Here is a 67,335-nt window from a genome sequence, read left to right on the forward strand (position 1 = left end):
AGGCAAAGATACAAATTGAAAGCATTTTGCATCTAGTACCTTTCACCTTTGGATGGGGATTTGGGTATATGATGATCATGATATTCATCAATGCGTCCAATCTTGTATACTTGGCTTCTTTGCTTGAATCTTTACTTCATCTTTTGGACTTTAAGTCTTCTTTGAAACCCAAACCGATTGGGGCCCCTTCATATTGGTGATGAGTTCCTTAGGCACCTAAATCGGTTGGTTCCACCCCCGGTCCTTTCTCTCAACCATGTGTGCAACCACTTTACCATTGTTCTTCTTCTTGAACTTGTAGTGGTTACTCTTGGTCTTGGTCATGCAGTTAGGCTTGGTGTAGATATTGGAGGTCTTTTTGGAGAGGTTCATGGTCTTCTTCTTCTCCTTGGTCTCCTTCTTGACTTGCTTGAATTGGAAGGACTTGTGGCCTTCTTGATGGCATTTGAAGTATGTCACGGTGTGTGAGGAACCGTCCAAACAGTATTTGAATTAATCATTAAGTCGATCATTTACTTAATCACGACTTCAATGATTAACCCGAATACCACTCCGGTAGTCCCGCACATGTTTTGTGCCCAAGATCGGAACACATACCTTCCAACATGATACATCACAACATAGCTTAATAAAGAGCGAGTAATTAACATTATATTACAAGTTCTTTAAATATGCAATAGTTTCCAACAATTTACAGCAAAAGGAAAACAACAACTACACAACAGAAGAAACCTATACAACAAAAGAGAGAGCGGTGCCACATGCCCTTAGGCACCGTCCCAAAAGCACGACCTCCTAGAGTAGGATGAACTACTCTTGCCCGCCACCCTGATCGATAGGCACGAAGTAGCTAAACACACCCTCTTCCTTGGCAGCAGCAATACCTGCATCAACTTAAGGGCAGCACCCTGAGTACGAAGGTACTCGCAAGACTTACACAATATGGATACATAATATTCCGACTCTAAGGATTATGCATTGAGCTGTTAGAAAGAATAGGTCATAAGGTTAAGTAAAACATATGCGGTAAGCAACCTAGACAGGTATGTGTGAGCACCCATACTTAACTAAACATGTCATTCTAACCTGCAATAACCAACTGAACATAAATGAAACTGTAACATAGATGTAACATAAGTATTTGAACATATAAGAAAACTGAACCGACTCATCCATCACCATAATAACCGAACCATCAACCACATATCCGAACCATCACCCACAAACGAGAACTCTACAACCGGGTGCAAATGAAACAATAGCATGCTCATGACTGAGAGCGCGGTAGTTCGAACTGTTTATACACCATGTAGGGGAATACTCCTGGACCCACACGACACGAGGACCATACGGCTTGTGCCACCCGCTAAAGTGCACACAAGGGGTACTCGTGACAACCTTTCCTAACCAGCCCCACCATGTGGATCGTGCATCGCTCGGCGCGACGGTACTAGAACTACTCCCGAAGCAAACTAGTACCACTTACAAGCCCACCCACTCACACCGTCGATGTTTAGGCCCACAAAACCACAGCTATGAAGGTATTCGGCTCTCCTTACCATTAGATCGGCATGTGGTGAGTAAGGTAAGTGTTAAAGCTAACTACCCCGACGATCGGCCTTAAACGATGCAAGTGGTCTACGGTGCCGAGTTCCTCTCCCGAACTGCCCCAGGACTTTCCTTCGAGGCAGATGTCACCCCTAACACCGCCCACATCTCGTCTCACACTCACCACTCATCCAACCAACATCCACATAACCATATACGTGAACAAGTAGTAAGTCCTAAGCTTGCAAACAACGATCGAACCATTGCTCATCTTCTACCAAGGACCTATGCCTTACTAAGCATTTCGATGGACTATTAGACATTTACCATGTTACCAAGGCTACAAGGATATAGATGAACAATTCAAGGTAGGGATTATGCAATCAACATAGGTTCTACCAATAAAAATCCGACATCGACTCCCCATACATGCAAACCTATACATAAGCATAGTTTATCAATATTTAGATTTCATTCAATTCGACAAAGGTGCAATATGATAGATGCTTGCCTTGATGCTCAGGTGGCTACCTAAAGTTACCCCCGCAACACTCGCAGAAATCCAGGAGATTAGAGTCATCTTCGACCACGGTCGTCTCCCGCTCCGACTCCTTGTTCGCTAAACAAGAACACGTGCAATGATGAGCATTAATGAATGCAATAAGGTATGCCACAATGCTCAACAACATGCTAGAAGTATAAGATATGCGAATCAATGCAATACTAAACGATCTAAACGAAATCCAGAAAATAACAGCCATCCGGAGTATCCAGGTTCGGACCCTCCGGGTGAACCTCCGGAAGAGGCGCTCTGTTACCGCCATTTGCTTGTCTGACCCGGAGTATCCAGATGAATCTGGAATATCCGGGTTCCAGAGCCTCCGAGCCACCCTCCGGTGAAGGCTCTCGGTTAGCTACTATTCTAGCTTAACCCGGAACCTCCGGGCTGGTCCGAAATATCCGGGATGTGCCGGACACTCCGGGTGAGGCTCCGGGAGAGGCTCTCAGTTATTCATTAACGCAGCTACCCGGAGTCTCTGGGTTTACCCGGATTATCCAAATGATACAGACTTGGATTCTTCCACAACTTTTCCCCTAGTGATTCAACTCACTTTACAAATATGTGCTACACAAACATGTATATGCCCTATCCAAATGATTCTAAACCCATCTTGCATTCTAAATCCTAACCAATTTTGAACATAATTCGACGGACGATTTCTGCTGAACCCGGTATATCCGGGTGAGGCCAGAATATCCGGGTTAGCCCAGAAAACTGCTCTCGAGTGGATTTTTGGTAGATTCGAGTTGTGATTTTTTTCAAGCCTAAAGGGAACATGTTAGGGAGAGTCCAAGGGTCCTGAAACTTACTCATCAACTAGCAACACGACTCTAGAACTCATTTTCGACCAAAACTCCATTTTTGCTCCAAAGAGCTCAAGAACGTCAAAAACTTCAAAATTCTTCCACGAAACGAAAATGGATTGGATAGATGAGCAGCTTGTGAGCTAGAGAATGCAATGGTACCACATGCATACCTTAAATCCTCCTCTTGAGCTCGGATTTGAGGGAGGAAGAGAGAGTTTGAGAGAGAGGGGGTGAGAGGGGGAGCTCCCAGCTGCTGCACGGGTGGAGAGAGAGCACGTAAGAGTGAGGGAGGAGAGAGAGAGAGAGAGAGAGAGAGAGAGAGTGGGCTGCTGCCCATAGAGAAGTGGGGTGGTTGGCCCACATGTGGGGCCTACGTTTTAGAGAAAATGGGTTCGTTTTGACTGCGAATTTCATTCTTTTTCCTCCCGAATTTCTTTGCTCTCATCCAATTGACTTTTAACGAAGTGCATTAGTATTCCGAATTATAGTTACGCAAAATTAAACATAATGCTTAAAATGCATGATTATGCTTAATTGCGTGATTAAGCATTTGGAAAGTGACACGGTGGACCCACAAGCTTCTTCACCATGGTAGCATAGTTATCTTGAAGAGGTTGGACATGGTTCTTATCCTTTAATCTTGTCAAGTCCTTCTTAAGCTTATTCACTTCTTACTTAAGCTCATCATTTTCTTGTGTAATGAGTTCATTAGATGGTTCTACAACAACATTCTTCATGCATTTCTCATTGCAAAGGGGTGAACTAGATAAATTAATTAAATTATCGCAAGAAGTGTAAGCATCTACCTTAGGTTTGAAATTAAAGAGAGAGATAAATTGCTTCAAAGAGACCTTAGGTTGAGATTCAATGCACTTAAGTTTTGCCTTAAGCTCTTCATGCTCCTTGTTTAGCAATTCAAATTTACTCAATAATTATTCATAATTAGACACAAAGGTAGCATGAATATCATTAAGAGCATTGAATTTCTTTAATTCTTTAGATTGTTTCTTTAAGACCCTTTGTTGCTCATTGATCAAATAAAAAAGTTCTTCTTGAGAGGGTGAATCCTCATCGAATTCATCATCACTTACATTACTTTTCATACTTTTGGCCATAAGGCACTTGTGTGAAGACTTATGTGATGATGACTTGCGTGATGATAACTTTGAGGAAGGGATTCTCTTGGAAGAGTGGATGGTGAGGCTTCATCACTTGAGTTTGAATCTTCATCTTCACTCACCCATCTTCACATGCTTGTAAATGCTTTGCTTCTTCCTCTTGTCTCCCTCTTATTTTTGGTCTTCTTCTCTTTCTTGATATGATTAATTGTTTTGACCAAATCTTTCAAGTAGATTAGATGATCAATCTTTGCATTTATCCTCTTGATGTTCTTCTCCACATATAGCATGAGCTTAGCCATCTTCGGATCAATCTCTTCATCACTTGATATGCTTTGATCATCTTCTTCATTGCTCTCTTCTTCTTGATCATCATCATCTTTACTTGAGTTTGACTCTTGCTCTTGTCTTCTCATCTTCGCCTTCATGTGTGAACATGACGCTTGCTTGCTTGCGAGGGCAAGGTTCTTGGCGTTGGATGAAGTAGAAGCTTCAACCCCATGTTCATGGTCATCTCATGGGCGGTGATCTTTTCTAGCATTTGACTTGAAGTCATTTTGCTCATGCCGTGGCTGTCATAGATGATGGAGACGATTAGCTTGTATTTTGGAAGAATAGCTTGAAGTATTCTTCTCACCACTTAAGTATCTTCAATTTGCATCAAACCTAGTCCATTGATCTCATTGACAAGAATATTTAGACGTGAATACATGTCATTAACATTTTCCTGGGAAAGTTATTTGATGCTATTGAGTTTAGTAACAAGCACATGATATTTCTCATTGCGCACATCCTTTTGTGCCTTCATGTATTTCAATGAGGTTAGTCCAAATATCATGTGCATTGGTGAGAGAATATACTCTATTGAATGCATCAACGTATAAAGATGATAAAATGATACTCTTCACCAATGCATCAAATCGCCTCTTCTTGTTTGTGAGTCATTTTCCCATGCCCTCCACGGTGACCCTCCAAACATCTAGACCTTTTACTTGCAAATAACATGTCATAAGAATTTTTCAACGGAGGAAATTAGTGCCATCAAAATGTGAAGCACTACTAATATCCATCCCTAACCTCGGACATCACAACTCTAGGCGGTTAAGACCAATTGAAGAGCACAAGGCTCTGATACCAATTGTAGGGAATCGAGAACGTCCTAAGAGGGGGGTGAATTAGGACACTTAAAAACTATTAGGTCCAATACTTTCACAAGATAAGTTTATCTCAATTTTTATCTAAATGTGCTCTAAGCTTATCTAGTGTGTCTACTCAACCGCTTAAGAGGATTGTAAGATAAATTTGCAAGTAAGTAAATACGGAAACGTAAATGAGGTAGAGAGACAAACTCGGCACGAGGGATTTTTATCCCATGGTATCGGTGGCACACAACCCACCCTAGTCCACATTGGAGCTCCACAAAGGATATACTCCTAGTTGCCAAGTCTCTTCCGGTCATGGCTCTTAAGATACCAAGTCACTAAGATAAGACCTCAAGCACGATGAGCCACCAACCCATCAAGGCGAGGTCTCACCACTAATCTCTCTTCCGATCACTTGTACGTCGTCTTCACTTCAGAGCTTTCGTCACAGAGACAAGGGCCGCCTTATCCCCGAACACGCTTCTTGCCACCACTCCACACCAAGTCAGAGGGTCAATAAGTTACCAGTGAGTCACCAAGACTCCAATGTGCCGGCGTACCTCTCGGTACATGTTTGGATCACTCCTTGATTCACACTCTAGGTTGCAACACCTAGCAGCTCTTATCTCTAGGCCTATAAGCTCTAAACACTCACTAATGGTGTACTTAATTGTCTTGGATGAACACTTTATGCTCTTGGATGGCTTGGATGTCTTCTTAGGTGTACAAGGGTTTCTCTGGACTCCAGTAGCTTAAAATTACTGAATGAAAGGGTATTTATAGCCTCAACCCCACGGACTAGCTGTTACCCCAACGACTCAACTTTACTGTGAACACCGGATGGTCCGGTGACAATAGTAGTACAAGCACTAGACCATCCGGTGTGTACATCTATAGAAACTAGCCATTGGAACTCCACTCAAACTTCTTCTGATCACTGGATTGTCCGGTGTATACTTCATCCCCATCACTGGACTATCCGGTGTGTATACCTAAGCCAAACCGCGCCACATCTTCTCTGCACAAATTGCTGTGGTGTTCACTATCTTCATCGACGGACCTTCTGGTGTGTAGAACTTCATTTTTTCTGAATTTTTCACACACTCTGTTAAATGCTCCGATGAAACCTCCGGTGTGCACATTTTCATCATCGAACTATCTGGTGAGTTGATATTCGATCTTCCTCAGTTGAAAGCTTCTCTGCAATAAATGCTCCGGCATTAAGCTTCTAGTGTGCATAGTCTTCTGAGTACCAGATCTTTCGGTGTAGTTAATTTTCCTGGTACTTCATTGAATTCAATCAAACTTTATCCCGGTTGCGGTGACTTCTTCATGTACTGCATCCATAAGACCTACTTACATATATTCTTGACAAACATGTTAGTCATATTGACTATATTTTCATTGATCACTAAAATCATAATCATGGTCTAATAGGGCCATTTTTGCTACAACCACACAGAAGGCATTGATGTCGACCTCCTCCACTGTGTCCTCCAGCTCATCCTCATCTTCTTCCTCCACCTCCTCCTCATCGGAGGCCAAGGTGGCGGAGCATCCTCCTCGTAGTAGAATTCTTCGTCATCATGGGGTGGCAACTCCACCGAGAACCCCGAGCGGACCTCCTCCTCGTAGTTGAGCTACAAGGGCTCCTCCTCCAATGCCAAGATGGACCAATAAAGTGGCAATCATGGATCCATTGACACGAACGGCAGCGGGTGCTTGAATTGGTTCTTTTTTGTGGCGAGGGAAGGAGGAGAGGTGGGGTGGCGGCGCGATCGAAGGTGGGAGGTGAGGTGGCGGGGGCAATGGGGGAGAAGATTTGGGTTTTTTTAGATAGTGGAGGCCGTGGAGGAGGCCAGCGGACTGTTTAAAGCCCTCCTTGGCATGGGAGATGAAGTGCAATTATGGTCTCTCTAACGGATGTGTAACAGTAACCGTGAAAGACAAGCTTGCCCTTGGATATTTCCCATTCTTCTACAGTGCACTATCATCTGGGATGGTTTCATACTTAGAATCGTGAAAAACAGCTCCAGTCTCTCATGGTTCTAGTGTCTTCTAGGCATATTCTCTGTCTCTTACAGTTCCAATTTGAAACCGTGAAAGATAATTTTCTCTCAAGTGTTCAAATTAATTGTGAGGGACAAATAGTCTCATATGAGCTTTTATGTGGCAGTGACTCTTCGCTCAATTTAGGTGTCAATTTTCTTCTTAATACAGAATCACCTAATTTGGTGTTGATTTTCCACTTTGTTATTTTGTCATTAGGTTTAAATAATTAAAAGAGCAAATTTCACAAAACTACTCTAAAATTGAAAAAAGTGTCACGGAACCAGACTTTTAAAGCTCAATTTCTCAAAACTACACTTAAAGTGTAGCTATGTGAAAAAACTTTTTAAAAATATAGTTTTGCGATAGTTTCTATATTCGTAGTATAGTTTTGTGAACTTACTCTAATTACAATGAAAAGTCTGTCTTCGGGAACAAAAGCAAAAGAAAGAAACAAACGCATCCATTGTTTTGTAATTCTTCACGAGAAGTACTAGATATTAAGCAAAGCGGGGTTAAATGAATAGTTGCACAATTTGTTCCTTCTTGTTGTAATTGTCTCTAACACAAGTTGCTGATGTTTCATGCATGTGTTGTCATTCTGCAGCCGTAGCCGAAGAGAGCAATAGAGTGAACATGACGGAGCTCAGCGCTGAGTATGTGCCAGATGCTAGAGAAAACGGAAACAGAATAATGCAGGCATCTGCGTCAGGACACGGTTCACAGTCGAATGGAGAGTCTGGCAGAAAAAGGGTAAGCAGGGAGTGTGGATAGTAATTTCCATAAGGAAAAAGTATATTTTACTTGTCCAAAAATGACGTTTGTCTAACTGACCTTCTAAACTAAAACTTGACTAGTTTACTACCTCAAACAATTCAAAACCGGATAATTTACCCCCTGAGTCGGTTTTGAAGGTTGTTTTGCTGACGTGGAGGTTGTTTTCACCAACTCAACTTAGTTTTGCTACGTGTCATTTCCAACTCGGCTGCCACATCAGCAAATTTTGCCACAGTGTCTGCTAAATCATAGTTCTTTCTGCCTCTCCCGTCAGTTTGCCGTCCTGGACATCACCTTCGCCGCAGGAACGGACCTGCATGCCTCTGCTTCCTCATGCAACAGCAGCTTCCTCATTGGCGAGCCGAGGAAACACCCACGCCACGCCCGCATTCCTCCTCCACGTGGTAGCCGAGTTCATCGCAACTGTGTGCACGGGCATGCAATTGGGGGAGCTCATGAGCGTGACTAGGTGCATCTGCTGCCAATTTGGGCGAGCGGGATCGTATTCTCGATGCAGTGCGTGTTGCACTGCCATGTCCATCCTTTCCCCTACCTCCATCTCTAATCACTCTTAACTCCGGGTACAATCAACTTAACAAATGGAGAATACTCAATCCTCTAGAGGAACTGGAAGGTTCTAGAAGAAACAAGGAGAGGAACAAGAGCCGAGGAGCCGGGGAAGAAGAAGCCGGTCTGTTCTCATATACTGTTCCTCACCGAGAGTTCCATTGGCCCAAAGCCAGCCCAATAGCTACAATGGTCCCTCAAGCCAATAGCCCTCGGGCCACATATCCATATACATGACACATCTCCTTGCCCATCAACTGCTTGACCGAATGCCCTACCCATCACATCCCCACTCCCATGCTGCTGGCTTCAAGAGCCCGCGATAACCTCTCCTCCCCTTTCTTGTTGGGTGCCCTATGTGGGGAATTAACTTTTTTACCATCCTACCGGATAGCTCACTCCAAAATACCATCCTACTGGATTTCATCCCTTAAATACCATCCAGACCCACGTGCCGTCACGCCGCGCCACACCATCCCCTTCACGCCGTCCCGCACTAGCTGCTCAGCCGAGAAGCCGCCGCCGAGCTCCCTTCTCTCTGTTGCCACGCCCGCACCGCAGTCACAACCTCTGAGTGTCATCGCTCGCTGTCGTCCCGTCGTGCGCGCAGACGAGAGGGAGAGGGAGCTGGCCGTCCCGCCGTCTCGCCGCCGTCCTGCCGTGCGCGCAGAGGAGAGGGAGAGGGAGAGGGTCGTCCCGCCATCTTGCTGCTCGCCACCACTCGCCGCCGTCTCGGGGGAGGGAGATGGCCGGGGCAAAAAGGTAGCCGGTCGGGAGAGGAGGCGGCGCGCCAGGCTTCTCTAGTCGAGCAAAGCTGCGCGAGCCGGCTGCGCCGAAGTTGCACACGGCCGGAGTTGCGCGGGACGGGCCAGCAGTGCATCTGCACGCATGGTGGGACGGCGGGGAGCAGCAGCGCGCAGAGATCGGGACAGCAACACGGGCGCGGCAGCGGAGAGAAGGGAGCTCGGAGGCGGCTTCTCGGCCGAGCAGTCGGCACGGGACAGTGCGAAGGGGATGGCGCGGCACGGCATGATGGCACGTGGGCCCAGGTGGTATTTGAGGGATGAAATTTGGTAGGGTGGTATTTTAGAGTGAGCCATCCGGAAGGGTGGTAAAAAAGTTAATTCCCCCGCCCTGTGCTGGTGTGAGACCGCCACCCCTCCCCATCTGGAGGTAGCAGCACAGCATGGTGGAGGGGTCGGGCATCCCCGTTGTGGCTACCATTGGAAAGCTCAAATCGATGATGGGGCTGGGGCTTGTGGGGAACTTTTTCGGAGAGCCGGTGAGCCTGAACTACCATCTGCACAGCTACAAAGGGTGCTGTTGGTGATGGGAGGGAAGAGGAACAGTAGTGGGGATGTGCAAAAAATGGAGTTCGGCATGAGTTTGAAGAGGCTATTATTACATAACACCCCATCACAGATGGTTATTAACCCTCTTCACAGACAGTTTTTCAAGCCGTATGAGGCAAAGGGTTTGTCATACCTACATAGCATAGATGGGTAAAACTCCGTCTATAACTGATTAGCCCACATACAGTTCTAAATATAAACCCGTCTACAAGGGTTCAGCAGCTCGTGTATTTTTCTCAACAGTCACATACAAGTTTGACATACGAATGGTTTTTTTAATACCTATCTGTGAGTCTAAGTCCTCACAGATGGTGTTCTACAAACCCGTCTATGAGTCTAAGATGTCATGGACGGTGTTTTATGAGAAACCATCTGTGACCATCGGCACAGACCACCTTCCACGGTAGATGTCACCGTAGCCACATTGTAGGGGAGATGGGGACGTGCGGGCGGCCTCACCGGTAGGTCCCTTCCCTTCCCTTCTCGATGGTGGCAACCTTGTAGGGAGTCCTTCCTATTGGGAGACGGCTAGAGGAAGCTTTTGCGTGTGTGGGATCTCAAAACTCGCGTGGGCTCACTTTGAAGCTCATGCGAGGTGGGCTCACTTTGAAGCTCACGGAAAATTGAAGGTCACTGATGGTTTTTAGCAAAATCGTCTCTGCTGCTGCGGCTACAAACAGGTGGTGGTAAAACCCGTCTAAGATCATACCACATATAGTTTTCATGGAAAAACCGTATGTAAGTCTCAAATGATTTTTGTTAAAATCTATCTATGATATTTGTAGAGATGGTTTCTTACACAAATCGGTTGTGCTATCTGGCAACCTAAGACAACAAGCCTCTCACACATACCCTTCTATCTAATAACTGTTTGTGTCTTCACCGTTGACGGTTCTCAACAAACTATTTATGATTAGCCGTCATATTTGATTGTTTTTATAGTAGTGAGCTAATGATAAGTCATGTGTCCACGCTGTCGAAACCACTTTCGCATCAACGAAACAACCGTCAAAACAGGGTCAGTGGGTAAATTGTCCGGTTTTGAATTTTTAGAGGTAGTAAATTGAGTCAAGTGTTTGTTTGGGTCAGTCGGACAAACATAATTGTAGAGGGAGGGAAATAGACTTTTTCCTTTCCATATATTACGCTTAGGTGCATAGTTTATTGACGTCGAGAAATTGTTAGCGGTGCCTCAGAATCCAGAAAAAGAAAAAGCTTTTCATTAAGTTGAACTCTAAAGAATTTTTTCGTGACAATTGGCTGTCATGAACAGTACTTAATAGCATGTACAATAGTCCCGCCTCAGTGGCCTATTAGCATATATTGCCACGTTAGCAAAATTCTTTGGCGGAAAGGGAAATAGATCATCTTTTAGATAAAGAGACTTTTCTTGGGAATATGCAGGATCACATATAGACTCATGAGACAACTTAATGTTCTTATAGGGATTGTGAGTATATGGATGCTTATTGCTTGTCATGTCCTATATAGGGATATTGTATTTTCGTTCTTTAAATAAAGAACGAAAATACAATATCCAAAGTTACGCGAGGCTGATATACAAAGCAATAGGAGAAACAGCGCACCAACCCACACCGCGCACGTGAGCCACTCGGAAACAGCACTGACGGAACTCAGAAACAAATGTGATGGGGTCGAAATGCGACCCTCTTATTACTAATATTCACGAATATCAAAAAATTCTAGTGAAAATTCGAACAAATTTACTTGGTCAAACCTGGTTAACCGAGGCAAAATCCGCTCGAATTATGATCTCGATATTCGACCAGTTTCGTAGATATTCGATCAAATTCCACCGATATTCGATCGTATTCTTCACATTTTGAACCATATCGAAAACTGATCGAATTCTTTAAAAACCGCTCGCATTTCTTCGAAAACTACTCACATTCTTCGCATTTCGATGAAGTTCAACCAAAAAAAACTAAAAAACCTCAATCTTATAAAAATCAGTAACTAATTCATATGATCTTCAAATTAAGTGAAACAAATTTTGTTGGTCTCCTTGTTACATGATCTACATGATAAAAGTATTTATACTCATGAAAAAGTTGAATATTTTCTGTGAGAAAATATATTTGATAAACCTAGTTAAATGCATAGTTATTATTTGCTAATCCAAAAATTATAAAACTAATTTTGTTAGTCTTCTTACATGATCATATACCTTTTAAAAATATATGAACTAATGAAATATTTATTGTAACATGCAGTGTGTTAAATGTGTTGCAACCTGATTAATTCATAACTAACCGATTCACACCTCCAAAATTAGTGAAACCACTTTTATTAGTTTACTTATACTATGTTTTATGTGTGAAAAATAATGGTAGACATGTAAAAGTTAATTACAATGATGTTTCTTAACATGTTCACTTTATGCTTATGAACTTTGTAAAAATCATGAAGAAATTAATAAAACTCTAAGTGAAGTGAAACAAATTTTAAAGATCCTCTTAAGATACGTCTGGCAAAAAGAATATGTGTTTGCATGTTCAGCTTTTTCTTAATGTGATGGGCCAAATCATCCGATTCATACTGTCTTTTTTTTTTCAAACTTCTTCCGCATAAAATATGATTCAAATGACATTACTTTTAAATTTTGTTTTCACAAAAGGTTTTTGAATTGTCTCTAATATTTTTAGATTTTTTAAAAAAAATTATGAATTTTTTAATTCAAATTTCGAAAACCGTTCAGTTTTTGAATGCGATGCGGCTCGTCGATATTCGGTCGAATTTTGTGAATATCGACTGAATTTGTGAACCTGCGCCCGACTCGGAAACGGACGCGCGCGCGATGGGCTGCGACTCGACCAGTCGCGTGCGCTCGTACTAGTCGTTTTGCTACTTTTTGTGCTGAAATACTAGACTATAAAGTCAGCAGTTAGGTGACTTTGAACTTGTTCGATCATAGGATCTATAATTGATACTTATGGGGAGCCTAAATTCTTTCTTCTTATCCAAGAATTGGAAATTTCTACAGTTTTTCCTTTTTATGGTTGACGTATGAATTTCTAGAATTTGTTTCTCTTAGGATTAACGTGAGACTCCTACATGAGCTCAAAATTAGTAAATGTGAAATGATAAAATTACAAAGAGCCAAAATGTAGACCAACATGTAGAGAACATACACGTTATATGAACTAAACATGTGGATAACATATACCAACTACTTTTGTGGGAAATACCAGAATACAGAGTAAGCAATTAGGTGACTTTGGATTCTTCGATATTTGGCTCTGTGATCTGTACTCACTGTTACAGAAACCCACGCATATGTTACTCCATCATTGTCGATTCCTTATGAGTCTACAGTGATGTTGCATCACTGCTGATTCATATCACGTAGCCGCATAAAAGTTCATATAAAAAGAACCGATAGTGATACTATCATTACCGGTCTTTCTTATAAAACTGACTATGATACTTAATTATCATTGCCGATTCTAGCCATCATCACTGCCAATTCATAAAGTATCACTGTCGGTTTGTAACACGAACACGAAGCAACAGTGATAATGGATGACATTCCATCTTAAAAAATTCATAATTTTTTCATACGAAATTAGATAGGGCAAACTTTATAGTTAATAACTTTTTATATGAGGTTGTTTAAATGCCCAAATAATCATAAGAAAGTTTCAGAAAACAAGAAACAAAAGGAAAGCATATCCTATTGTCATCACTAGTACCTCTGTAGTGGGATGATATATTTCGCACGTGAATAAATCGCGTGACCTGTGACGATGCGTATGTGTGCTAGCCTAGGGTGTTGGTCGAGTGTAAAAAAAATTCGGATAAAAAAACTATCGATTCGAGGACCGACTATCACGGACTGACAATTTATTATCACTTTCGGTTCCAAAACCGGTAGTGATACTCGATGAGTGATAAGCAGTTACAAACCTGCAGTTATATGCATTTCTGTAGCAGTGGCTTACAGAAAAAATCCTAAATGCTTTCTTTTTATTGGATAATAGGAAATTTCTAGAGACCGACTACTTTTGTCCTGCTATAGAGCAAAATTTTGAATGATATTTTTCTTGGTTTTTCCTTACATCCATGATATTCGGTTATATATAAGTGTGGTCATCCATGGTGTAATATTTCCTTCATTTTAGTTTTGTATTCGGACTCCTGCATATAATATAGGAGAGGGGGAGGATAAATTAATGTTTAGCTGTAAAAGAATATGGAACGATGCAAGACAGTAGCAATTTAGGTTAATTTTGTTATAATGGCATATGTGTAATTTAGGAGCAGGTACTCGGGTTTATTGGGTTAGTTTTTTCGTAGGGGGGAGATGGGTAATTTAGAAACAAATATTAAGGGTACTTTAAGTTAATTTTTTCATAATAATGTCGTTAGAAACAACAAAGGAATACCAGAAATTATCACAAAATGCAAAACATTCGACCATAGATTTAGTGGACTCTAATCATCATTGACAGCAATAGTTATTTGATCTAACATGTTTCTAGATTAACCCCCACCCCTCCCCCTCCCCACGGCAGTATTAAAATGTCATGCATGGAGGTTTGGCATGCATATATACCTACAAAGGTAACCCTGGATCCTAATTTGATAAAGATGCGTGTATGCTGTTGCACGAAGTACATAAAGTAACCTAAATTTGAAAGAATATATTAAATATTTCCTGTAGACATCAATTGAACATAACACACACGGGAACAATATGCAAATAGATCATTGACTCCATAGGTGAATAAAGTGAAATCTATTGCAAAGTATTTTAGCTATATATCAAAGTAGAGTTAAAGTGCTTTGCAGAGTAAGAATAAAAAATATGTATATTTTAAGTTGGATTGATGTCTTGAGGAAATATAACTTTTTTTTACATTTCTGAGGATGTTGTGATAATTTGCATACTCAGTCATGCTTTTTCGTGCGACAGCATGTATATATGTCCAACGAGCGTTTATGAGCTTACTTTTAGCTAAGGCCTTTTTTGGAAGAGGGGGGTTGTTCTAGGAGCTTTTACAATAATTTGAACTATAAAATCATATAGCTTTGGATCATGCCCCTTTCTAAAACAGGTCCTAATTGTTTAATTAAATTCTTATGTCTAGAATTTACCCCCACATAATTTATACTGCTTTGATGTTCGATTTGATTATTATTTTTTATTTATGATTAAAATACAAAGCATCGCTAAGGCTTGGACAGGCTGCCCAACTATAATCAACTAAAATGTACACTTCACTTGGAAAAAAAAAATCTAATGAAACCTTGTGCAAAAGGAAAAACAGGAAGTATTAATTTGTACAATAACTCCATGATATTTGACTAGATAAATTTGATGAGCAACTAAAAACAACATAACCATACTCGCGAGTTCAAACCATTGGTGGACAATTGATTCATCCCCGTACAGAAAAGGCAATCAACAGGATTTTCAATACGTCTCCTAATTAAGTTGTCTTCATTAGCTTATTATGAGAGAGCAACCACACAAAAAAATAAAAAATAAAAACCTTGGTGGAACATCTAACTTCCAAAAGGCAGGGATGAAAACGGGTTGCACTTCTCTAAAATTAATAATATCATACAGAGATTGAAGAATATTAGACACATGATTCATGTTGCCAAATTGTAGTCTTCGTCACAAGATGGTGCTTAATCTTTAGTAAATGCTCACAAAATTAGTGCGTTTTTCTAACAAAATAATATGGATGTGTGTGGCAGACACAGCCTTTAGATCTCACGACGCACTCGGGTCTCATGGATGTGGACAAGCAGCTGGCACAGTGTTTCAAGAAGGCCGTAACTATAAATTGGGCTCTCATTTTAGCCCTTTTGTCGACAACATCCTGCCGGGATGAAGAAGAACAGCACAAACGCAGGCAGATGTTCGGTATCTCATGTGCGGTCTCTCTGATACTCAATTGGGTATCTCAGCTTCTCGCCGGATTGATGGCCCAGCGGGCGACATCTGTTGACGGCACGGTCGACGTTGAAAGGGTTGATGCCCGGGACAGCCGCCGTATCTATGTGCTTTGCATCATGACGTACCTTTGCAACATTTCTCTGACAGTTACAGCGGTCTTTCTTGCAATGCTTATCAGAAGACAGTACGTCTGGTTTTTCTTCCTTTTCTTCCTGCATGTCCCCTGCTATTGTTACATCTTACTCAAAGCATGGGACAACGGCATATCCTGGGGGGTGGCACAATACGAAGATTATCGCACGGACATGGACTTTTTCTTCGGGCTCTGCTTCGAGATCACGCAGACCAATTTTGCGGCACTCTCGGCAACCCTATTCGGATACATGCAGAGAGGACAGTGTACGGATGTCCATTTCCGGGCTCCTCCTTATGGCCTTGTTCACAGTGCCGCCAGCGGCAGACCTCCCAGGCCATCGAAAATGGCTCATCACAGTACTGATGAAATACGCGACATATCTTCTGTTCTGCTTGTGCTGTCAGTTCTTGGTCTGGGCGCAGCCGTTATTATAATGTGTCGTTGGTATGCTTTTATACCTGGCATCCTGGTTCTTCTCTATTGTCTGATTGTTTTTAAGATCACTGGAAATGGAATGGTCGTCAAGGTCGTGCATATGATGCGAAGGCTAAAGGGTGCTCCGCCGTCTGTTGGTGAAGGAACAAGCACCACTAGCCAGAGTATTGAACTCCAGAGTACAAATCTTCACGAAGAGCTTGACAAGGCTGCCGATGAGGACAATCTCCTGCCGTCTTATAATGTAGCAACAAGCACTGCTAGACAGAGAAGCGAACCCCAGAGTACAAATCTCCAAGAAGAAGTTGACAAGGCAGCCGGTGAGCAAACTCTCCTGCTGATTAACATCTACTCGGTCCTATCTGGAGGGCTCATGGTAACGTATTCTCTGAACATTGGTGCACAGTACAAGGCAACTGTGATCTGCATGTACTTGGCGATATCTGCCTACTTGATCCAGGTCATTGCAGTGCGCGAGCTCAGCGCGCGCAAAACCACTGTGCTGATATGTAGAGTCATTGCGGCTCTTCTTGTGGTAGGGACGATTATATGCGTTATTGTGTTCTTTCTGTGTCAGCCACTTCATCTTCCGTCCTCCTCGACCTCAAAACCACAAGTCAACAAACCACCCCGCGGTTAACTGCACAATAATCTGCGCATCACCTCGTACCTCATATATTCATATCGTCTGTGCACAGGGAAATACAATTCTGAATCTGTACTCATTATGATCACGAAGTTGTTTTCTCCTTGAGATTTGTGCCAAAACAAATTGTTTGAAATTTATAAATCAACTAGTTATCTACCCGTGCGTTGCAATGGGCGTCAAAAATTTGTTAAACAAAAGTGATACAACGTATGTACAACCATTCAAAAATTATTATTCCAATTCCTTATTCAACATTTTGATGATCACATCTCTCCTGGCTATGTTGCACCATACAACATCTATATTCTACAGACCAACTTATCTACTAATTCATTGAAAAAAACATTATACTAAAAACATAACATGTAATGAGAGGATAAAACAACTTGCCCACTTTGTTTGCAATGATGAAGTACTAAATAAAATGTTTATTCGCCAGTGGCACCAACACAGAATATTTATTACCACCGATTCATAACTTGGAGGCATTGCAATGGAAATCCAAAATTTTGCAACGCATGATAAGCTACAACAAAAGGCTATCTTGTACTACATGATATTTATATTTTCTAAAGATTAGTAAGATCATAGTCGCAAAGAAATGAGAATATGTACTTAGTTCAAGATGACTAAATTATATCCAAAATCATGTGGACCACTATATAGTCAATACATGAGAAGACCAAAAAAGATCAAAGTTGTATTTAGACAGGACTTATGTCACCATATTGTTTCCTACGCTTGCAACGGGAGAAAAAGTATCTTAAATTAAATGTCACCTTCTCATACTCCAGGTTGGGGTGAGCAGCACGGCGAGAGAAGGAAAGGAGAATGAATCATTATTTGGCATGAAAATGACAGAGTAATAAAACATTCATCCCTACGTTTTCTACAGGTTTTGTTGAGATACATAGTAGAATGCCCGTGCATTGCCATGGAAAAAATAAAGTAACTGAACCTATCGGTTAAATGATGTCCTATGTGTCATACATAATTAATATTTCATAAAACTCAATTTTAGTTATAAATAGGATGTCTTCATTGCATTGCAAGAGCACATGACAATTTGCACAAAAACATGACAGATAATAATTGCACCCCCTCCAGTCTTTAAGCCAGGAGAGAATAAAATCTTGCCATCGTTATTTTTTTCCAAGATACGGACAAAAAAACATATATCTTTGTAAGTGCATTTAACAATAGGAATCTTAGAGCATTTCTGTCCAGAGGTTGAAAAAATTGCAGCAAGTTTCTATTCAGTGACCTGCAAATCAAAAGGAGGACCATAAATCAAGAAACAAAAAAGGAAACCAGATATACCCAAATAGAACAGCTTATTATATTTGATATTCTCACATGCTGACCAATGTTAGAGACATAGATAGTTCACTGCACTCTGTCACGTGGCCGATCTCCAATCCTCCTCCTCCCTTGGAGGAAGCCATTCCTTCTCTGTAACCATAGATCAAATGTAGCTGATTATTCCAAAGAGAAGTACTCTCACTGTACTACCTAATTCGTTAAAGAGAAGTACTCTCACGGTAATGCATTATAGGGCATATCCAACCAAACGTGTTTAACTGTATCAGTTCCCCTCTGTAACCTGATTATGTTACAAAGTGGTGAACCAAACACTACCTAAGTATTTCTGCTTGGTACCAAACGTGTTTGGTGAGAGATGGTAAGAGATAAATATGTAAGCATGAGAGACACATGTGTGAGATAGTAAGAGATAAATATGTAAGTATTGTCAGACGATATGGAGTATAAGAGAGATGTGTGAGCATGAGAGATATAAGTGTGATATGGTAAGAGATGAATATGTAAGTATTATCAGCCGACATGAAGTAGGACCGTGCCTGGACCGACATGGCATGACGCCGGCACTGTGTGCTTAGGGTCGTGCTTGGGCTTTCCTAGAGTTGACTCGTGCCGATACGACATGGCACGATGAGCCGATCGTGCCTAATGAGCATGGCACGAGGAATGACAAGGCCGGACTGTGCCAGCACAGCACGGCCCAAGTCCTAGCTCTATCCATGGCCGGGACGACCTCACTACATGTCGCCAAGAACCCCTCAAACCAAACCCCCAATCCGTGCTGACGCCCCTAGTACACAGCCCGTGCACCACCGTGCTTGGGTTCGACGGCACTGTCGCTCCCCACATCCTCTATCTTCCCCATCTAATCTGATGCCGCCAGAACTCCATGCCACCTCTCCTACCCTCCATCGGATGGCAGCACTACTCCTCGCTTCTCCTCCCTCTCGTCGGTAGAGAAGACACCAAAAGAGGAGCCGGCAGTCCAAACCATCGGTGTCAAAGTCGGGGGCGAAGCACCTTTTGGAGAGACTAAAAATTACCTTTTTTATATCGGATCAGTTGAATGCCCGTACATTGCAATGAAAGCTAAAAATTTTCAAGGAAAGCTATCATTTTTTTTAATATTAAAAACTGCTGACACCAAGTCATCTACATTACACTTCCTGACCAAAGTTGTGCTTAAACAATCTTGTCCAAATGTTTCCGCATTAGAGTTTTTTTAATAATAATTAATTGTCCATGCATTACAATGGGAGTCAAGAATCTTCATAAGATAGTATAAATTATAAATGGTATTAATTATAAATGCACTTACTGCATTGCTACGGAATATTTCGATTCGTGATCCTCATAACATATCCGTCCGAATTTAACAATGAAACTACAAACATCACTATTCTGCAATGATACCAATAAGATACATTGCAGAGCTGAAACCACTAACCCTGAGTAGTTCTGTTGCATCAGAATACAACCTCGTGTACATGGCTAATCTGATCAGGTACCTAGCTTCTAGATGCGACAAATAACTTAGCAGGAAGCCTGAAAATCTGCTTCCTGCAGATGACTGAAGCAACCAATAATTGATGTTACCTGACAAAGAATAAAATTTTTTATCTCAGGATCAAAACTTCGTGTAGATTCATCCCCAAGCACACAAAATAGGGGTAAATTATACCCCGTACATCAAAATGTGCAAATTCTAGCCCACCTCCCGTGATCAACTTCACTTCAGAGCTAACAAATGTTAATTAATCTTTTGTGTAAGGCACGATTTCTAAAAAGGATAAAAGAATTTGCAAGCAGTAAGACATAACTTCATATATATATTAAATCTAAGTAAATTTGGTCCTTTTATCAATTGTTAGATTCTGAAACAACATGCCGAGCATCATGTGCAGTTCAAATTCTTGCATGTATCAATCTATGACAGAGTGATAACTGCTAAACACGGAATCAACGAATGTTCAAGCACTTTTTTGAAGAATCATAGTGTGCCGACACCAGAAACTTGTCCGTTGGGTTTTGGTTGCAAAACTGAAATACAAAGACAGAAAATGGGAGCACATCACGAGGAAAACACATCCTAAGTCTATAATAAGGTAGCGCTTGCACATTGACAAAAGTCTGTAGAGATTGCTTGCCTTGAGTTACAACTCTAAAGAATCAATCAAGAACAGAAAGGTCCACGAGTCTTCCCAAAAAAAAAAAAAGAACATATCGAGCAAGCCAAGGAAGGACACATGACGACTAAATTGGAGAATTACCACACATGACGACTGAATTGGAGAATTACCTGCTATGTTGGTGGAATTTCTTGCTAGACTTCTCCTTCTCCAGGGAAAAAAAAAAGCTTGCATTGGCAGTCATAATCAATACTGAAGCAAACTAATTTCTTTAGTCAAATCACATAGTTTTTGGCAAAAAGAACTTGGAAACATGGTACTAAGAGTGCTACCTTAGAAGAATAATAAAATTAGAGTCCTATCTGCAATAGCTTTGTGAAACACAAAAGAGACGTCCTAACCTGAAGAACAAAATTAACAAAAAAAAAAACTTTGTATGCACAGATAAATTTGTTTTGGTAGTGTATCCCATATCTGTTGTACATAATTTGCAATATTCGCGATGAGAATATCACAACCTAGTATAGCTATGTCGTTCTCAATGTAGCACACCATGATGAGAGTAGTATTGAATACTGATCTCCCAGCAAACCATGATGAGAGTAGTATTAAGTACTGATCGAGTGTCCCATTACTTCACACACTCGTCCATTTGAGGGAGGCAGCTTGATCCCTCCCAACATAAATAGTTGGATGATCAAAATCAAATGGAGGCCACAACTTGTGTGCACTTGCAATCTCGCTGGCACAAACAGATGCAACATGTGCCTGTGATGCTTACTGATCAAACTATACTAAGAGTAAACTATCTAACTTAGGCACTTCAGCTTATACAAAAAGTTTCCGATGATGCAAACCTGTCGTAGCATATATACCAAACAGGTTGAGAAGACTACAAGAAAACTTATCAAACATGATTTTATTCTAATTGCTTGCAATAGTGTACGATTTATAATCAGATCTGGTCTAATTTGGCCTCATAAACATTCCATCAAACACCTTGTAAGCATATTTTACACCCTGGATTTATGTAAACAAACATACTCATCTTGTACACGTCCACTCATTATTCTAGCTAACAGGAAACATAGAAGCAACGTAGGTAGCTTACTTCCATGGTGGGTTAGTTATACAATCACTGCAGTAGTATCTCACTTCCATGGCAGCCAAGGATGAGGTTATGTTGGACAAGGGTTTTGATGGTGCTGAAAGATCCGACAGAGAGAAAACATATTACGAATCTTACAAAACAGAGAGGGAGGGCATAGGATCAAATCAAGAACCAATTGCTCCCAAAATTAGAAAAGCATACGACCCCTAATTTTTGCAAAGAGGCTACAAGAACCTAAGCTGGCCTCACCTGGCACAACTGCTCGTACCACCTGAGCTTGACGTTCCCCAGCTCTTCCTCCCACTCCTAGACCATCCTAGGTAGCGGGCCCATCAGGACACACCTCGCCGCCTTCGCCCATCGAACAGGTGCCAGCGGCCGCCGGTGACAGCTAGATCTGATGCAGAGAGCAGCACAGCAGAAGGCACTAAGAGATGAGAGAGGAGCAGAGGAAAGTGACAGTGTGGGGATTCGGGCGGCAAGCAGAGATAAATGGCGGCGGGTGCCTTGGCAGACCATGGCGGCCGATTGGGAGCGATTACATATTGATGTAGCAGAAATTGGAGGCGGTTGTGCGTGGGGGCCAATCGCACGAGGAGCGGGAGGATGCGGTTGAGGAAGAGTATTATAGGGAGTATAATACACTTTGTTCACAGATGCTAAAACATAGGCAGAAATTCTATGTTTGTGCTTAACATAGTCGGTGACGTATACTGAGTGATCATTTTGTCCCTGTGTTGAATATTTGCTCCAAGTAAATTATACAGCAAGTACAATTTTTTCGGGTAAAAATTACAAGCTTTGAGATAATCATAATTTCTTTGGAATCAAAATAATGGCTTGAAAACCTGTCATTTTTCTGTCTTGGTTGAAGATTGTTCAATTCAGCTTTAGAAATGTGAGATTGATTCTGTAGAGCGTTGTGTCATTGTGCCAAAATAAGCAAGATGTTCTATCTTCTTTTCAATAAACTTTTGTAGCTTTTGAGAGTATTGTAGTTCCTTGGGGCATTGATAGCATGTTCCAATTTTTATTGTGTTTAGTTCTTCTTTTGTTTCTATGTTCAATAGTCAAGCATTGTTTAGTTCTTCTTACCATCTACCTGTTCAGTTTAAGACAATAGTCATTGGTAACTTTTACATTTTGTGACACTCCTTTTTGTTTCTATGTTCAATTCCAGAAACCAACAATTTGACATGCTTCTTTCCCATCGCAGCAAGCCAGCAAGGTCCAGGACTCCAGGGGCAGTCAAAAGCTCTATTGCACTTATGCATCATGTATTCAGGTACAATCATTTGGTCGTCCATCGGTGAGTGCAATACAGGGCTGCGTCATTCATCATTCCCGGCGTGCAAGAAATCTGCTAATTGTAGAAGCTAATTGTAGAAACGATATTGATAATTAGAGGGAGTGAATAGGTGTCTCATTTTTTTTTTCAAAATCAATAGTTTTCTCCTATTTTAATCTCCTAGCGTATCTTAAAACTCAAGCGGAAGCGAATCACTCAGAGAGAAGAATTAAGAAGGAGAAATAACGAGACAATATGACTCAACGGAAGGTATATGCACTCTATGTTCCATTCAAAGCCATTTTATATGTCTTAGCACTTGAAAACTCACAACTTGCAAGAAACAAAGAGAGGAACACCGGGCGAAGATGATCTTCAGGTTGATGGTATAGAAAGGAAATTTAAGACCCTGTCACATATGTATGTGTATGAGAATTTTATACCTTTAACAACAAGAAGATCAACTTTGCAATATGCTGAAATTTTCAGCTCAAAAGATGAACAAAAATCACAAAACAGAGGAGCAAACCGAAAAGACAAATAGATTCAATAGAGGAAAACTAGAAGGAGATGAGTGCAAGCAATTGCAAGAAAATGGTTTCTATTTTTGAAAGAGATCAACCCTATTTTAGACATATTACAAGAAGTTTTTGCTCTCTAAAAGCTCTAGCCTATTACAAGGCTAAATATATCCTCTCCTCTTCCCTAAAACCTATCTCTTTGATCTGAAATGGCTGGCACACCTCCTCAACCAGCCAACCTCTCTATTTATAGAGTAGGAAACCAATTGACATAATGACAATTTACAATGTGCCTTGCATAAATCCAATTGTAAAATCAATTGACACGTGGAAAATCAAACTGTGTAGTTTTTCTTTAACGAAAAATCTATAACAATGTAGTAAATCGTCATTAGTTGCCCACCTTCTATGATGTTTTTTTTTTACCAAAAGTGTCATAAAGAGTAACCTGGGATGGAGCCCTGCATTTAGTGACCATCTGAGCTTATCTTTGATGAAGAGTAACCATCATATATTTTTAATGCCACATAAAAGGTATGACATGGCAGGCACGGATAGCAGTGGCCCCCATGTGTCAATTCCCACCTAACAGCGTGGGTCCCGCTGGCTAAGATGGAGCATGGGCCCCACATGTAATAACATTGGTTTTCATCAATTTTTTGTTTTCACCATAGGGCCCACATGTAAGAATTTCACATCCCAAATTTTTAGATTTTGGAATGTGAAAAGATAACACTAAAGATTCAATGGTTTTCCCATACTTGTTAAAATTTTGCACAACATTTAGTTTAAATTCGCAATTAAATATTAGAGACAAACCTATTTTCATAAAGAAACTAAGTCATTTAGGTTATATAAGTGCTGTAGCATTCATATTGGGTCTTCTTAGATTTATTTCTTGCATTAGGGTTTCCTCTTTATTATTACTGGCTTTCCTGTTTTCAGGAAAGAAAACAATTTAAAAGGAAATAGAAAAGATAAGAGAGAGAACCTAATCTAATCTCAGGCCCCAACGTGAGCTGCACGTGGCCCATCTCCATCGGCCCATTCTTTTGTCTTTTTTTTTCGCGCGGCCCAAACAAGCCACCTGCTCTTTCTTTTTTTTCCCAGCACGTGAGCTGCAGCTGCCTTCGGCCTTTTTAGAGGGTAGAAACGCTAGCCTTCGGTTTTTTTAGCACGTGGTTCCTGCCCATGGGCTAAGCCCAGCTGCAGCCGCAGGCCACCAAATCAGCAACAGCTGCCCGCTGCTTTTGCACGGGCTGGTGCCAGCGCAGGCCATGCCTCGCAGCGCACACGCGAATTTTTTTATATTTTTTCTTTAATATTTTCACGAATAGGCTACCGTCGCTCGTTCAGCATGCAAGAACAAGATCTCGCCTGTTAAATGGGTGAGATCTTATGAGCCCCGACGGTCAAAGAAATAAAAAACAGAAGAGAGGAAGATTTCGCCTGTTTTACCATGTTGTCTCCCGTTTAACGGGCGAGACCTTGTTCTCGCCTGTCTAATGGGAGACATGTTGTGTATATATATATTTTTAAGGCAATTCAAAAAATATTACACATTTATTCCGCAAAAAATGTTAGTTGAGTACTTTTTTATATCTTGTTTTGAAAATTTTAGGTCGATGTAAATTTGGTCGATATTTGTTTGTTTTATTTGATGTAAAAATTTATGAGTAATTTTTTAGGAAGTAAAATTGGGAGGATAAAAATTCTATTTTTTTGAACAATTGTAGTTGTGAAACAATATTAGCATAAAACCCGGTACGGAGGTTACGTACGCTGATAAACAGAGATGACAACTGTTGGTGTAAAGAATAGTAGCGTCCCCTCGTGGGCGGACCCATTTCGGTAAGATATCGGCAGGTGTTGCGTGTCATGATTTGTCCTGAACCATGGCCGCCTCGCGCGACCAGGTGAAAAAGTGCGAGTCGTGTCAGCACCATGACCGGAATACCTACCTACCACCCCGGGCACTGCAAACCATACCACTCTTTCGGCTTGTCACTGTCTAGGGGCTGGACATCATGGGACCGTTCTCTAAAGTCCCAAACAGCCATAAATTCCTAACCTCAGGCACGACCGTGACCACCGCACGCGGAACTGGTCGTAGATCACTAACGACCTCCAGTTTCCTGGCCTCACGCAGTCGGGTTGACTAGAGTCCACTGATTATACAGCTTGCGAAACGCGAGATCTTCGTATGAGGCTGCTCGGAGACAAGCCTGTTTGACTATTTTGCAGGATCTTTCGGACTAGCGTGGAACGACTTATAAGCTTTTTCAAATTAAAGTAATCAAACCCTTTATGTTGCAGGACTCCATGGACAAGCACGGTTCCCTGCCACATTCCGAGATTTGTTAGCCCGCTCGCTCGTGTTGACGGGACGAGATCCGAAACTAACCCGCTCGCACGATGATAGGGTAAAGGCACCCGAGGGTTAACGACCACTTTGCCACAAGTCCAAAATCGGGTTGAGCGCTGGTCGCCACCGAAAGGCTCGTCATGCTAAGAGTCTCCCTCAGCGTCAGGAATGTTGCTCTCGAGCGGCTTAATGCGATGCTCCCTAAGCGATACAGGCACTCCGAAGACTATTCATCATCCAAACACGGAGAAAAACCACATAAGGGCCAAATGCCCGTCATTACAAAGCCCAGGGGTTGGTTCCTGATAAGCCTACAACATTCCTCCTAAGATGCAAAAATACCCTTGAGGGGGTTGAATCGGACGATCCATAGATAGGAACAAAAGGCATACAAAAATAAATCAGCTCGGGCGCTGAGTTCCTCCGTGGTCATCCGAGTACCTTCTAAACCGGCGCTGACTGCAGCAAGAGGTCCAAGTCAGGGAAGTGGTCGCTTACACAGGCGAGGGCCAGGCAGGCGCCAGAGACTCCGACCTCGAAAAGATGGTCACCGACGGTCTCGCGAATCCTCTGCTCAAGGCCACTTGCCTCCTCGGATGCCTCCAGGAACCACTCGACATGACCGAACACGGTGTTCTCAGGGATCGGACAAACCTGGACGCCGGCGGACCGAAGCAACGAGTCGAAGGGGGTGAAGGCTCGGCTAAGTTAGTTGTAGAACTCCACTCGTCGCTCGTCGCTCTCCATGGTTAGCCGCTCGAGTTCCTTTCGCACCACATAGAAATCTTCCCGGCAAAGGTGAATGCGGTCGTAGAACTCCTCTCTCTGCTGGGCGCTTTCCCTGGTCGCCCATTCCAGAACCCTCTTCACCCCGAGCAACTCCTTCTGGTAGGCTAGTCAAAAAGCAAAGGGCAAGCCATACCAGTGTCAGCCAGACGAACCCTACTGGTGTAACCTAGGACCATCACACGATGCGAGTGGTCAGTAAAACGCACCTTGAAGGTCGCTCGAAGTACTCGCCCACTCGGCCATAGACCCCCGCACACGTCTGGCTGCCACCTCCAAGGATTGTCGGTCAGAAGGGTGGTCGATGGATATGGTTGGGGATTCGAGGAGGGCTATGGGGCCAATCGGCATGGGCGGCAGATCGGTTCGGGAGGGAGGCTCGGACACTCCAGGAACTCTCTGACAACAATGACACAATCTTGTCAGGAAACAAAGGTGAGGGGCTCCATTAAAAATATGTTACATAACAAAGGTTACAATTGAGTTTTCTACTCCTCGGCGGCCTCCACCCGGAAGATGGACACCACGTAGTCCACCGCCCCTTAGCATTCCCACTGAAAGTCTCTCCTTGGCTTCCGGTCTGGCAACCGCGGCCCCTTCCTGGACCTAGTCCAAGTTGAAGTTGGGGTCACGGTTGCGGTAGCACTGGAAGACATACTCCGCGGTCGCCCTCACCGCCTGCAAAACGTCCTCCGCGCCCTTCAAAGCCTGGGTGGCAGGGAGCTCAAAGAAGTGCTCTGTGAAGACCCGGAGGGGGTAGGCCCAGGCTCGAGCGGTGTGGGCATCCTTTGCCTCAATCACCCGCAGCCTGCGGCTACCCAGGGGATTTGCCAGTGCTCCGAAGGCTTCCCAGAGAATGTTGAGGGTACTGCACTCATCCTCCTTGAGCTAGGAGCGCTCGGCGGCCAGCGCGGTTTTTCTCTTGGGAGAACTCTCCGCACCTCCTCTACAATCAGTCAGCTGCTTCTCCAGCTCGGCGCATCTGTTGGTCGACGTCTCCTTCTCTTCAACCAGCTTGCAGACAACGGTCGGGAAACGACCGACCCATGAGAGCAAGTCAAGAGTCGAAGCAGACCCCTCGACCGGGCTTGTGGGGCCTAGAGCCATCGTCAATACGCTGAGGGGCAAAGCCAACTCTGGCAGAGGCACTGGGGTATCTGGCCGGGGCACCATCAGGGGGGGCGACCATGGTAGGCGCGAGGTGGCCATGTTGCAGCCGAGGGTGAGGGCTTTTTCCACGCCACCGACAAGGACATGTGTCGATTACTTCGGAATCGAAATCACGGGAAAGAAACAGATGGATTGTTAACGAGCTTGTTAAATTGCACAAGCAATCCTTGAACGGAAGACTGCCTGGTTGTGATGGGAGAAAGGGTTCATTCATAGCTAGTCCACTCCCGTTTAAGGAGAAAGAGGGAACGAGACCCGCCAAGAAAAATGAAGCAAAGATTACGATCTCCCCCTAGCGGGGAGCAGGAACATCTCCCTCGGGGTGGTATCCGGAGGACAGACGACGTGAAGGCAGTGGATTCTCATACATCTGCTCCAACTTCGTGCCGGTGCACTTGGACTTCGTGAAGTCGACCTCCTCTCCAGTGCGCGGCGCCATAGGGATGCAATGGTGGTTGTTTGAAAGACTCTGGTGGGGGCTGAAGGTGGAGGTCTCTAGCACAAGAGCTTGGGTGGCGGAGAGATTTCTGGGGCTTTCCGTCCTCCCATTTATACGACTAACTCAGTTTTGTCGCCCCAGCTCCTAAGGATCCATTTGGGGAACCCAAATTCCCTCAAAATCCAGTATCCATTAAAGTTTTCTCTCTCCCATGATTCTCTCCCTTGCGCACACTTCCCTAAATTATCTCTTCCACTATCCTTTTTCTATGGACGATTAACCTCCCCTCGGGATGCGGTTTTCCGGGCTAAACCACTAAAGTGGACCGCATCGCTAACCACTCCCCGGGTGAGCTCATGTTCACATAAGGGCCCAAGTGGTTCAACAGGGTCCAGTCATGACCATCTGACAAACTGCTTAGTCTACCGCATCCGCGAAGGACCTTGGGGGCTACTGTCAGTGTATAGAATAGTAGGGTCCCCTCGCGGGTAGACCCACTTCGGTAAGATATCGACAGGTGTTGAACCATGGCCGCCCCGCGCGACCAACCAGCAAACCCTGCGACCAGTCCCCAGGTCACAGGAGCAAACCCCACGACTAGTGCACTGTAGCCCATATTCGGCACATCGTGTACCGAATATAGCTTTTTCGGTATACAGTGTACCAAAAATCTATTTTTGGTACACAGTGTACCGAATACGAATGCTAAATTAGTAAATACGACTACATGTTATCTATTTCGGCAAATACGCTAATGTATGTTATCTAATTTTGGATTTTTGCTGGCTGGTGCATAGATTGAGTGCATGGGCTTGGCAGGTGGATGGAGCATAGGATTCGCTGTGAAAGCTAGAAAAGTTGTGGCACTGATACATGGCAGAGATTCCCTACAAAAGTTGTTGCTTGGTGTGGTCATTTTATTCTACAAAAGTTCAGCAATTAGTTATTGTTGCCTCTGCATGGAAGGCAGAGTATCCTATGAAAGCACTGGGCTTAGAAAAAATGTAGTGGTAGAATGATAAATCCCAGCCATTTCATTGATGAAAGTAAAGTACATCACTTATAAGGGTCATCGTTAGCATTCATTGCCTGTCTGCGGCTACAGTAAATAAGACAATATGCACCGGCTCGTACCCTGCTCGTACACATTCTATGATAAGTTACAATAGCATGTAATGCTCCATCGTTAAATAAAACATGCCTTATGGAAAGACAGATTGTCAGGTAAAAGAAAAAGTCTATTGGGATGGTGGAAAAGATATAGGCTTCTCATCCAGATATTCCCAGCAAATCTCTTGAAGTTGCATCCATGAGGGTAGGGCTTGCTACAAACGTACCCTTGTACTATTCCGTGTGCCACATGCCCCAGAATAGCCGGTAGGCCACACATGCATTGTGGACGAGCCTCTATGTTACCGCATGTAGTGAGGTACTTATCCCACCACTCTTCATTGAGTTCCTGCAGCCTCTTCTTCAGTTGTTCAACACCCACGCGCCTCATTGCCTCAGCCTCATCGTAGCCGTAGTTGATGTTCGCGTACTCATCTTCATCCACGTACCATTCTAACTTGCACCTGGGCTTGTCATACTGTTGGAGGGAAGCAGGTGAACTAGATGAAAAACGTAGCACGGTAATACAATGGCATGCACACTTACCCCGCAACTGAACCAAGCAACCATGACAAGCGGGAACGGTTTCAGGCTTGCTATTCTACCGCAATTGCATCGTTGTATGCGTGCCTTGTGTGCTTCTATATCCAATTCCAGTTCCCTCTTCTTCTGCTCTGGGTCTTCATTTATCTTTCACTCTTCATCCTCATGCTTGCATCTATCATGGATGTCGCACCATAGCTCGTAAGGGCGCATCTTGCCCTTACCCTTGTTGGACCCGGACCCAGACCCGAACCCGGAAGCCATGGAAGCGACTGTGTTGGATTGTGTTGGAGATGAAGTAGCCTTGGATGGTATACCCTTATATACACAAGTATGGAGATTTTTTTGCGATGCTAGTGAGGGTCTGAGAGATTCCATTCGCGCGTGGAGATAGTGCATGCATTGGATGCCTTCCTGCAGGGAGCGATCACTGGACTCTGGACGTTGGCAGCATGCGGTCATATCGCCTTGAAAAGGTGGCAGCGAGCAGTTTTATCAATCTACCAACAGAGAGACGCATCGCTCTGAAAAGGTGACAGTCTCTTCAGCTCAGAAGCACCTTCATTGTCTACTGACATGACACATTTTGAAGACACATTGGTTTCTCTATAGGAATGATGATGAGTTCCGGTGCTGATGAGTTCCAGACGATTAAACATTTGCTTCATCTACCACCATGCTCTTGACGGTGATGGAGCATAGAGGGGAAATGATACATACGAAGTGGTGACTTTTCATTGCAGTAGTGAAATGGGGGCATGTGTTTTGTTGCCAATTTTGCGAGGTAAATAGCCAGCCTGCAATGGAGTCACACCAGATTCAATCATCGTCACTTGCGTGGGTCAGAGGAACAACTGGGGGTAATATCGATGTGTACTAGCGGTAGGCAGAGGATTTGTCACTGTTATGAACTGGTCATTGTACAAGTTTAGGGTCCAAATAGAATCACGAAACAAAAATACGGTACATAAAACATATTATGACAGTAACAATAACGTAGTAGTATGAAGAAGGACAAGTACATAGCACCATGAAAGTAGCAATGACATAGCTGCCTACAGGTTACATCCCCTCTTAGGGACGAGGCCCTGGTCGCATCCGTCCTCGAGACCCTACGCCTCCTCACTCTCACCTGGTTAGCTGAGTATGTGAGGTGGTCTGGTGGAACGATCGGCCACTTAGGACGTTCCGCTGGTGATGGAGTGGTGTAATCGTCCTGGGAGGGCTGTGTCCCCGGGAGTCGTGCCCCAAGTAGCTGCGACGCACTGAGCTCATTGATCTGTCCGAAGATGAACTCGTACCCAGGGACCTGAGTAACGTACCTGTTAAGCAGGTCCATGTAGGTACCATGCGCCTCTACATCCCAGAGATCGTCGATCTTTGCACATGGAACAACAAAGAAACCATGTTTACATTGATAAACCGTGACATACGTAACAGTTTGCTATACATGAATCATGTGTCGTACCTGAGCCAGGGATGCGAGAACTCAAAGGACTTGGGTCTACGGAGTAAGGGTGTGTCGCCGAGCTGGGGCCGTAGAAGGGGTCACCACCACTGTTGAAGGGTGGCCTAGACGTTGTCACGCCATAGTTGGGGTTACCGGCGCCTGAGAACAAAAATCGAGGCAACACGGCACTGTACTGGGGGTGAGAAGCCCCAGTGAAGGCCTGCCTCGCCATGGTAGGTGTCAAAGAACAACCCAGAGGAGGGGGTAGAGCCAGCTGAGGAGGGTTTAGTAAGGCCAAGTGATCCACCTGGGGGCCCACCGTAGGCTTTTGGCCTCCGGGCCACTCGTCGCCGATCTTATCCCCTGTTGCACGCATGTCTTGCCTCCTGTGGTACTTCTCTAGGAAGGTCACAAGGGTCCGACAGTCTTTGGTACTGTGGGCTCCTCCGGCTCTGTGTAGGGTGCACCAGTGCCCATCTTCGGGCAGCCGACCTGGGGCGCTCCGTTGCCGAGGGAAGGAGCTAGGGCGCCCCTGGCCGCGCCCCTTCGAGGTTGTCCCCCCCCCCCCCCCGCATGCTCAATGTTATTGATGTCGTGCTTGCGTCATTGCTGGGGCCTTCACGCTCCAGAGCCCATGGCTTCGTCAGAGTCCTTTTTGCCCGACGGGAGCAGCAGAACGTGCGAAGATCCAGTTTGTGAGGCCAGCTTAGCGGGATCAACATAGGGGGTCGCTAGAGTATTGGTGGCCCCCCTGCGGAGCACCTCTTCCTTTGCGTGGGCGTACTCCTTAAATTTGCTCATGAGGGCGCTCACCGTGCATGAAAGCCAAACCCTGAGTGGCCACGTCGATCACTGATGATTGCAAGATGCCCTTTACTTAGGCCTTGGTTTGTGAAAACCTTTGGAAGTACTCCCGAAGGGTTTCGCCCAGCTGTTGCCTGATGGCGAATAAGATTTCGGACGTCATTGGCTCAACGAAGGTACCCTGGAAGTTATTGCAGAAGGTGTCTCGGAGCTGTTCCCAGGCATAGATGGTCCCGGGTTCGAGTGCCCAGAACCATTCGAAGGCTACTCCCTCCAAGGAGAGAGGGAAGCACTTGGCCATGGTGGCCGATCTGCCCCTGTTGGCCTCGATGGCGAGGGCGTAAGAGCAGACAAACTCCTCGAGGTCAAACTCGCCTTTGGTTTTAGGTAGCTTTGGGGTTCGGAACCCGTCGAGTAAGGGTGTGGCCTGCAGGCTTGCCTGCAAGGGGGAGTCGGAGTCTACGAGCTGAGCCTCGCACCGTCAGGCCCGGAGCTCGGGTGCCTGAGAGTAGATCACCGCGGGTCCCTAGGGATGAGTAGTAGCGAAGACGATGCCCTCGTTGGCCCTCGGAGCCTGGGCAGGCATAGCGTCGGTCGCTCGGAGAGCGACGATGGTTATGCTGACACGGTGCTACGTGGCCCACAGTTTTGCCTGCAGTTCCTCCAGCTAGGACTCGAGGGCCGCTACGAGCGCCTGCTGGTCGGCCACCGCGACATGTATAGCCGTGGCCTCGGTCGCAAAATCAAGGGGCACGGCGAGGCCCTCGTTACACTGCTGGCGAAGGGTCTCCAAACCGACGGGACCCCTTGCTCCAGCCATGGCTAGGGTGGTGGCCTAGCCCTTGCTCCGCTCGGTAGTGGGACTAGCAGTAGTGTATCGGGTGCTTGGTTGCTGTGATCGCGCCGATCTTCTCACCGGGGCTATCGCGAAGCTGGAGGATTGGGCTGCCGCCCTGGTAGTCTTCTTCTTTGGTGGCATTCTCTTAGTGCTCCTAGTCTTCTACAATGTATCTTCCCCACGGATGATGCCAGTTGTTGGTGAAAGAGAATGTCGTTCATAAACAAAGTGCGGTGAAAGCCCACTCACTAGAGCGACTCAAGCTTAGGGAAGAAAAGGAGAGGAAAGGATTGCCAAGAGTGATCGCGACGTAGAATTACAGACTCACCCTTGGCTGGCGAAAGAGATACAAACCATTGCTTTTACAACTGGGGCACAGGGCCAGGATAGTAATATATCGCCTAGTCAGCAGGCCAAAATATCCATCCTTGGATGACATCACCTAGCCATGCCAGGTACTATGGCGATAGGCACCACCGTGTCAGGTTTTACAGTTTTCCTTTTACTAAACAAAACATCCGATTTAGCTATCTTGTTTTTTTATTATCTGTCCACGTCCATCACATGAGCATGTAGGGTTGGTGGCCCACAAGTGATGGTTCACAAATATATCCTAGCGCCAGAAATATTGTTAATTGATGCACGCAAACAGCCTTTAGAGGCTCCACATGTGCTCAGGACATTGTTAAACTACAAGGCATGTCAACGCTTCTGTGACATCTAGCTATATAGACATATTGCCTGCTGAACAATTCGAGGGTGCTGCTCAAATTCTCTTGCAGGCCGTCAGTCTTCATGGCAGCAACATAGATGCTGGAACTCAAACTCAGGTCAGTGGCCATCTCTCTGCCTCCTCTTCTTTCTTCTGTCTTTTCTTGTGGAACGTTTGTGTGGTGAGCCATGGGAGATATGTATATATGATGAATTTGTTCCACACTGTTGTTTCCTAGACCCAAAAAAAAACATAAGCAGTTTGAAAGGCATGTAGGTAAGTTTATCAACCAAGTCTAATTGGAAGATCCAAATTAGGTCCTATTGAGAGGACCAACAAACTCAGTACACTTTGATTCAAAGTGGATCTGTTTAATTTGGGTACCTTCTAGTCTTCCTTGATCCTCTTCCTTTCTGCCATGTCCTAGTGTTACCATGCAACATGTGATCTTCACCTCCTATCTGTTTCTCCTCATACTCTCTTTAGTGTTGATGATTGGAAGTTCAGAACATGTGGCTAAAGAAAAGATTACAAAGCATCGATACACTATTGTGATGCTCCCGTTAGTTGCGACCTTTTTTTTTCCTCTATATGAGCAAAGTAGGTAGGGGAAGTTTGAAAGTGAGCCGTTGCATCTCAAACGAATTTATGGGGCACGCTGAAAATTTACATGCCATAGCATGTGAAAACTGCATGAAGTTCATGCAAATGAAAGAAAATGGAGTGTGAGTTTTCAAAACCCCTTAAAAGAATTACCAGAGAAAGGGGAGGTTATGTTCTACATCCTGATGAATTTTCAGGAGAAAACAATAATTCATCTGAGAGATATGGAAAAATACAAATACATAGTTAATACTAAATGAAAACATCTGAAAACTTCTACGCCCTTTCAAATCACGTATTGACAATACTGAACGCATTTTCATTCCACATATACGCTAATTTAATGGTTGAGTTAGCTGTACCTAATGGCAGAAGATCGTGGGTTGCAACTACGACAGGGAGTCCGTTTTTTAATCCGTTTCCGCGTCTCAAAAATAACTTAGTCTTTGCCCTTGCTTTTTGAGGAACAGGGGGCAGGTGTTTTACAGGTAACAGTCCAGAACAAAGTCTGAAAGCAGTTCATGAAGAAAGAAAACGGAAAACACAACAGGGCCTGCCTAGACTAAATGTTTGTCGTCTAGAACGGCCTCACCGAGGTGCTGTGGGACTACTCTAGTTCTTCTCGCGCGCGCCAGCCGGAGTGTGTCGCCGTCGTATTTGATGATGGTTGAGAGTTGCAGCGGTGCCAGTGTCTTGTTGTTGAAAACTCGTAGGCATCTTTCTTTCCATAAGTTCCAGGCAGTGTATATGATGATCTGGGTTGCCCCTTGCTTGGGGTATGAATAATTTTCCCTTTTCCATGGTCAGTCAAAGTACCAATCATGCATGCACTACTTCAAGGAAGTGTACGGGGTTGATATTTGTTGTAGATGAAACAAGTTCAGGTGACACTACGAACGGCGGCGTAAAGAAAGCTCCTCGGAGGGCTGCAAAGTTGTTTAACTTGGATCCAAAAATTCTGTTTCTTCTTTGACTGAACCTAAATACAAATAAGAGAGATTAGACTTGGTAAAAATCATATTGTTTCCAGAAAAGGCTTAACTTGACTATGTAACCTGCAATTGCGGGGAACATGGGTGCGTTAGGTGAAATCTGGTCACCGAACTCCCTTGGAGCACGTAACGTTCCTTGATGCTCCAGATGTAGATTGCCGAATGCATTCAAGGTATACGTGGTCCAGTCCGCGCCTATTTCTCTATCGCAGGACTGTTTTATTCTTTCAGCTCCAATTGCATTCCTGGTAGCAGTCAGTGTACATGTTTATGAGCTTAAATTTTGAGGCCACCCGCCGTGTCTTGGTTCTGCAGCGCTAGCTCGAGTGAAGAGGACGGCAGCTCTGCCCCAAGGGCAGCCATGGACGTGCCAAGCACTCAGGGCGAATCACTGTCATTGCCGGTAGCAGGGGCGCTATGCAGCACCGGCCGGCCAGCAACCGAATCTGGGGCAGCTTCGGCCTGTGTTGGGCATTGGGAAAGCACTGACGCTCCTCCAGGCGGTCTCATTTCTCTTGAGGAATCTTGGGATCTAGACGGGAAGGTGCGCAACAACATCGATGAGACACAGCCACGGCTTCAGCTTCGGGAGGCTCCATCGCGATCATCCCGGGGTTCTCGATTGGTAAGTGCACGATTACATCTTCCTTTTCAATAAGTCTTTTTTACTGTATCAAAAAATCGCTTTTTGTTTGGATAACCCCAAAGTTCGAGTTCTAAAACTTGGTCAGTTCACCCCCTTTAAGTGGTTTGGCTAGCCCGTATTGCCACTTTGAGCTCCATGTTTTCTCATTTTGCTGACCTGGCCACCGCAGCAACTCTAGAAGTTGATGCCATCTTCTTCTTCCTCCTACAACAAGGTACCTCTCCATCTTTCTCTCCCTTGTCGTTCACCAAGAAGCTACAGCGAACAAATAGGACCCAAGCAGCCTCACCTCCTAAAATTGGCTATGGAACCGTTTTCTTTTGAGGATAAAAATCCCGTTGTGAAACGATTTTTATTCCCTTCAACACTCCCATGGTTTTTCTTTACGGTTCCCGTTACGAAGGGATTTTCAAAATTATTCTCTTCAGAACGAGATTCTCTCTCCTTTTCCTTCACGATTCCCTCGAAAAAGAGCTGTTAGAGACGGGAAAAAATTAAGAAAATAGAAATAAGTAAGAAAATCGGAAAAGAAACAAAATAAAAAGAATATAATCGAAATGGTCTAAAGAGCTCCTCAACGGAGGTCTCACATGTTAGATATACTACCCCCCAAATGCTTAGTCTCACACGACACGAAAAATTCTTATCTCAAACAGATTTGTAGCCGTCACAGATACTTGGATAGAGATAACCGTCTGATTATCTCACACTGTTATTGAGTTATATGAGGTACTAACCTTGTTACTGAACACTTGTCCATTTTGATCACTTTATTTTTTTTCAAATATTTTCCACTATATGCTTTCCGAGATTTTTTATATCCAATTTTGCCTCTAATAATGCCTACCATACCAACGTAGGCCCACCATGAACCAAAAACAAAAAATTGCAGACGCGCTAGACGGCTGCACGAATTCCTTCTAGAAATTTCACCATTTCACTCATAGGCCCCAATTTTTACTCAGGGATTTTTTTGTCACTCCATACAAAAATGATGGTTGCCTTGGGGTTTGTGCCTTGTCAAAGTGGTCAGTTAAATAGAAACAGGGAACTGTAATATTAACTCTCACGGTTCCAGACTGTCGGAAATCGTGAGAGATAATATTTTTTAAAAAGCATAATTTTAATCCTGGTCTCACAACTCACCAAATCCCATAATTTTTAGTGCTTACATGCAGGAATCGAACCGTTGACCTTTTGATTCTGCACGGTCTCACCTAACTCAACTAACACACATTATTGATTATAGTGGGATTTGTATTCCTTTTGACTCTATATAACCAAATTTTTTAACAATCTTTTATGTATCTAGATGACTTTAAATGAAAATATCGTCAAAACAACAAAGTTATACGTCACAATGAAATCTACAACTTTCATATAAAGTTTTTTCATACGATTTCATATCAATATATTATGAATTTCTGAATGTTTCACTGCAAATAAGCAAACTGACACTTATTTTCCACGGCCGCATAATGAATCAATTTAACCATTGTATATCTATTATTTTGTAATGTAATTACTAATGTTAGAGTTAATCCTTTATCTAACCAATATGTTTATATCATTTCATGTTTTATCAACTTGAAACTGAGTTGCTCCACATGAAAGTCAAAGAAAAGCTTCTATGCTTCATATATACAACATGTTAACCATTTTTAGTGCATTATTATTTCATCATATTATTACTAGTTTTATTTTTATATATATAATTTAGGAGTTCTAGATAATACCATGAGTGAACCACGATAAAAGGAGTCCAGCGTGATATGTTACATATGCAAAATTGGTTGTCAACTAGATTTTGATACATAGATAACTATGAATAAAAATATTATCAACTATAAAGTTGTAGATCTCATCGAGAGTTATAATTTTTATATAAAAATTATCTTTATTTGACTTTGTATGAAAAAATTATGTTTTCAAAGACGACCTGTAAAGTTAAAACTATAAATATTTCATTTGATTGGAACCATCTGAGATACTTGCTATCTCACAATTTCTGGCCATATAATTTTTCGCACATGGCTTCCAATTAAGACCGTGGGGGATAAATGATCTCACATTGTTCTGAAACAACCCATGACAGTTAAGAGGTCTCCTATGAGACTTTCTATAGTAGTGCCGGCAAGACCAGATCGATCATTGACCCGCCTGCGGGCAGAAACATTTTGGAGCCCTAGGGCACGACAATAAGTGGAGGCGCATGTTAACATGAACATGGAACGCTATGCTTAATAGAATAATGACTATTGCAGGAGTCCTAAGCGAGCATGGCAAAGTTAGGTGACATGGTCATGGCAAAAACCACCATGGAAACCAATCTTGCGGTAAAATGATCTCGTTTTAGAACTTTAAGGGATTAAATAAACGAAAAGAATGTTTAGGGTTATCTAAACAAATGTGATACTTGGGGTTGGACAAATGTGCCAACCATGATCCAAGTTCTCACAAATGAGTTAATTTTGTTGCACTCTCTTTTGGCATGCATGATGACGGATTCGATTTCACCTCTTGGAAAATAATTCTATGAGGCATGTCTCATGTATTTAAGGGCTAGATATTGTGTAGTATTGAGAGTGACGACTAGAGGGGGTGAATAGGTATCTCAATAATTTCTTGTGAAATAGATGGCCTTCTCACTATCACCCAACGCACCTCGAACCTTGAGTGGAAGCAAAATACTCAGAGTGACAAATCAAGATAGAAAGTTTCAAGGTAATATGACTCCACTGATAGAATATAAACCATATGTTCCATTTAAAACTATTTTATATGTCTTTGTGCCTAAAAGCTCGCAACTTTGAAGAAGTACAAAACAAAGACAAGATCACCGGCAAGTAAACTCTCCAAGATGATAGCCTAGAGACAAGGGAATTCAAGATCCCATCATATATGCATGTGTATATAAATTTTATGCCTCTAGCATCGAGATGAACAACTTCCCAAGGTGTTGAAATTTTAGCCCAAGAAGAAAAATGAAAATCTACATCAAAATATCGAGAACTTGCAAACTTGCAAGAGAACCAATAGAAGGAAACTAGAAGGAGAGAAATTCAAGCATATTAATATGAACAAGGGTTCCCGATCTTTCGAAAGGTTCTGGTAACTCTCGATTTGGTGGAAACGAGACACAAGTCGATCCGGCTTCCGAACAACACGATCCGAAACCCCGCAATCGCAGCACCACGTCTCCTCTGGTTATCAACCGGCGTTGCACGGTTGACCTCGCCAAGAAGGCTAAAATCCTTGCCTGCGAATCGAATAACACAAGCAAGAACAAGAAAGAATGCAACCAAATTGCAGATGAATGATTAATCTCACGAGTTGGGGTCTCACAAACCGACGAAACGGCGAAACTGTTCTTGACAGAATAATCTAAGCAAAACCCAACCCTAATTAGGGCGGCGGCTACTGTATATAAAGGATTAGGGTCGGCCAAGGACCCCTGGACGCGTCCCTAATGGACTCCAACACGATACATGGCCCAACGGACCAAAAACGGTGACGCAGCACCGGGACAGATTCTGGACGCTGACTTGTTTCGACGTTTCCCGTTGACTCAGAAGGAATTTGGACCTCAAACCAACGCCATTGGTTTCCTTATGAAATTATCTTTCCAACCATATGTGAATCGTCGGAAACGGAGTCCGGATGCGTCCTGGGCGTCCGTTTTACTGCTCGCTGGTCCTGGAGGTCGAGGCTGATTCGGACTCGAGTTGGACTGGACCTCCTGCTGTTGTTGGACGTCCTAGCTGCTCCTCCACGCCTCCAAGCCTTCCTCTATGTGTCTCCTTGTCCTCTCCATGATTCCTAAGCAACACATAATCATTAGGTAGTAATCTATTCTCAAAATTATATAAAGAGTTGCTTAGGAACGAGCTCACCTCTAAATTTAATTGTCGTGCGCGAGCCCTTGTGATTGGACCTTGAAAGTTCAATGGAGGATCATTGTATGTATCCGAGGGAGTGATGTCCTCATCACATATGCAAAAAAACTTAAACTTCATTACTCAAAGAGATCAGCCCTATTTTAGGCGGATTACAAAGATTTATCTCTAAAAACTCTCACCTATTACATAGGCTAAGCACCCATCTTCCTCTTCTCTAAAAACCCTAGCATAAAGCTCTCATATAGATGGTTTCAAGATGGCACCTCTCCAACCAGCCATACACCTCTATTTATAGCCTAGGTAACTTAACCCCTAAGTTTCCTAAATTGTTCCTAAAATACCCTTCTATTGTAGTACACTCCTACCGACCACCGGAGCATTTTGGTCCATCTTTTTTCTCGTCTGTCGGATGACCGTGCCGCCTTCATGACTTAGCCTCGCCTCGACGCAAGCTTCGCAATGATGCTGTGTGCACTCCATCCACCCACGGTTTTGTGGCCAAACCGGGAAACCGACTCGCACGTTTCTCAAAGCGTGACTCACAGCTGCTTGCTTTGACCTCAAGCAAGTCTTCCGATATTGACGCGTGTCCTCCGTCTTGCGATCTTGACCGTCGGCAAATCTCTCCCACTCTCGATTCCTTGGTCTACCTTGTCCCTTGCACGGCATCCCCTTCGCTTGACTTTGTCAACACGCCGTATTCATCCTTCATCCCATGCTTTATTTGACCTCCATGTGTAGAGTTAGGATCACCCTTGACTCCGCCCAACCTCCTCGATTGTCCGGCACCAAGCCTCCCGCTTAGCCTCGATCATCCCGCCGTCGGTCGCCGAGTTGCATCCAACACCTGCACATCATAAGACAAACAAACATGTCTCTCCAAACCATGTGAACACATCACAAGTTAGCTCAATTCAACATCTCTACAAAAAGATAGTCATCAAAAAGAAATGTGAACACCGGATGTTTCGGTGTGTTCATCCTCTGAACACTGGGAGCATCCGGTGAGTGTAACTTCATTTTGCACCGAGAAAAGTTTTCACTGGAAATATACTCCGGTGCTCTCTTTTGGTTACACCGAACCATCCGGTGCCTTCAATCTCCTCTCTGCGCTCGAAAGACTGCTCTCTGGAAAATATGCTCCTGTGATCACTTATGTTCATCACCGGACTATCCGGTGGCTTCATCTCCACTGGAACCCCAGTTTACAACCTCTCTAGAAGTATTTGTCCGGTGCTCACTCCTCAAGTAACCGGATCATCCGGTGATTTCAAATCCACCGTACTTCACATTTTCACCCTCTTTGAAAAAATCAGTTCGGTAAAGCCTCCGGTGATCACATTCCACTCACCGGAGCATCCGGTGAGTTCTTCTTCTGGCACACATTTCAGCCTCTCTGAAAATATTAGTCCGGTGTGCACCCTTGACAACACCTAACCATCTAGTGCATTGTTCAAATTTGGCACCAAGAGTTCTTCTCTGCCGAAGTTAGTCTGATGCACGTTTTTGTAATACACCGGACTATCCAATGAGTTCAAAACTCCTTCACACCGGATTGTCCAATGAGTGTGAATTTCCTGTTTCGAGCATATTCCAATACTTTACAACTTTGGTTAGACAAGATCAATATTGCAGTACATACATATGCATTTGCAATCAAACAAACACTCAACCAAAACATCAAATTGTCAATCAATCATCACAAAGAATAAACGAAGGCACATCTCAACTTGATTTCTCATGTTGTTTATATGATGATACGTGGCACAAGTTACCATATAACTTATTGATGATTTGAAGAAATGATGAGTGGAAAAACAAAAAATGAAACAAAATGCCACGTATCATAATATGCATAGGGTCTAGATTTTAAATGCATGAGACCATGTCTCATCTTTTATAGCCTTTTGTCCTTTTATTCTTTGGTGTTGATGATGTTCCTGTCTACATTGTTTCTTGCGTGACCTATCGCCTTCATCAACACCTCTTCTGGAAAAATTGCATGTGCCTTTTGTAGAAGACATCCGTTGCATACATTGGGCACAAGATCTGTGAATTAGGTATCGCCATGGACAACTAGAAGGTCCAGCGGCTGTCAATCGGTGGATCAGTTCCTCATCTGTCCTAGAACTTCGCATCATAGGTTCCTAGATTTTGCCGTACACTATCAAGTTCATCAAAGGGTTTGGCCTTCGTGTGATCGGGGGATGCCAGCTTGGCATGCAAGCTCACCAAGCAGTTGCCGGATTTTGCCCGTGAGTTTGTGGTGGGTACTGCCTCCTTTTTAAAATACTTGACGCTTTGACTAAGATCCGGTCAAAATTTTAAAATTTTGATCACCAATAGCTTCCAAAATTTTTGTAGGACCAAGAATGGTGACTAAAAAGGGTGAATAGGCACCTTACTAAATTCCTACGAATTAGATGGCATTCTCCTTTGTTTCATCTAATGCCCTAAAAAACTCAAGCGAAAGCAAAGTCAAGAGAGAACCAAGTTGCAATTCATATAAAAAAAAACTCATGACTCTCATGGTTGAATGTGAACACTAGGTTCCTAAGTGACTTTGGTCCACGAGTCATTGCCATGAAAGATTGCAACTTGACAAGGGAACACTTCAAACCAAAGAGAAGATCACCGGAAGAAAAACTCTCCAAGTTGATAATCTAGAGGCAAGCAAATTCAAGACTCATTTGTATATATTTGTATGTGCATTTTATGCCTCTAGCAACTAGAAGAACAACTTCACACGAAGGAAAAATTTCAGCCCAAACACCAAAACGAAAATCACATCCAAAAAGGAAAAACTCGCAACGAAGCAACAAATCCAATAGAAGAAAACTAGAAGGAGATGAATGCAAGCATCGAAGAAAATATGCACTTCATTTCATAAATAGGTCAGCCCTATTTTAGACAGATTATAATATATTTTTCTCATAAAAAGCTCTCACCTATTACAAAGGCTAAGCTCTCCTCCCTCCTTCTCCCAAAACTCAACCACACAACTCTATAATAGCTGACTCAACCTCTCTCTACAACCCTACCTCTCTATTTATAGCCTAAAGAGGTAGCTTAGCTCCTAAGTTTCCTTGTTCCCAAAAATACCCCTACATTCCAATGGCATCCTACCTACCACCGGAGTATTTTGGTCCATTTCTCGCTCCGTCCATCGAACGACTGTGGTGCCTTCATAATTCCACGTGCACTCCATCCTTCCACGGTTTTGAGTCCAAACCGCGAAACCGCCTTGCACGCTTCTCAAAGCATGACTCACTACAGCTTGCTCTAACCCCAAGCAAGCATCCCAATATCGACATATGTACTCCGTCTTGCGATATTGACCTCCGACAAGTCTGTCCCGCTCCCAATCCCTTGGGCCGCTTTGTCACTTGCACTTGCATCCCCTTCGCTTGACTTTGACAATACATCGTCTTCATCCATCTTCACATCATTTGCTTGACTTTCATGTGCACAGCTAGAATTGCCCTTGACTTCGTCAGGCCTCTTCGATCGTCTATCACTAAACACCCCGCTTGGCCCCGATCATCCCACTGTCGATCGCCAAGTCGCATCCATCACATACACATCATGAGACAAGCAAACATACATCTTCAAGACCATATAACTCCATCACAAGATAGTCCAAAACAAAATCTCTGTTGAAAAAGACATTCCATAGAAAATGTGAACGCTGGATGTTTCATCCTCCTGAGCGCCGGACCATCACACGTGTTCAATCCATCCACCCGGGCATTTTGCAACCTCTCTACAAGAAATGCTCCGACGAAGCATCCGGCGTGTACATCCTTGATCGTCGGATCATTCGACGTTTGTAAGCCTCCCAGAGCCAGTCTGAAATGCTCCGGCCTTCACTGTGCCCATCGTTGGATCATTCGGCGTTTGCAATTCCACCCTGCTGTAGGGAAAACTCCGGCGTGCCTCATAATCATCGTCGGATCATCCGGCATTCATAACTTCATTTTCTCCCCAAAAATTCCTCTCTGCAAGAATTGCTCTAGCGTTCATTTCACTCCATCGCCGAAACATCCGGTGTATACTTCAACTTTTGCCTTTGGCTTGAAATGCTCTGGAGTTGAACTCCACTGAACGTCGGGCGTTCCTGCGTATGAAAAATCCCCAGCGGCGGATCTTCCGGCGTGTAAAACTTCCTGTACTCAGAGACAAACATGCCAGCTTCATTTCTTTTGTAACTTTAGTTAGACATGATCATAATTACAGTACATAGACATGCATTTGCAATCCAAACATCATCAAACTAAATCAACACAACCGTCAATCACTCATCACATATATATCAAGGCACATTTTCACTTGGTTTCTCAATCTCCCTATTGATGAGTACATTAACAACCCTCAAAGCACAAAGATTTTGGTTTGCAGAAATACAACAAGAGAAGCTCATCCAAGTGACCAAAACTCAATAAAGAGCAAAAGCATGTCACTTGGCATAAGGAAGATTGCAAAAGCCCGAAGAGAGGCAAAGAAAAACTCAATGAAAGCACAAATGCTCCCGTGCACATTTTCACAAAATTTTCTCCCCCTTTCATCATGCAAGATTCTTCTTTGAGGTTTAGTACACATTCTTCTCCCCAAAAACTTAGTGCACATTTTCTCCCCATTTGGCAATGCAAACATCAAGGATACAAAAGCATGAATATGCAATCCTAAAGAGCTTTCACAAGTATACCATAAAGTATTTACAAAAGCTAAAAGCATCAAAGGACTATGGAGAGTAGAATATTAAACTCACAATTGCACAAAGGATCAAAAAGATACAAAGTCATAAGAACATTAAGCTACACAAGCTAAACTTAAGAATTGTTGGCGCATTTTGATTCATATAGCCGAATCATGTTAAAGGTGACCACCACATAAGCATCCACTCATATCGGCAATACAAGCATTACTAAGCCAAAGCAATTATGAACATGGTGATCAAGGAAGTAGCATTTCATAGTCTACATGATTCATAAAATTGTCAAATTTTATTTTTAGGAAAGCTAACTTGTTTGAAATGTTTCATGTCAAAACATCATGATGAGCCTAAGTTTAAGAGTTTGCTCCGCACAACTACTCAATTTAGTCCAAATTCAAGACTGAAAACTGAAAATACTAAAGACATACAAGTCAAAGATCAACTACTATGATTATCTTACAAGATAACATGCAATGCAAATGCAATAAAAGTAAGATAGAGTATGTACAAAGATAACTCCCCCTCACACAATGTCATATGGATGACATACTCCAAACTCTCCCCTCATAAAGGCAAATCGGGTTGCATCAAGAGGTTTAATAAAAATGTTGGTAAGCTAGTGTTAGGTATAAATGTATTTCAGGTCAATGTCTCCTTTGTAATTGTGGTCTCGCAGAAAGTGGAATCTCACATCTATGTGTTTGGTTCTGGAGTGCTGGACTGTGTTATTGGCTAAGCTTATGGTACTAGTGTTGTCACTAGACTGCTTACGAGAAGACCAACAAACAATAGAAGTACTCTTCCTCTCAATTCTATAACTAGCAAAATCCGCATCCAAAAAATCTCGAAGAGAAAGTGAAGAAGATGCAGAAACCCAAAGACCATACTCAAGGGTGTATTTGAGCTACCTCATGATGCGCTTCACCGCTTAGCGGTGAGAGGTCCTTGATGACGCTTGGAAGTAAGCACATAAGCACACGACGAAGTGGATGTCGGGTCATATCGCCTTTAGGTACAGGAGGGAGCCAATCATGCTCTTATACTCCTGTTGGTCTACCGTCTCACCATCTTCATCCAGATCAAGTGCAGTCGAGATATCCATCGGTGTCGTCAAGGGCTTCGTATCGCTCATGTCAAACTTCTTCAGCCAGTCCTTAGTGTACTTTATCTGGTGGATGAAAGTACCTTGCTTGCATTGCTTGATTTGTAGTCTGAGGAAGAAGTTTAGCTCGCCCATCATTGACATCTCAAATTTCCTGCTCATAGCTTCTGCAAACTTGGCCACAAGTGCATGAGAGGAGCCATAAAAATGATATCATCCACGTATATCTGAACAAGTAGGAAATCATTGTCATACCTAAAGGTAAACAAAGTTTTATCCACATACCCCATCTCATACCCATGCTCTAGCAAGAACGACTTAAACCTATCATACCAAGCTCTAGGCGCTTGCTTAAGCCCAGACAAAGCTTTTTGAAGCTTGTATACTCTATTTGGGTATTTAAGGTGCTCAAAATCGGGGGGTTGCTTGACATAGACTTTTTCCTCTATGAAACAATTTAGGAAAGTACTTTTGAGATCTATTTGGTATATAACTTGAAACCTTGGGATGCCGCAAATGCAAAAAGAATCATATTGGCTTCTAATCTAGTTACCGATGCAAATGTCTTTCCAAAGTCTATCCCCTCAACTTGAGTGAAACCCCGATCTACAAATCTAGTCTTGTTTCTAACCACCGAACCATCCTCCCCTTGTTTGTTTTTGGAAACTCATTTGGTGCCTAAGTTGTGGATATTTGCAGGTGATTCTACAAGGAACCAGACTTAGTTTCTCTCAAAGTTTTCTAGTTCTTCATGTATGGTATTGACCCAATTTGAATCAGAAAGAGCATGTCCAACATCACGGGGCTCAAAAGAAGCAACAAATGTAGAATTAGTCAAATGAGCATGTTGAGCAGATTTGGATCTCATTACCCTTTCACCAAGGTTGCCGATCATCAGCTGTAGGGGATGTCTCCGCTGAATGTGGTGAGAAGCTTGGCGCTGTGATACGATCTCCCCTTCAAATACTACTGGTGCAAGCTCGAAAGTAGCTGAAGTGGAAGTAGATGTTGCAAGACCCTCTGCTAGTGTAAAAGAAGTGGGATCTAGATCGGAAACAGGTGTGATGGCAGGAAGTAGTGGATCATCCTCATCATCACTAAGAGCTGAAAGGTCACCATCTACAAAGATGCTCTCGCTCATCTCTTGATCACGCTCTCGCTCAACAACAGGGCTAGCACAAGGGGTTGATTCATCAAAGATCACATCACAGGACTCCATAATGGTGTTAGTGTCAAGATTATAAACCTGATAAGAATGATCATGAAGAGAATACCCAAAAAAATTCCATCGGAAGAACGCGACTCGAACTTATCAAGATTGTCACACTTTAGGATGAAGCAACGACAACCAAACACTCTCAAATGAGAAACCTTCGGCTTCCTCCCAAAGCGCAGCTCATAAGAAGTCACATTTAAAATCGAACGCAAGAAAATCCGATTGGAGATATAGCAAGCTGTGCTAACCACCTCTGCCAAAAACTTACTAGGAGTCCTATGCTCATCAAGCATCGTCCTAGCCATCTCAACCAAAGTTCTATTCTTCCTTTTAACCACGCTGTTCTGCTAAGAAACACGTGGGACGAAAAATTGATGCTCAATGCCATATTCAAGACAGAAAGCATCAAAGAGATAGTTCTTGAACTCGGTGCCATTATCACTGTGAATTGCTTTCAATGCACCGGAAAGTTACTTGAACAATCTCAAAACTAAGCTCCAAAAGTATGAAAATACTCCATCCTTACTCACAAGAAAGAACACCTAAGAGTAGCGAGAGTAATCATCAACAATGACAAATACATACCACTTCCCACGTGCCAAACAAACTCGTGAATGACCAACAGTGTCCATATGGAGAAGTTCTCCTGGTCGTTCAGTCATCACCAGATTGACTAGTGGGTGAGAAGCGACAACTATCTTGTCATGCCAACAAGGAGCACAAACAAAGTTTTTCTCAAACTTGAGCTTAGACAATCCTCGGATCAAGTCTATGACACTCAACTATGAGAGTAAGTCAAAACTCATATGCCCTAGCCTCCTATGCCACATCCAAAGCTCAGAAGAGGGTTGAGGAATCAAACACCAAGAAGACCCATAAAACTCAGAAAAATAAAACTCCAAAAACTCTCTCTACTCAAGAAATCTGACAAACCAAAGTGCCTAAAGAACCAAGAACTTAAGACATATCGCGTTTGAAATGCACTTCCAAATCCTCATCCAACACCTGAGATATAGAAAGCAGATTGTAACCCAGGTGCTCCACCAAAACCATATCCTTGAGAGTGAAACTCTCACTAACCTTTACCATCTCTTTAGCCTTCACTCTTCCTTTTCGATTATCCCCGAATGTGATGTACTCGTGTCGCCTCGTCGGGGTGAGGTTGGAGAACCATGATGCATCTCCGGTCATATGGCACGAACAACCGGAGTCGATAAGCCACTTGTTCTCCAAACCTCCGCCTGCCACCTACATCATGTAAGAAGAACTAGAATACTCAGTGATGGGGTAAGTAACAAACTTCTTGGGAATTCAGCATCGAGATACTTAAGGAAAAGAGGTAAAAGTAGCTGTATGCAAATCAACACTAGCACACTGGGGGTGCGTGCCACGACGAGGAAAATGTGGACCGCCAAAGCGCTACAACTCAAAGCCTCTTATACACGAATCAAAATCATATGAGTCATGGTATGATCTACGTTGGACACCGCCTCTAGAAAAGAGCAGAGAAGCGTCGAAGACTCATGAGTGAGAGTGATGAAAAGGCTCATGTACACCAAATGAGGGGTGGTATATATCCCAAGTGCTCCACTCCCACTCTCGCCTCTCATCTCTCCTACGGCGAAAGCAAAACACCACTAGGTGACCCTCTCTCTGGCAGTAGGTGCAGTTGTAGCGTCTTCCGGGTACCTGACTGCTAATCACTCTAGTCTCTCTCACAGGGGCTCTCATCATAGGTTGTGAAGCTCTCTTAAATTATGGTGTGGGTTTCTCCTTGGTGGGTTGTGATGTGGATTTTTTATTGATGGGTTGTGGTGTGGCATTGATCTTGGTCTTTTCGGCTTCTAGAGTAGTAGGTGAGGTGAAAACATTCTTGCCAACCCCACTATAAGTCACCCTCTCAAAACCTAACCCTAAAGTTAAACCAGTCTTATCTGCACACATGTTGGTCTTGGCCAAAATCAAATTCATTTTGCCCTTGCCTTCTGAGCATTTCCCCACAAGAGAAAGGAGATACTCATTCTCAGTCATGAGCCTCTAAACCTGCCCACTAACCCAGCTGAGTTTGTCCTTAAAGACAATACAGGTAGAACAGTTTGGCTGCACATCCTTAGAACACTCAGCACTCTCCAATCTAGACTCTAACCCCTTGATGTGCTTGTCTTTCAACTCAACATCCTTTGCAAGCAAAGGAGAATTCTTGCAAGCACCCAAGATAGTAGACTTAGACTCATCCTCAAGGAGCTTCTCCTCGGTAGTCTCAAGCTGACTGGTGACTTGAGCATGTAAAGTCTGAAGCTCAGCAAGCTCGCTCATGACAACAAGACAACTATCACACTTCTCATCCTTGGCCCTAGACCTAAGCAACTCAAGCTCAGAAGAAGAACACTTTAGCCTAGACTTGAGCTCTTTCACCTCTTGAAGTGCTCTCTTAAGCAACCTATCCTGACTAACGGGAGCATCATTCAAAGTATCCACCTAAATAGAAAGCTGGTCGTAGGTGGATGATACCTTAGGATCAAGCTCAATGTCTCTGTCATTGTCGTCCTCCATGAAGCAAAGACCGGTGAAGTCATTGTTCTTCATCGGCTGCTTCTCCTCCTCCGAGCTTGAGGAAGTGTCGACATCACTGAGCGCCACCACAAAGGCTCAAGATGTTGCATTAGTTGCCTTTTTGGCCATCTTTTCTCAGTTCTTAAAGAAGGGCTTCTTGTTCTTCTTCTTGTTGTAGTCATGGCTGTGATCCTCCTTCTTCCTGAGCTTAGGGCAGTCCGCCTTGAAGTGAGTGGTGTCACCACAATCGAAGCATGCACGAGAATCACCCCTCCTCTGGTCTCTTTTGTTGTTGTAGAAGCGAGTGAACTTCTTCACAATCAAAGCCAAATCCTCACCATTAAGAACGTCAACTTGGTCCTCTGTGATAGAGACCAACGAAGACAAAGCAAATCCACTAGATGAGGGGTTAGCATAAGAAAAACCTCCTCCAGTCTGATTACCACCACTAGGTCCTAAAATCAACGCCATGTTCTGAGACAGGGGGTTTCCTAGGCCTATCCTAGCCACCTTGGCTATCTCGATGGATTTGAGCTTGCTGAAGAGTTTATCATAAGTCAATGTGTCATAACTGGATCACTCTTCAATGCTCGAGATCTTATTTCCCATATGCTACGATCATAAGCAAAGAGAAGCTTGATCGCCTTCTCAAGGTTAGAGTACAGCAAAACACCAATAGATCTAAGGTTGCTCACAACTCCATCAAAACGAGCAAATATAGCATCCAAAGGCTCCCTAGGGCCTTGTACAAATATTTGATATTCTTGATTGTATGTGCTTTAGTGTCGAGCCTTGATCTGGTTAGTTCCTTCATGAAAATGCAAAGAGTAGACCAGATCTCTCGGGTAGTACGAAGGTGCTGAACTCTGTCGAACTCATTACAACTCAGGCTTGTGAACAATATATTTTGAGCCTTGGTGTTGGCTTCATATTGTTCGATTTTGGCCTGAGAAGTGCGAGCGACAGAAATAGCATAATTGGAGTCTACAACCTCCCATATTGACTTTTTTGGCTTAGGAGATAAGCCTCTATACACACCTTTCAATAAGAAAAGTTACGACCTTCAAAGAGAAGGATCTTCTCATATCTCTCTATTGTCGCCCATAGATCACAAAGCCCGTTAAGATCAACAAGTGATCAAATTAACTCTAATACCAATTGTAGAACCGAAAATGGCGACAAGAGGAGGGTGAATAGGCGCCTTACTAAATTCTTGCGAATTGGATGACCTTCTCCTTTGTTTCACCCAACACACCTCAAAAACTCAAGCTGAAGCACAATCAGGAGAGAACCAAGTTGCAATCAAGATCACAAAGAAACTCATGACTCTCATGGTTGAATATGAACACTAGGTTCCTAAGTAACTTGATCCATGAGTCATTATCATGAAAGATTGCAACTTAACAAGGGAACACTTCGAACCAAAGAGAAGATCACTGGAAGAAAAAACTCTCCAAGTTGATGATCTAGAGGCAAGGGAATTCAAGCTCCACTTGTATACATTTGTATGTGAATTTTATGCCTCTAGCAACTAGAAAAACAACTTCATATGGAGGAAAAATTTCAGCAAAAATTACATCCAAAAAGGAAAAACTCACAACGAAGCAACGGATCCAATAGAAGGAAACTAGAAGGAGTTGAATGCAAGCATCGGAGAAAACATACACTTCATTTTATAAAGAGATCAACCTTATTTTAGACAGATTACAATGTGTTTTCCTCAAAAAAGCTCTCACCTATTACAAAAGATAAGCTCTCATCTCTTATTCTCCCAAAACTCAACCACGCAACTCTCTAATGGCTAGCTTAACCTCTCTCTACAGCCCTACCTCTCTATTTATAGGTCTGGAGAGGTAGCTTAGCCCCTAAAGTTCCTTATTTCCAAAATAGCCCTCCCTTCCAATGGCCTCCTACCTACCACTGGGGCATTTTGGTCCATTTCTAGCTATGTCCATCGAATGACCATGGCGCCTTCATGACTTAGGTTTATCTTAACGCAAGCTTCGCGATGATGCCACGTGCACTCCATCCTTCCACGATTTTGAGCGAAACCGCGAAACCACCTTACACGCTTCTCAAAGCGTGACTCACTACCGCTTGCTCTGACCCCAAGAAAGCATCCCGATGTCGACATGTGTACTTCATCTTGCAATCTTGACTGCCGGCAAGTCTCTCCCGCTCCCGATCCCTCAGGCCGCCTTGTCACTTGCACCGGCATCCCCTTCGCTTGACTTTGTCAACATATCGTCTTCATCTATCTTCACATCCTTTGCTTGACCTCCATGTGCATAGCTAGGATCACCCTTGACTCCGTCCAGCCTCTTCGATCGTCCAACACCAAGCACCCTGCATGGCCCTGATCATCAGGCCGTCGATCGCCAAGTCGCATCCATCACCCACATATCATGAGATAAGCAAACAGGCATCTCCAAGACCATATAACTCCATCACAAGATATTCCAAAACAAAATCTCTGTTGAAAAAGACATTCAAGAGAAAATGTGAACACCGGATGTTCCAGCGTACACTCCTCCTAAGCGTCGGACCATCTGGCGTGTTCAATCCATCCACCTAGGCATTTTGCAACCTCTCTGTAAGAAATGCTCCGACGAAGCATCCGACGTGTACATCCTTGATCGCCGGATCATTCGGCGTGTGTAAGCCTCCCGGAGCCGGTCTGAAATGCTCCGTCCTTCATTGTGCCCATCACCGGATCATCCGGCGTTCGCAATAACACCCTTCTGTAGGGAAAACTCCAGCGTGCCTCGTGTTTATCGTCGGATCATCCGGCATTCATAACTTCATTTTCTTCCAAAAAATTCTTCTCTGCAAGAATTGCTCTGGCGTTCATTTCACTCCATCGCCGGAACATCCGGTGTATACTTCATCTTTTGCCTTTGGCTTGAAATGCTCCAGCGTTGAACTCTACTGAACGCTGATCTAGCACCGGATCTTCCACTTGGTTTTTCAATATTTAGTTTGGAAACATAAAAATCATACATGTAGATTTGTCTTGAAAAATACTTTTATAATATTATATTTTTGTTAGATATTATATCTATATTCTAATAGAAAAACAGTGGTCAAAATTTTAAAAATTTAACCGGATCTTCAGCAAACATCAAGTATTAAAAAACGAAAGGAGTAATGCTTTGGATTTGGGTGTGTTTGTTGAAAACGTTTTACGGCCGAGTCACACAGCCTGTGCATTGTTGAAGCCCAGTCCTGGACTCGTACGACCGAGCATTGGGCTCGTACGACCCAGCATTTTACTGTTGAAATGCATCATTATTAAAAAACTTGCTTTTTGGCTCTTTTTCCAAAAAAAAAAAAATTGCAGCACTTCATGGAATGTTTTTCATTAGCAATTCACTTCTATGAACACTCGTTGTTTTAACATGTTGTCTGTACTTTTTGTTAGCAGCAGTCAATAGATTTGACAACAAGGTCGGAGTTCTTCTTAGTGGACAGGCAGCTGGTGCAGTATTTCAAGAAAGCATCAACCATGAATTGGCCTCTCTTCTTGGCCCTGCTTTCGTCAACGTTTTGCCACGAGAAGCGACTCCGCATCCGGATATTTTGTGCTTGCTCTGCATTTTCCCTGACACTGAACGTGGTGCCGTTGTTTCTGGCCGGATGGATGGCAGAAAAGGAGCCATCCACTGGGGAAGAAGAGGAGGACGACGAGAAAGTTGAGCCGAGTGACCGGAATCGCATTCTTGGGCTATGCGTCGCGGCCTACTTGTCGAACTTGTCATGGACAGCCACAGCAGTCTCTTTCGCAATGCTTCTCGGAGCTGGGTACTCCTGGTTCTTTCTCATATTGGCCGTACTCATATTTCCCTACTATTTCATCGTCAAGCATGGCATCGAGAACGGCATAACCTGGGGGGTGGTGCAGTATGCGGAGCATCGCTCGGACATGGATTTCTTATTCGGGCTCTGCTTTGATATCACCCAGACCAACATGACAGCGCTTGCGGCGACCCTGTTCGGCTACCTGCAGCGAAGTCAGTGTGTGGATGTCGCTTTTCGGGCACCCGAAATAATCCTTTTCATTGCTGTCGTGATTGGGCTCTTCGTTATGACCATGTGCACGGTGCCGCCGGCAGCAGGACTTCCATCTCACAGGGATTCATTTGTCAGAAGGATCATGAAGCTCGCTGTCTATTGGCTTCTTATTTTGACGTCTATGGGTTTGTTTCTGACTGTTCTGAAGATATGTGGGCCGTATGCACTTCTGTCTTTCATCGTTGTTGTCGTCGATGCAGTTGCCTACTGGCCAGAGTACCTGAAATCCACCTTTATTGTACAGACTCTCAAAGTGGTTACAAGGTGTGTAGAACAAAAGGGGTTCTGGCGAGATGCTGAACGGCAAGCAATTGCTACACCCAAGCATGCTAGAAGCAGTGGCCAAGTATCAACGGAAGGCTCAGCAAGCAGAGCAGGAGACAAGCAACAGCCTCCTAGGGCAGCTCGCGAGCAATCTCGGCTGCTGGTCAGCTTCTTCTCCATCGTATCCGGTGCGCTGATGGTGTCGTACTCACTGAACATTGGTGCGCAGAGCTGGAAATACAAGGCATCACTGCTCTCCATGTATTCTGCATTTGTAGCATACCTCGGGATGGTGGTCACAGTGCGCGAGGCACCGAAGGATAAAACGATTGCAGTGTGGGTGTCCAGTTGCCTAGCAGCTCTCCTGTTGTTAGGGGCCCTCGTATGCGTCATTGCATTCATTCTGTCAAACCCTCTACATTTGGGAGCTCCTCTACATGAGAAGCAGCGTCCATCCAGGGAAGATATTAGTTTACCTTAAATGTCTGCATATATGCAGTCTTAACACATCCATTCACTGCTATACTGAGATTAACTTGTGGCTGTTTCCTCTCCAATTTAGCGCTCACTGCTTGCGGTTGTATTTTGTGATGTACTGCCCGGCCTGCACTTGTTTTTGGAAGGATGATGCAGAAAAACTGTTGTGACCTAGCACCATGTTTGAAAAAGTATTGTCAACCTGTGGATATGATCTGTATCTGCTTACTGTTTTCAACACAGCAATATTGTCTTCAGCAACATGATTTCAAAAACAAAAAGGACAGCATTAGCCTCTATTGCCAGTCATAACATTTTATCCTTGAATTGATTGCCCTCTTAGCTAGTTATATTCTTTTATCTTTAATTGTCAATGAGTCTAACTCGCTTTTGAACTATCAAAATTGGAGCACTTACGGCCATTTTGCAGTTGATGTGCTGTGCACATTTCGAAGCTTCTATAGAAAACAGTTCCTGGATTTATCTTGTCCAAACCCCTCCTGATTCCATACCATTCTAGTACACATTGATTACACCATCATGTATCCATTTAAAAAAAAAAGACATACAGGTCTATAACCAAGTTGATAGACCTGTATGTGTCCTTTTCTTTTTTCAATTTTCGTTTGTTGTTTTGTTTAAAGCTGATAGTGAAGAGGAGAACTTGAGCGTGGAAAGGAATGTGATTGTATGCTACACTTTCATTTCAATCTTGATGTGGTGAATATGTGGAGCTTAATAACCTGATTGTATCAATGAGATCTGAATCTCTTAATGCTTTTCAAATATCAAGATATCAAAGTTTTGTGCCATCCAGCATGAAGCAAGTATTTGTACTGGGTCCCAAGATTATGTAGCAACAACTACTGATCAAGGTACGAGCAAAGATAGATACAATAATGGAACCGATACACCAGCTGCACCAGTGCTCAACTTTGGATAATTTTGAGCTGGTTTCGTTGCTACTTGCTACTTTTTTTGCAAGCATCACGTCAGAATTATGCCATATATGTAGCTTGCTACTATCCAAATTGCATCTTATTAAGAACACAGAAAATGGAAGATTCAGAGCCACGATATTTATCTGCTTTTCAGGTTCCATGATGTCGTACAGAATCCATTACAATTTACAAGCTATGTTTGAACCATTCTGCGTCCCCAACGAGGTGGTAACTGGTGACTAAATCAATGAAGTACTGCAATAGGAACATAAACAAGGTGGTGACTGCTGAAGACGAGCCCAGCTAATAAGTTGCGGCCTGGCATCGGTAAAGATGCAGCCCAAGAAGCCGATACCGCTGGCAAACTTGCCAGTAGGAGTATCAATCGAACTACCCCAATGGATGCTGCCATGGCTAGATGCAGCATCCTGCCGTCGTCCCGGCCAATCCATATGTCCAAGTCAAAGGATGCTTTGTGGACGCAAACGGAAGGTACGGTAGAGAAATAATCGGAGGCAGGTGTTGGAAATAATATAGCATTTTAGATTTAAATTAATTCAATTTTTATATAACATGAATAAGAACGGATACAAATAATCGATATCGACTAGCTCTGACGAGCCTCAACTAGATTTGAGTACAATTCCGATTAACTCCAATGAGCCCCGACTAGACACTCGAGAAGGATCTCAACTAGCTCACTCGAGTAATATATCAACTAAAACACTCGAGTAGTATATCAACTAGTTCACTCAACTAAACATTTGACTAGCATAGATTGCAATCTACGTACCTGATAGCGACGTTAGATGCAGAGGCACACATGATGTCGATACAGTAGGCGATGGCGAAGATGAAGTAGTCGAAATTGATCACGATGAAGCAGAAAGTGACGATAGTGGCAAAGTAGACGAAGTAGAATATGATGATGTAGAGAAAACAGATCATGAGCAATTGCGGCAAGCGCTTCCTAAAAACCTTATTCGTCATCTTCTCGTGCAAGATTCTAAGAGCGACGGGTTCCGAAGACCTGCTCTACCATTTGTCGGTGCACGCCGACGTAGCAAGATGGAGTAGACCATGTACGACGGTGCAGTAGAGAGAAATTGGCAAAACTTTAATTGTGTGTATGCGTCTATTCTTTGTGATGGCAGCTAGCAGATATATATAGAGGGAGGATCGCGTGGGACACGTCATAATCGGACTCTGTTACGCGCGATGATCGGACTCTTAACCAACACAATTTCCGTATATTTATCCGTTTGCCCACGCAGCAAAAAGAATAAAACAACAAAAGGAGGCCACACCTGCGCAAGCAACTGGACCCGATTTCGGTGGACCATTCACGCAGGTACCGTTCGCCCGTGCCCTCAGCCTCAACCACGGCTCGGCCTGGCCTGACGAGGCGAGGCGAGTGAGTGCGCATGTGTTCTTCTAGTCCTCTCATCCACACAGACTAAGTGGAAGAAGGAGAGAAACTCTTTTAAGCTGGATTCTCTCCACCTCCACTAGCAAGGAGGGGCTATAATAAACACACCACCCTCACATGGTCGAGCCTTTGAGATTTATTTGGAATTGCACAAATATAATGGGTCAAGCCCATATATTCTAACAATCCCCCACCAGATCTCAAAGTCCCACGAAGATTTGTCTTTTTCTCAATATTGTTTGATATACTAGTATTTCGATGGAGATCTGTTAGGGTTGAACATTCACCTAGAATATTAAGTTACACTCATTCACAACTTGGACAATAGACTACGCCTTGAATTACAAGTTTTATGCAAATAAGTTTCACTTAAAATCATAACTGATACTCGGCTGCCAGTAGGCTACCCCGCGGGTGGAGCATATAAGTCATACTCCATGTTCTCTTCATGAGTTAATTAGAGACCACCCAAGTCTCATAGACTGCGACCAACAGTCAGGCTCATATAGGTGTGTTCTTTCAAGAATGCACTATAGGATAACATCTTCCCTAATTAAAGCCAACATAACACATTGAGGCAATAGCCACCCTACCTTACAGATTTTGAGAGTATTACATCTTCACTCAAGTGGGTTGTGTGGTACTCTCCTTCAGTTAACCAATAGCTTGTTTTTCTCAGGTCCTAATTCACAGGATCTTCGGTTATATAGGTTGAGTTACTACTATAATATAATTCACATGGGTCTCATACCCATCTCCTTCGATGTGTTATCTATCACATTCTGTGATGGTCCATTGGTAAATTGATCTGTCAGATTCTTAGCTGTTTGGCTATAGTCCAACGATATCACTCCAGAGTTTCTCAACTTTCTGACAGATTTTAATCTTCTCTTTACATGTCTTGAGGATTTCATATTATCATTAGAACTGTTCACTTTGATAATGACCGTTTAATTATAACAGTTCATAAGGATAGTCGATATCGATTTTTCAACCACTGGCAAATCCATCAAGAGTTTACGCAGTCATTCTGCCTCAACAGTGGTTATGTGTAATGCTGTGAGTTCTAACACTAGGATCATAAGATGTTGGAGTGATCGTGTTATCCATGTAGTTAAAGCAGCTCAAGATCTTTTCCACATAATGGGATTGTGAAAGTGAAATCCCATTCTCACATTTGACCAGCTTGATGTTTAAAATCACATTAGCCTCTCCCAGATCTTTTATATCAAAATTTCACGACAAAGATGACTTAACCTCATTAATCACATCAATATTTGTCCCAAAAATCAAGATGTCATCAACATACAGACACAGAATAACTCCCTCACCCCACCTTGGCGATAATATACATATATATTAGCTTCATTAACTGCAAAGCAAGCAGATGTTAAAGTTCTATCGAACTTCTCATGCCATTGCTTAGGAGCTTGTTTGAGACCATACAAAGATTTTAGCAACTTACATACCTTGTCCTCCTAACCTTCTAATACAAACTCATCAGACTGATCAATATAGATCTCCTCATCCAACTCTCCATTAAGAAAAGTTATCTTAACATCCATCTGATGAACGAGAAGATCATGTAAGGTAGCTAAGGAAAGTAGTAATCTTATCATGGTCAGTCTAGCGACAGGTGAATAAGTATCAAAGAAATCTTCGCCTTCTTTTTGGTATAACCCTTAGCCACAAGTCAAACCTTATACTTTTCAATAGTACTATCAGGTCTAAGCTTCTTTTTGAACACCCACTTACAACATACAGGTTTACAACCATAAGGTCGATCTGTGACTTCCCAAGTTCCATTAGCGAGAATGGAATCCATCTCACTACGAATAGCCTCCTTCCAGTAGTCTGCATCTGGAGATGCATAAGCTTCTGAAATCGACTTGGAAGTATCATCTACAAGGTACACAGCAAAATCATCACCAAAGGATTTTATTATCCTTTGGCTCTGGAGACTCACTGTCATCCTCCTTAGGAACTAACTCATGTGTATGTTCAGAATACTCAAGTGATACGGTAGGTTCAGGAATTATCTAATAGGTTTGACTAGAAGTGTTATGTATATCCTTCATAGGAAATATGCTCTAAAAAAAGTAGCATATTTAGACTCCATAATTATATCAACTATCATGTCAGATACCTCAGATTTAACTACTAAAACTTATAGATGAAAGGACAATGATATCGCCTAGAGGGGAGGTGAATAGTTGTTTTTACAAAATTCTTCCCCTTTTACCGTTGGCCTAAACTTGCAGCGGAATATAAACTAACGAATTTTTCACAAGTGAAAAACCTAAATATGTTAGGCTCAACTAGCGCACAATCACCCTAAATAAGTGTGAAAGTTGACAAAGATTACTCAATTCTAGAAAAATATATGCAAAAAACGCTAATTGAAAACAGCTGAAAACAGTGTTTACCTTCGGGTTGTACAGTTCTGGAACCTCCGGGAAAATCCGGACCCTCCGGGTTCTGTACAGAAACGAGCTCAAAACTGAAATTAAACAAGGCTTAAACAGTTCTAACTCAAACTAAATAAAGTCGTGTGTTCCAATTAAGGGTTCCAAGTAGATCTACGGAGAACCTATAATCAAATATACACGAACAAGTAGATCGAGCAAAATCCACAAATATGGAGCAAGAACTCAAAAGTAAGGGAACAAGAGAGGAGACATAAGATTTGTTTTCTGAAGTTCGGATTCACCACCATTAATCCTACGTCTCCGTTGAGGAAGCTCCAACGAGACAGGTCTCTTTCAACCAGTTTCCTCGATCCACTCTTGATTTCTTCCCTTGCGGAGGCGAAATCGAAGCTTTCACAAACTTCCCGCTGCACATCACAACCTTGGGTGCTTGCCGGCGACACCTAGCCGGCTGGGAGCTCTAAGCTCCAGGAGTAACAAACGCAATGATGAACTTCTTGTCGATGAACTCAAGTGCTCAAGATGGGATATACGATCACTTCCACTCAAACTTGCAATCTCTCAACCCAACTCACTTTTCTTCTCAAATCACACACTAGATTGGAGTGGGGAGGAGTTCTTTTGGCTCTAAAATATTTTTCTTTCGTGCCCAAGCAGCAACAACCAAAGGAGGGGGTGAGGGGGTATTTATACCCAACTCTAAAAACTAGCCGTTACATAGCTTTTTGTACTGACCCAGATTATCCAGGTCAACCTGGAGTATCCAGGTTAGTACTAGAACACATAACCGAGAGCCCTGGCCGGAGCTCATCCTGGAGACTCCAGCCAACCTGGAGTATTCGGGTGAAACATTTAGGCTCTAACATACCACCTGGCTCGGAGCTAAACACGAAGTCTCCGGCCAATCCGGAGTATCCGGTTAAACCAAAAAATCCTTAACAGACCACTCGTCTTGGAACCTCACCTGGAGACTCCGGACAACCCGGAGTATCCGAGTTCAACAGAACTGACCCTTGAATAATGGCAATAACTTTTGATCCCGAAATCCGATTTTGATGATTTTGGACTCTATGGAAAGCTTATTAAGAGGGATACACATCCTAACTGAATTTATGACCTCAACCACATTGGATCAAAATAGAAACACTCTGAAACCCAATTCGGACACTTCCACATATTCTGCACTGGATTTTCAAAGTTAACTCACACTTTGGGTTTAGTTAGAAACTCTTGAGCACTTAGACACGACAATTAGCTCGACGTTGCATCCCTCTTAATTTTACAGCATACCTATACTCAAATACAAAGATAAAACTCGTTTGAACCACTTTGAGCCTTTCAATAACTTTTAAGTACCGTTTCTTTCATTCAAACCTTGAGGGTTGCCAACTTTCATATATTCTTCACTCTATCTATTATTGATTCTTCATATGATTGATGCAAATCACTCATAGCTTCTCATTACCTCACACAGTCCATTAGCGCAAAGGCTTCACTCGCCTTCACCACCGCCTTGGTCCTTCAGCGTCAAGTCATTTGCTTGTCAGTCACCATCGCATGGTCCATTGTAGCCGAGTCTTGCTTGCCTTTCAACATCTTGCCATAGAAAACCACTTTATATTCGACATATTCAAGGAATTCACTTTATCAAATATAGAGTCAACTCTTGTTCTTCATTCTTGGTATATATGATTTCAATTCAACTTATACCTTCTTATGTATCCTAAACCCAACTCACTCTCAAGCACAAAACACATGGGTTAATCCATAAAACCTAATTGATAACTTTTGTACCTTAAGTTATTTGATCTCCACACGTAACTTATTAGCCTTCATGCATATTGTCAATCTTCATATAGAACCTAACCCACTTATTCTCAAGTACATCGCACACGGGTTAGTCCATAAAACTCTATTGATAATGTCATACCTTTAGTTACTTGATCTCTACAAGTAAATTAGTCTTCAATTTTATTACCAATCTTATTGAGTTTTTCCTTCTTCTTATGAGCATCACTAAGAGCTCAATGACAACGATGTATTTCTTTTGTTCTCATGGCATTTCTTAGGAAATCCATAATTCATCACTTATCTATCTCCTATGGAATAACCTAATAACAATTCTTAACATAATTATTAGTCCATAAGTATTTTCATCACTTACCTGAGCATCACTTAGAGCTCATTCATCTTGATTCATTTTTAATCTCCTTATTCGCATAGAGCTCATGTATATCTCTCAATGCATTACCTATGGAACATACTAACAAACTCAACACCATTGTTAGTTCATAGGTATTATCATTAATTATTAAAACCACATATAAGGGCTAGATACACTTTCAATAGGCAATGCTCCAATAAGCATATCCCATAAAGACACAATCCACTGTCTTAGATCCCAGCTTGCGATTTTTAGTTATTAACATATTTACTTTTGCCAAGCATCCCCAAGTGCGCAAATAAGAAAGTGATGGTTTTCTCCCTTCCCATTATTCATATGGGGTTTTCTCTTTATTCTTAGTAGGAACTATATTTAGAACATGACATGAAGTCAACAAGGCCTCCTCCCACCATACCTTAGATAAACCCACAATATCTAACATGGAATTAATCAATTCAGTCAGAGTGCGATTCTTCCTCTTGGCGACCTTATTTGATTGATATGAACAGGGAAGCATTCTCTCATGAATAATTCTATGTTCCTTATAGAATAAGTCCAAATCACTCGAGAAATACTCTCTACCACGATCCGAACTAAGTCTTTTGAGTTTTCTTTCCAATTGATTTTCAACTTCTGCCTTTTAGATTTTAAAGTAGGCTGGAGCCTCATCTTTAGATTTCAACAGATACACATAACAAAATCTATATGCATCATCAATTAAGGTCATAAAATATATTTTTTCCACCCTTCGCAACATACCATTCATTTCGCACAGATCTGAATATATGAGTTCTAATGGTGCCAAATTTCTCTCCTTGGCTACCTTGTCAGCTTACAATGTTACTTAGATAGCACACAACTTTGGCATTTAGAACTTTTGATAATGGAAAAATTCGGAATTACATTCAAACTGGAAAGTCGAGTCATACAACCAAAATTTATGTGACATAACTGCGAGTACCAAACACTAACCTCATATCTATTAATATTGCCACAAATATGGTTCACAGATTTATTGCAGATATCAGAAAGGGAAAAACGGAATAAACCTCCACACTCATAGCCTTTACCAATGAAGAGCACATGCTTCGACACAACTACTTTATTAAACTCAAGTACCACCTTAAACCCATCTCTACAGAAAGGAACCGCTCACTAGATTCTTGTTTATTGAAGAGACATGCTGCATGTTCCTCAACTGCATGATCTTTTTCAAATTAAACTTCAGATCTACTGTGCCAACACCATGAACAGAAGCATGAGACTCATTCCTCATTAAGAAGGAAGAATCCTGAGCGACTTGATAAGAAGAGAATATTAAAATGTCAACACAAACTTGTACATTAGCCCCAGTATCAATCCACCAACTGATAGACTAATTCACTAAAAGAACAATAGGTAAATTAGCATACCCACTAGTTTCATCTTCAGTGTTGCCAATGGTTACGTTGACAGACATGGTATTCTTCCCTTGATTAACCTTTTTCCCTTTGCGGTCACGGCAATCTTTAGCCCATGGATAATCTCATCGCACACGAAATAAGGTTTATCATCTTTATCCATCTTCTTCTTCTTGAAGTTGGTGGTTTGTTTGGCTTTGTTATTTTTCCCTTTAAACTTGCTATTAGAGGACTATTGCACCACATTTACGCTAGACTGTTCATCGTCTCCTTTGTTATGCACATCCTTAGCCCAAACTTTCTCTTCAACATCAAGAGATATAATCAAACTCTCAACAGAGATTTATTGTCTCTTGTGTTTTAGAGCAGTGACAAAATTCCTCCACGAGGGAGGCAATTTAGCAATGATGCTCCTAGCCACGAACTTGTCGGGTAAGGCACACTTTAGGAGTTCAAGTTCTTTTACAATACATTGTATCTCATGAGCCTGCTCGACTACTAATCGATTATCAACCATCTTGTAGTCATGATACTGTTCCATGATATACAGTTCACTATATGTATCTGATGCACCAAATTTTTCATTCAACATGCCCCACAACTCCTTTGCATCCTTTATGTGCATGTACAGATCACAGGGACGATCAACAAGAGCGCTAAGAACACATCCTACAAGAATGTGTTGGCTTCCTCAAACTTCTTCTTCTCATTAGAGAAAAGAGTTCTTTCAGGCTTGCTAGACGCAACCCAGTAGCAGTTCATAGCTGTAAGCCACATAGTGACTTTTTCCTATCATCTCTTAAAATACACACCAGTAAACTTGTTCAGCCTCAGTGCATCAGCAAAACCAGCCATCGTTAAATCAAAGTGCTTACGATAAGGTTTTTGGATTGTTGATAATATAGCACTTTCAGATTTAAATTAATTCAATTCATGACATAACATGAATAAGAACAGGTGCAGATAATCAATATCGACTAGCTCTGACAAGCCCTGACTAGATTTGAGTAGAATTCCGACTAGCTCCGATGAGCCCTGACTAGACACTCAAGAAGGATCTCAACTAGCTCACTCGAGTAATATATCAACTAAAACACTCAAGTAGTATATCGACTAGTTCACTCGACTAAACACTTGAGTAGTATAGATTGCAGTGTACATACCCGATGGCGACGTGAGATGCAAAGGCACCCGTCATGTTGATGCAGTAAGCGATGACGAAAATGAAGTAGTCAAATTTGATCATGATGTAGCAGACGGCGACGGCGATAGCAAAGTAACCGAAGTAGAATTGATGTAGTAGACGGCGACGATGACAGCAAAGTAACCGAAGTAGAATATGATGATGTAGAGGAAGCAGATCATGAGCAGTCGCGACGAGTGCTTCTCAAAAATCTTATCCGCCCTCTCCCGGTGTAAGATCCCAAGAGCGATGGATTCCAGAGACCTGCTCTCCCGTTTGTCGGTGCACATCGACACAGCAGAATGGAGTAGGCTACGTGCGACAGCGCAACAGAGAGAAATTGGCAAAACCCTAATAGTGTGTATGCGTCTATTCTTTATGACGGTGGCTGGCAGATGCATATATAGAGGGAAGATCGCGCGGGACGTGCCACGATCGGACTCTGTTACACACCACGGTCGAACTCTTAATAAACACCATTTTCATATATTTATCTGTTTGCCCACGTAGCAAAAAGAATAAAACAACAAAAGGAGGTCGCACCTACGCAAGCAACTAGACCGATTTTGGTGGACCATTCATGCAAATGTCGTGTGCCTGCGCCCGTACCATCGGCGTGGCGAGACGGGTGAGCGTACATGTGTTCTCCTAGTCCTCTCATCTACACATGCTAAGTGAAAAGAGATAAACCCTTTGAAGTTAGATTCCCTCCTCCATTAGTAAAGTGAAACTATAAGAAACAAACAATGTTCGTATGATTGGATCTTTAAGATTTATTTATAATTACACAAATATAATAGATCAAGCTCATATATTCTAATAGTAACGGTGCACTTGGGAGGGGTGGCCGGATGCATATCAGCGCCATTAAAATGCCGTACATCTTCTCTGGGTCCGGGAAGAGGTGCAGCCATGTAGGTGTGCAGAACGTGGAACTATCGAACGGACGAGGTAAGTGAGACGGCAAAGCGACCCAGAGGTAAATAAGATTTTCTGTGTTGTTTAGAAGTGTTGAAGGGTATGAACCCCGGAGGGCCGCAATTTGCATGTTTATATAGGCAGGAATAGCCCCTGCCATGGCGTGTATAGACTGCTCGAGATTGATCCGAACCAGAACCAAAATAGAGATGTGTCTTATCTCTAATGATCTTTACAACTTCGAATACAACAGGCGTATCTGCAACTGACCAGATCAACCTTGGTTTACATATTTATCTCTAACACCCTCTTAATTATAACTTATCTAAGTTAATATTATGTTTAATTCTTCTAATTTCTGCACAGTAAGAGGCTTAGTAAATCCATCAGCAACCTGATCTTCGGTTGATATAAACCTTATATCAAGACGCTTGTCTGTCGTTCGTTCTCTTGCAAAATGATAGTCAACTACAATATATTTTGTATAATTATAAAAAATAAGATTAACTGATAAATAAGTTGCTTCAAGATTATCATATCAAAGACAAACAGTCTTTGATTGAGTTATACCAAGTTCATCTAACACAGACTGAATCCAAAAAATTTCAACTGTAACAGTAGCAAGAGATTTATATTCTGCTTCTGTACTTAGACCTTGGGACTGTAGCTTATTTGCGAGCACTTCAGACACAAGATTTGATCCTAAATATACTGCAAACCCACTACAACATTCTATCATCTGGACATCACACCCAATCTATATTAGAAAATGCACTAACCAACCTAGAAGAGGACTTACGAATCTTATTTCCCAAGGTCACAGTACAAGCAATATACTCATAATTCTTTTTACCGCTGTCAAATATAGAGACATTAATATATAAAGAAATTAAGATACCTTATTAACAGAAAAACAATATCTAGACAAGTTAGCATGACTAAATCAGGGTAACAAACCAAATGGAAGCCAATACGTGTGGGCAAGACCAAAATTAAGAGGACTAAGAACCAAACAGGCCCCAAGTCCCGAGGTGCAGCAGGCTCTCCTCCGAAGTTCGTGCCGTCAGAGTCCAGCACTTACACCTTCCTGCATAAAATGTTGACCTGCAGCCCCTGGTTCTTCAGCGCCTGGAAACTTTTCATTAATCTGCTCAGCCTCCTGTTCTGCAACACGCTCAAATACTCCATTAATCAGGTTAGTACCTTCTGTAGAATCCCCAGTTCTATTAGAATTCAGCAACATGGGATGAAGGAGAAGAATCTGAAGTTGTGCACCAGTAATAAGATAGGATGGGCGAGTGGAAAAATAGTTTTATCAACGATGACATCTCTAAAAATATAAACTTGATCGGTTACGATATCAAAATATTTATAACCTTTATGTAGACCACTATAATCAAGAAAGACACACCTTGTGAATGAAAATTAAAGTTTTTTTTTGTTGTATGGGCAGAGATCAGATCAACAAGCATATTCAAACACATGAAGAAGAGAGTAGTCAGGTTTATCACAAAAGAGACGTGTCATAGGGGTTTCAAAGTCAATAACTTTAGATGGAAGCTGATTAATAAGATAAGTGACAGATAGGAATGCTTTATCAATGCATGAGCAAGGTTAAGCTGACTTCTACAATATGATAGAAAAGCTGATAACTTTTAGCTTGTTGACGAGCATCACATGTTGACTCTTTTATCGAGAGTAAGATAAACTTTCGATTTCCATCATCGCAGCCTTGTCCTCCACGGCCACGTGAGGAACCACGTCCTCCACGTGATACACTGTTGCCTGATATCTGAAACTGAGAGCTTTACGCCTCCAATCGCACCTTGGTAGATAAGAGTTGAGCATAAAAATGGCTTAAGCTAATAGGATCAATTCTTGCACTCACAGCCTCAATAAGTGGATTATATTTAGAATGAAGTCATCTTCGTCCAGCTTCTTACCTGCAGTAGCTATCTCGTCTGCAAACCCCTTCGTATTGGAGAAGTATGTTGTCAGCTTGGATAGCCTTCCAGACTTCAGTCGTCAACGTCGCAACTTAGGCCAGTACCTCTCTTGGCAAAGATGCCATGAGGTAGCTCAACACCTGCTGGTCATGCGCAATCCACATCACAATCACATACGTAGGATTTGCCAAGAAGTCGACAATATTGTCATCCTTCGCGACCTCAATGGTGGTCGGAGGCGTCGGGATGGCTCCCTCCAGGAACCCGACCATCTGTGCTCCACGGATGGCAGGCAAGACTAGAGCTCTCCAAAGAAGAAAGTTAACTTTTCGGCCACTGGTAGATCCAAGGATCCCGCCATGGTATGCGTTGTCGTCGGAATAGAAACGCTCGTCGTACGCAGAAGCACTCGTCGGGACAGTAGAACTCGACGACATGGATGAAGAGCTCGCCGAGATAGATGAGATGGAGAAAGCTGACTCTGATACATAAAAGTGTTGAAGCGTAGGAACCCCGGAGGGCCGCAGTTTGCATGTTTATATAGGCAGGAATAGCCCATGCCGTGGCGTGTACAGGCTGCTCGAGATTGATCCGAACCAGAACCGAATAGAGATGTATCTTATCTCCAAAGTTGTATACAACTTGGAATACAGCGGACGCATCTACAACTGACCAGATCCTGTGAAAACTTTATCGTCGAAAAAAAAATCGATAAATCCGATAATCCCGTTT

The 67,335-nt window shown here is 42.9% G+C and overlaps 1 protein-coding gene and 1 long non-coding RNA gene across 3 annotated transcripts; one reads left to right on the forward strand and one right to left on the reverse strand.

Moving 5' to 3' along the window:
- Positions 1-18,439: 18,439 nt before the first annotated feature.
- On the reverse strand, positions 18,440-22,205 carry LOC133923384 (uncharacterized). Its single transcript, XR_009910607.1, has 3 exons — positions 21,880-22,205; positions 20,690-21,724; positions 18,440-18,522 (listed from the first exon to the last, which is right to left on the reverse strand). It is a non-coding gene; the product is annotated as an uncharacterized LOC133923384 (long non-coding RNA).
- Positions 22,206-33,253: 11,048 nt separating this feature from the next.
- On the forward strand, positions 33,254-54,367 carry LOC133923800 (uncharacterized). 2 transcript variants are annotated; one of them, XM_062369060.1, is made up of 4 exons: positions 33,254-33,774; positions 34,730-35,424; positions 35,567-35,876; positions 52,806-54,367. In XM_062369060.1, exons 2-4 carry the CDS (start codon positions 35,414-35,416, stop codon positions 54,195-54,197), a joined length of 1,713 nt encoding a protein of 570 aa, XP_062225044.1. In that variant the 5' UTR covers positions 33,254-33,774; positions 34,730-35,413; the 3' UTR covers positions 54,198-54,367. The 2 variants fall into 2 exon arrangements, with proteins under 2 accessions (XP_062225044.1, XP_062225043.1); XM_062369059.1 differs by lacking the exon at positions 34,730-35,424 and having other exon boundaries at positions 33,257-33,774.
- Positions 54,368-67,335: the final 12,968 nt, after the last annotated feature.

Source organism: Phragmites australis, chromosome 7, assembly GCF_958298935.1.
Source record: "Phragmites australis chromosome 7, lpPhrAust1.1, whole genome shotgun sequence".
Taxonomy (NCBI): Eukaryota; Viridiplantae; Streptophyta; class Magnoliopsida; order Poales; family Poaceae; genus Phragmites; species Phragmites australis.

Bases quoted from the DNA above. Each gene is read 5' to 3' on its own strand.
- LOC133923800 (XM_062369059.1), top strand. From the start codon at position 33,755: ATGCTGGAACTCAAACTCAG. The intron at 33,775-35,566 runs GTCAGTGGCCAT...TTGGTTCTGCAG, and splicing joins ATGCTGGAACTCAAACTCAG to CGCTAGCTCGAGTGAAGAGG. The intron at 35,877-52,805 runs GTAAGTGCACGA...TTTTGTTAGCAG, and splicing joins CATCCCGGGGTTCTCGATTG to CAGTCAATAGATTTGACAAC.